This window comes from Diospyros lotus, chromosome 14, assembly GCF_014633365.1.
Source record: "Diospyros lotus cultivar Yz01 chromosome 14, ASM1463336v1, whole genome shotgun sequence".
NCBI lineage: Eukaryota > Viridiplantae > Streptophyta > Magnoliopsida > Ericales > Ebenaceae > Diospyros > Diospyros lotus.
The window spans coordinates 12,482,311-12,554,399 of record NC_068351.1 but is presented as its reverse complement, the minus strand read 5'-3'; the positions used below and the strand labels follow the sequence as shown (position 1 = coordinate 12,554,399).

At 37.2% G+C, this 72,089-nt stretch overlaps 3 protein-coding genes across 7 annotated transcripts in view; 1 reads left to right on the top strand and 2 right to left on the bottom strand.

Moving 5' to 3' along the window:
• Positions 1-93, top strand: part of LOC127789978 (YTH domain-containing protein ECT4-like) — a 4,401-nt gene extending 4,308 nt beyond the window's left edge. The window contains exon 9 of the mRNA XM_052319135.1: positions 1-93. This exon is cut by the window's left edge and continues 743 nt beyond it. The gene's annotated coding sequence lies outside the window, so the exon portion shown is untranslated.
• Positions 94-41,072: 40,979 nt separating this feature from the next.
• On the bottom strand, positions 41,073-44,043 carry LOC127789893 (glucan endo-1,3-beta-glucosidase 8). The gene is made up of 2 exons (XM_052318968.1): positions 42,709-44,043; positions 41,073-42,321 (listed from the first exon to the last, which is right to left on the bottom strand). Exons 1-2 carry the CDS (start codon positions 43,023-43,025, stop codon positions 41,208-41,210), a joined length of 1,431 nt encoding a protein of 476 aa, XP_052174928.1. The 5' UTR covers positions 43,026-44,043; the 3' UTR covers positions 41,073-41,207.
• A 1,645-nt stretch (positions 44,044-45,688) lies between these two features.
• On the bottom strand, positions 45,689-71,306 carry LOC127789892 (general negative regulator of transcription subunit 3). 5 transcript variants are annotated; one of them, XM_052318966.1, is made up of 17 exons: positions 70,973-71,306; positions 70,739-70,870; positions 69,896-70,033; positions 69,488-69,538; positions 69,055-69,144; positions 68,824-68,970; positions 68,625-68,735; positions 66,019-66,087; positions 62,248-62,347; positions 61,631-62,103; positions 60,406-60,576; positions 56,678-56,834; positions 56,309-56,451; positions 51,812-52,087; positions 51,612-51,743; positions 51,349-51,530; positions 45,689-46,070 (listed from the first exon to the last, which is right to left on the bottom strand). In XM_052318966.1, the coding sequence occupies exons 1-17, from the start codon at positions 71,063-71,065 to the stop codon at positions 46,004-46,006; spliced, it is 2,532 nt and encodes an 843-aa protein (XP_052174926.1). In that variant the 5' UTR covers positions 71,066-71,306; the 3' UTR covers positions 45,689-46,003. The 5 variants fall into 5 exon arrangements, with proteins under 5 accessions (XP_052174926.1, XP_052174923.1, XP_052174927.1 ...); XM_052318963.1 differs by having other exon boundaries at positions 61,631-62,347; XM_052318967.1 differs by lacking the exon at positions 66,019-66,087.
• Between the last annotated feature and the right edge of the window lie 783 nt (positions 71,307-72,089).

Below are 72,089 nucleotides of genomic sequence, written 5' to 3'. Positions count from 1 at the left end.
AAAACTTCAGTTTGTTGTTTGTCTTTTGTTTCGATGGTTTTTGTTTAGCCTCTTTATAAATAAGAAATGATATTGCAGCAGCATGGGGAAAAATTTACGTGTCATTGTTACATTTGCGGTTTACAATTTTTTTTTTCTTTATTATTGGATAGGCTAAAATTACAATTTTTTTTTTCTTTTTTATTGGTTTGTTTAGCCTCTTTGGGTGAGAAAGATTAACCAACCAAAGCATTATGACCCGTATGGTGACTTGGTTTGCTCAATTGGTAGAGAACTTGTTAATCCACATCCATTGCCGCAGGCTGCTATCTCCTCGGGCCACCAGCTAGTTTTGGCATTATAATATGTGCATACGACAGAAATGCATGCTACATTTAGTAAAGGAATCAAACGAGGTTAACTGCATTGTCACTATACACATTGTGAAAATGGAAATAAATTTGCGAAGGTTGCCCAACTACAAACTCCCTAAACTGTGACATGCTTATATTAAATAACTTATGAATAGTGACATACGAGAATATTATTGTGGAAAAGACACAAGGTCTGGTCGTCTTGCCTTTTTTTTTTTTTTTATGGGGCATATTTGGAGCCTAACAAAAATTTAACAGGGCTCCTTTCCAAACTAGGCAGAGGGTACCCCCCCCCCCCCCCCCCCCCAGCCTCCATCTATGACCACCTAATTTGCCGCCCATCATTGCATTAAAAGTGTGATTATAAGAGAGGTAGTTCAAGGATCCTCTGATTTCCATAGCTCTCTGAATTAAGCTACAGTTATTTTCAAGTTAAATTTCTGCAACGAATTGAATGATAGGGCAACGCATTTTAGTCCTATCAAGAATTGTATTTGACATGAGCAGCAAAGCCATTAGTTTAAGGCCGCATACTGGCCTAAATAAATCTAGCCACATACCTATAAACTTGTAGCACTTGAACGGAGTCCAATCAGAGATGAGCTCAGCGATTTAACATCAGCTAAACTACGAAATTTGTAATTAATGCATCGTTACCTGGGCTGCCCGCAGCACGGTGCAAGCAGCATCAGCAGCATATTTGAGAGGAAAGAACCTGCAAACAGAAATAATCTTATACCACATCACATCGACCTGACTATTTAACATATTAAGCATACTGACTCCTTGCATTTATGAATAACAAACAATACTCATTTTCTACCACAGTTCAGAATCTAGGTTGTGAAATCTCAGGTCAGTAAATAATGTGTTGAGCCCATTCCCAACTCTGAATGCGTTTTATTGCCAATTACATCAAGTAGCACAACATGATCAATTAAATAGCTGGATCAGAATAACCAAGTCAATTTTAAGTAAAACTTGTAACGAAATTTGAAGCGATTGGGAAGCTGATTTTAGTTAAAAATTTTCAGGAGTCCAAAACTAGTAGGTTACTTACTTTGGCCTAGTTGGAAGGCTGACAACAACATATCTAGCTTTTATCCCACTATGTGGGGTCGGCTACATGAATTCTAGACTTCATGTATTTCTGTCTTTTGTCATATCCTCATTTAGATCCATATATTTCATATCAAATTTTAATGTCTCTTCCAAAGTCTTCTTGGGTCTACCTCTATCTCTTTTTGTGACTAATTGTTCCATTTCATCAACTCTCCTCACAGGAGCGTCTCTTAGTCTCGTTCTCACGTGACCAAACCATCTTAGTCTAGTCTCTCTCATCTTCTCCTCGATTGGCACTATTCCTACCTTATTATGAATAACTTCATTTCTAATTTTATTCTTTCTTGTATGTCCGCACATCCATCTTAACATCCTCATCTCCGCTACACTCGTCTTTTACTCGTGCTGGTATTTGACTGCCCAACATTCTGAGCCATACAGCAAGACTGGTCTTATAGCTGTCCTATAAAATTTTCCTTTCAATTTTAATGGGATTTTACCATCACATAACACCCCCGATGCATTTCTCCATTTTAGCTAACCTGCCTTAATTCTATGTGCGACATCCTCGTGGATTTCTCCATCTTTTTGAATCAATGATCCCAAATATCGAAAATGGTCTTTTCTTTGTAAGATTTGGTCTTCTAATTTTATTATAACATCATCCACTCTTGCATTTTTACTAAATTTGCATTCCATATATTCTGTTTTCTTTCTACTTAATTTAAATCCCTTAGATTCTAAATTGTTTCTTCACAACTCAAGCTTAGTGTTCACTCCTTCTTTTGTTTCATCCACCAACACTATGTCGTCTGCAAATAGTATATACCATGGCACATCTGTCTGAATATCTTTAGTGAATTCATCTATTACTAGGGCAAATAAGTATGGACTTAGTGCAGAACCTTAATGCAGTCCTATTGTAGTTGTAAATGGTTCAGTATCCCCTCCGCATGTTCTGACCCTTGTCTCTACACCATGATACATGTCCTTAAGGGCTTGTATATAAGCTATTTTGACTCATTTCTTCTCTAAAACCCTCCATAATACTTCTCTAGGGACCCTATCATAGGCCTTTTCTAGATCTATAAACACTATATGTAGGTCCTTCTGATGATCTCGATACCTTTCCATTAGACGCCTCAGTAAATATATAGCTTCCATTGTTGACCTACCAGGCATGAAACCAAACTGATTTTCTGACGCCTTTGTTTCCTTTCTGAGCCTCTGCTCTATTACTCTCTCCCAGAGTTTTATGGTATGACTCATTAACTTAATTCCTCTATAATTTTTACAGTTTTGAACATCTCCTTTGTTTTTGTATATAGAAACCAAAGTACTCTTCCTCCACTCATCTGGCATCTTTTTTGATTTAAGGATGGCGTTAAATAGTTGCGTTAGCCAGGAGATGCCCTCTTCTCCCATGCATTTCCATACTTCTATTGGTATATTATCTGGTCCCACTGCCTTATGAAGTTGGAAGACTGACATTAGTTAAAAATTCTCAAGATTCCACAACCAGTAGGGCACGGACCATATCAGAAAACATTCAAGTAGAGATATACAAAATAAAAGTTAATAATTTCTTATATCAAGTACTCTTTTTCACTACATTCAATAGCCTCGTTGGGATCTTCCTGTTCAACCCCTGGTTATAATGGTTACAGTTGACATTTTGCCATAGGAAGGTGGTCATGCAAATTAGCTGATATCTCCCGAGGCTTAAAAAACCTTGCCATTTACATTTAACAATCCCTGAGATAAAACTTTTTGCTGCAGTGAAGCTACACAGAGATACAACAATAAAGGTAGCTATTACCTATGTTACTTAGGATCTATCAATGGAATAACAGAAAGGTAACCATTTACCTATATTAAGTCCTAACAATGCATTTTATCTTTTCAAGTGAAAGGTTTCACAATATAAAATGCAATATGAAGTAGCACTGAAATAAGTTCAATCTGAAACTAATATTATCCAGGATCACATGAGGTTAAGTTTCCATGATATTGAAATCTGAAAAACAAAGCTACATTCACAGGAGGAAAAAGAGAACACCTGTTCCCATCAAAGTGGGAAGGAAAAAATGGGTCAAAAAGCAGGAAGTTACCTTACTTGGTGACATGGAGATCCCAAACATTCACGGTAGAGACTTCCTTGCATAATCCTTCCTCCAATTCATGTTGGTAATGTAAAGTTGGAGGTCTGAATAAAGCAATAATATGTAATGAGCATTAATCAATTAATCAGAAAGATGACATCTATTTTGCAAGGACACCTTGAAATGAGAAATAAAATTTTCATGGACATTCATTGAATAAGCATGCATTAAGATGAGTACCAATTCAAACCACATTTACCAAATGTTGAGAAAAACAGAATTCAAGCTTCTATAGAAACTCTCTAGGATGCTGCTACACAGAATAGCAGAGGGTTGTGCCATGTTGGACCTGGTAATAAAGCTGATAGATGTTTTGTCAAACCGTAAGTACAGGAGAAAATTAGGCATCCTACCAATGGTTTCCCAAAACCTAAATTATGAACTTGAGGAGAAGTCAGGCCTAACCGCACACTTGCAGTCACAAAAAGAAGATGCAAACAATGATTGTGGATTCCAAAGGTATGATACTGTTCGGGAAGTGGAAAGCCAACAGGCTGTAACAAGGACATTTATAGTAAACAAAAATAACCTCTTTTGACCCAAGAAGTCGGCCAATATATATATATATATATATATATATAGAGAGAGAGAGAGAGAGAGAGAGAGAGGTAAAGGTGGCTCAGGCTTTGTTTCTTTCAAGGTAAAACATTTTCTTGGATGACAAAACTACGGAAAATAATTACATAATCAAAATATTTTACCACAGAAGGGGGAAATGACTTGCCAATTCAATTTCCATGAGTCAAGTTTCTTATTCACATCAAAACTAATAAATTCTCTTTCCTTCCATCAAAACACCTTTGCATGTATGTATACATGCATATTCATCTATACATAAATACAAATAGCTAATTTTTGAAAATATTTTCTCTATGCCAAATAATGAAAAATGTTCTTCTGGAAAATACTTTTACATGTAAACCAAACACAAAAAAATAAGACAAAATAATTGAGTCAAATATTTTCATATGTAAAATATTTTAAGTTAAAACAAAGCCAGCCTTAGCGTATGTTATTTGTTGTTAGAAAATAAGTGGATCCTTTCCTAATATGGTTCTTCCTAATATGATCTGATTGATGGGTGCTGTGTGCTGATTGATTTGATTGTATTTTCATTGTAATTTACAGTTGTAAAGTGTTTCCTTTCAAGTACATATTTCCTAAGCTAGTTTAGGAAACTATCTAATTAGGAATCTTCCCAATTAGACTTAGGAAACTGCCTATACGAGTGATAGGCGTGTATATATTCGTTCATAGCCTTCGAATGAATAAGATTAGATGTTTTTCACCTCTTTTGACATGGTATCAGGGCCCTAAGTTCTATTCTCAAGCGTTTGTGGCTAAAAAACCTTCTTTGATCCAATCTTCTTTCATAAAACTTGAGACATGTCCAAAACCATAGAATCAAGTAGCACCAATGAAGCTCCTATCACGGGCAATTCCAGTGGTGGGGTGATTTCTGGCAGTGAGTTGTAAAACATTCAAGTGGCCTATCAATTGAATGGGAAGAACTACCTCAAGTGCTCTCAACTAATTGGAACGTTCTTGAAAGGCAAGGGCAAGTTAAGTTCCAATGAGAGTGATCCTACATACGCCTCTTGGGATGAGGAAGATTCACTCGTGATGCCTTGGCTCTAGAACTCAATGATTCCAGATATCAGTGACACTGTAATGTTTCTTTCCATGGCTAAAGAGATCTGGGAGGCTGTGAATATCACATAGTCTAAGGTAAACGATGTTGCTCAAATCAATGAAATTAGGATTAAGGTGGCAGCCACTAAACAAGGGACTCGGTCTATAACCGAGTATGCAAATCTTGTGGCAAGAATTGGATCACTGTTAGTGTATCCAAATGAAATGCAGTAAGGATGCTGCCATCCAACAGAAGTTTGTGGAAAAGGAGAGAACCTACAATTTTCTTGTAGAACTCAATGTAGAATATAATGCTATTAGGGTCCAAATCCTTGGCAAGTCTGAGTTGCCTTCTTTAAATGAGGCAATCTCAATAGTGCAGGCAGGAAGGCAGAAAAGGGGCAATGTTGGAGACAAGCCCTATGAAGAATTTAGCCTTGTTGACTTCCCAGTAAGGAGAGAATGGCAAGAGAAGAGAGGAAAACTTTGGACTTAGTAAGAACCACAACCAAGGAAAATTTGTGGTGCACTTACTTTAAGAAGCTCAGAAACACGGCTGACAAATACTGGAAGCTTCATGGCAAGCCAGCTAAAGAAGGGGAATCCAAAGGTCAAGTCTATGTAGCCAGCAACCAACAGAGTGAGGAGGGTAAGGCTCCAGATCAGTCTGATTCAATGGAGCTGAATCGGGAAGAAATAGAAAAATCGAGGAGTTTGCTGGGGTCTCTTGAAAATGTACCAGGAGCAGGTACTTCTAACCTAGTCTTCATAGGTATTACTTCCACTTTATTTAACTTTCATAGATCCTTAATTATAGGGCTACAGACCATATGACCCCTTCCCCTCTACCAAATTTGTGTCCTACAAATCCTATCCTAGTACAAGAAAAATATTGTTGGCTGATGAATCCTTAACAACAGTGGTTGGACAAGGGGATATACTCATTAATCACCATCTAACCTTAAGGGATGTCCTACATATTCTTAAGTTGTTCACTAATTTAGTTTCCATTCAAAAACTAACTCGTGATGCTAACTGTCGCATCATCTTCTATCCTTCCTTTTGTGAATTTTAGGAAAATGACTTGAGAAAGATGATTGGGCGTGCTAGGATAGAGGATGGTCTATATCATCTTGAAGACCATAGTGGACAGCTTGAAAAAGGACAATTTTTCCTTGTATCACTTTTAGTTAGACCTAATAAAGATTTGGTTTGGCTTCATTTAGGACACCCATCTTTTAAAGTTCTTCAGTTTATGTTTCCCTCTTTGTTCAAGAGATTAGATGCTAGAAATTTCCAATGTGATGTATGTGAACATGCTAAACATAGAAGGGCTTCATTCCTTCCCATTAATAAGAGAAGTTCACTTCCTTTTGATCTAATTCATTACATATGGGATACATCTCCAGTTCCTAATCCATTCAGGGCTCTGGTGGTTTGCTCTGTTTGTGGATGATTACACACGTGTGGTTTGGCTTTATCACTTAAAGGCTAAATCAAATGTGCGCATTATCTTTCCCAATTTTTACAATATGATTAAAACTCAATTTGGAGCTGAAATTAAAAGGGTCAGAACAAATAATGCCAAAGATTTTTTCAACCAAACCCTATTCAATTTCTTCCAACAAAAGGGTATAATCCATGAGTGTTCTTGTGTCTATACCCCTTAGCAAAATGGGATAGCTGAGAGGAAAAATGTGCATTTACTTGCTGTTACAAGGGCTTTGTTATTTCACAATAATGTTCCTAAATATTATTGGAGAGAAATAGCCTTGACATCAACCTATCTTATTAATAGGCTACTCTCTAGAAGTCTTGAGTCAAACAGCCCAATTTAGCTACTCTCTAAAGTTTTCCCAGATTTCATGCCATCTAATGGTCTATGTCCTAAAGTGTTTGGTTGTGTGAGTTTTGTTCATAATCACTCACCTAATAGAGGCAAATTGGACCCTAGAGCCCTTAAATGCATCTTTATTGGGTACCCCTCCATTCAAAAGGGTTAAAAATGTATTCATTCTCCATCCAAACGTTTTTTTGTTTCAGCTGATGTAAGCTTTGTGGAAGAAAGTTCCTATTTCAGTGATTCCTATCCACAAGGGGAGATTGAATTCTTGGAAGAAATGAATAGGGAATCGTTTCTCCCTATTCTTCCTTCTTCCTTAAATCATCCATCATCTTGTCCTCAGGATATTCCACAAGACTCTCTAAATGTGATACATAGGGGAAAACCTTAGACTTCACCTCGTCCACTAAAGGTGTATTCAAGAAGAAAGGCCTTAGATTCTCATCCTATGCATGGTGGATCATTTGAACCGTGTTCAGAACCCTATAATTCCAATGCTAAACCTTCTTTATCACCTATTCAACATATACAATCCACTAATGCAGCCATATCTGAACCAGACCCAAGTACCTACCCTCCACCTGAACCTGTCTTTAATGACCTGGACATTCCCATTGCCCTTAGAAAGGGTACTCGGACTACACTAAACATCCTCTCCATTTGTTTATGACCTACTCCCACTTGTCTCTTGCCTGCAAAATCTTCTTAACCAACTTGAATACCATACCTATCCCTAAGACCTCTAAAACATTATGTAATGAAAATTGGAAAGAGGCCATGAAGGTTGAGATGACAACCCTTAAGAAGAACCAAACCTGGGAGTTGGTTAATTTGCCAAAAGGGAAGCGGCCTGTAGGATGTAAATGGATATTTACGATCAAGTACAGATTTGATGGTCTCTAGAAAGGTACAAGACTAGATTGGTGGCTAAGGAGTATATCCAAATCTATGGAGTAGACTATCTTGAAACTTTTGCGCATGTAGCAAAAATGAATATTGTCAGGGTGTTGTTGTACCTGGCAATTTATTATGACTAGCCATTACATCAATTTGATGTAAAAAATAACTTTCTACATGGGGAGTTAGAAGAAGAGATTTATATGGAGGTTCCCCCTAGATTTGGGCTATAAACTAAAGAGAAGAATGTTGTATGCAGGTTGAGAAAGGCTCTCTATGGATTGAAACAGTCATCAAGGGCATGGTTTGGAAGGTTTACTAGGATTATGCTTGGGTTAGGCTACAAGCAAAGCCAAGGTGATCACACTTTATTTGTTCACCACTTAATTACAAGAAGGATGACAACACTCTTAGTGTATGTTGACGATATTATTGTTATTGGTGATGACCAAGAAGGGGTGGATCAGTTAAAGGCATGTTTGACAAAGGAATTTGAGATCAAGGAACTGGAAAAATTGAAGTACTTTCTAGGCATAGAAGTAAGCAAGGTCTAAGGAGGGGATATTCATTTCTGGGCATAGAAGTAGCGAGGTCTAAGGAACACCTAACATGCTTGGATGTAGGGCACTTGATACTCCTATTGAACAAAATCATAGAATTGGTATTGATTCTGAAATAGGAACAGTGGATAAGGGATACTATCAACGACTGATAGGGAGGCTTATTTACTTATCTCACACTCGGCCAGACATTGCTTATGCAGTGAGTGTGGCTAGCCAATTCATGCATGATCCTAAGGAAAGTCATCTCAAAGTTGTACACAAGATTCTACTACCTTAAGGGCACCCCCGGTAAGGGTATTTTATTTAAAAGGCAAGGAGATTTATCTTTAGAAGCATACACAAATGCTGATTATACAGGGTCCCTTGTAAATAAGAGGTCCACTTCAAGTTATTGCACATTCTTAGGGGGGAATCTTGTCACTTGGAGAAGTAAAAAACAAAATGTGGTGGCTAAATCAAGTGATGAAGCTGAGTTCAAATCTATGGTCTTAGGTATTTGTGAATTACTATGGCTGAAAATAATTGTTCTAACGGACTTGAAAATCAGGTGGTCGGCTCCTATGAGACTTTATTGTGACAATAAGTCAACAAAAAGCATATAGCCCATAACCTGTTTCAACATGATAAGACTAAGCATGTTGAGGTAGATTAGCACTTCATCAAAGAGAAACTTGAGAGTGGCCTGATTTGTACACCCTTTGTTCCTATAGGAGGGCAACTGGCGACTATTTTAACTAACACTCACGATCGTGAGTGTATCACAAGCTACTGAGCAAGCTAGGAATCTATGACATACACTCACGATCTTGAGGGGGAGTGTTATAAAACAAGTAGATCCTTTCCTAATATGATCTGATTGATTTGATTGTATTTTCCTTGTAATTTAAAGTTGTAAACTGTTTCCTTTCCCGTACATATTTTCTAAGCTAGTTTAGGAAACTATCTAATTAGGAATCTTCCTAATTAGACTTAGGAAACTGCCTATACGAGTGATAGGCGTGCATATATTTGGTTGGAGCCTTCGAATGAATAAGATTGGATGTTTTTCGTCTCTTTTGACATTTGTAAACCGACATTGTCTTGGTGCATGCGACAAAAGAATGTATGAATACTAAGCTTGAGATATGGAGGGTGACCTTGAATCTAAAGGCTTCAATTGAGTAGATCAAAGGTAAAAAATCAAATGTATGAAATGTAAGGTTAGTAAAGTAGAAGAATTGATGTTGTTATCTAAAAATTAAAAATCAAGGAATTCAAGAAAAAATCAATTCAGATGTATGGTATCAATTGTCTACAAAGATAAGGAGATTATTGAAGATGTTATTCAATATCAGAAACCCAAGCCTGACAGTAAGTTCTTCGATGATAGAATTGAAAGAGAGGGAGGAATAGAGAGAAATTGGGGGGACACATGGAGAAAATAGGGAAAGAATTGAGAGAGAAGAGAAACTGAAACTCCAATAGTCCAACCCACAAACCAATTCTCGGGAGGCTTGTATAGCCCTTACAAAAAGTGATGTAGTGGTATGTAACTGTTGTTGGTGCATAATTGCCTATCTCTACTGCTGACATGGCAACCCAGAAAATAAAATAAAACAAATGAAAATAGCAATAACAACTATAAATGGTAGTAATCTGATGCATCAAGGGCCTGGATGTCTGCATTCCCTCCCCCTTAAAATCTTTCTTGTCCTCAAGAATCAAAGCAAGGGGGTAACCGAAGGAAACTGAGTAAGCAAGTCTAGTGAGTACTCCCAAGTAGAATGATCTGGATGCAGAAGCGTCAACTCCCATCTTTTTTCTTGACTGATAGTATAGGTGAGGAGTAAGAGCTTTGACTTGGTTGAACAATTGACCTTGCCAACATATCTTCGATCAAGTTCTCAATCTCTGCTTTCTGTTTAGGGGGGTATCTATAGGCTCAAACATTGATAGGTTCAGTGTTTGGTTTTAGAACAATAGAATGATCAAAATGTCTATAAGGTGGCAATGATTGGGGCTCTTCAAAAAGGTCCTTAAATTCAAGCAATAGTTTATTAAGGGAGTCTATTTCGTGTACTTGCCATGGTTGTGGTTGGGTAATAGTTCTGAAAGGCGCGAGGCGCAGTGAGACGCAAAGGGTCCTAGAGCCTGAGACACGAGGCACACGAGGCTAGGCGTGCCTTTGCGAAGCGAGGCCCGCCTTTTAGAAAAAAAAAACCTCAAAATCTTGTAAAATCATAAAAAACTATCAAATTATCAATAATAACACATGCATATCATTAATGATTCATTATCTTCAAATTCTAAACTAACATAATCAAAGTTGATTCATTCATCATGCAAATTCTAAACTAGAAACATCATCAAAGTTCAAACTTAAAGTCTCAAACTCAAACAAGTATCAATCATCATGCAAAGTTCTAAACAAACATATAAACACTACAATCCACAATCAATAAAGAAGTTTTAATCAATCATCATCAAGGAGATCATCAACATCAAGGTCAATATCTTCATCATCCCCTTCAATCAATAAAATGTTTTCATTTTGAAAAATGTTATTTTTCTAAGTTTGGAATATTAGCACATTATAAGGAGCATTATAAGAAGACATATAAGAAAATGTTTTCATTTTGAAAAACTATCTCCCGGTATTTTAATAGCTAATATTCATTGTGGTTAAAATGATTTTTAATGAATTTTTCAAGAAATAGTAGGTATGTATTTTGGGAGTGGTAAAATCGCTAAATCCTGAGTTTATACTGAAATCAAAATTCTATTTTCTTATTCTTATGGATTTTGATTTTTTTAGATATTTTTATTGAATCCAAATGGGGGGTACTTTCTTATTTATATTTATGTATTAAAGTAAATGGAAGGTAAAATATAAATAAAAGAAAATGTGGACATTTACTTGAACTAAAGAAATGTAAATATATTGTAATGTATACATGTTGGAACTGAGAAGATGGGAGGAATTGGGCTACCTTGATTTTAATTAAAACCTAAGTTTCATACCTCGCCTCGGCGCCTCACCGTGCAAGGCGCGCGCCTCACTGAAATCGCCTCGCCTCAGCCCAGGCGAGGCGCTGAACTGGCGCCTTGCGCCTAGGCGCGCCTTTAACAACTATGGGTTGTGTGGTATTCCCTACTTCCACTTGCTCTGCATCACCTTCCTCATGTTCCACTGCCTCAATTGAGAACAACTGGGCTACCTGAGTTCATTTAGACTTAAGAACTTTTTGCAGCTTCCTCTCTGTAATCATTTTACAAATTCCTGTTTCAAGACTCCATGTAAGGGTCATTCTTCTACCATCCTTCTCAAATGCAACTTCCATTGTATTGAAGTCAAAGTTGATAGGGCTTACACCCTTCATCCAGTCCACTCCTAGGACTATATCACAGCCCCCTACCTTTAGCAATCTAGGGTCAGCTTCAAATTACTCCCCATGCATCTCCCAACATAACACCTCACACGTAGATCGACACATCACCTTGTTGCTGTTTGCTACCGTTACCGACAGGGGGTGAGTCCTTATTAGTTCACACTTTAATCCAGTGTTATTAAAGTCGCAAGGCGCACAAGGGTCTTGGAGCTTGAGGCGCAAGGCGAGGCACGAGCCTAGTGGAACTAGGCGCAAGTTAATAAAAAAAATAAAATAAAAATATAGTTGAAGAAAAAGGTATAAAATAGGTCCTAACTTCTAATAATATTTTAACAAGAATGTTATAAAAAAAACCACTCTAAAGACCAAACATTTCTATATTTTCATCATTAGAAGCATCATCTCTAGTATCTTTTTCCACATCATCTACTCCTCTTGTTGGATTATTTATATGGTTTAGAAGTGTGATGATAGTTTCATACATTTTTTTGGTAGGTAATATACTAGACTTGAATTTGCATATTTTTTTGTTTTGGTGATTTAATGTTGCATTTTGTTATTGCATGCCTTGATTTTGTTCAATTCTCCCTATCCATCTTCATCTAGTTCAAATTCAATTGGAGCATTTGAAGTAGTAGCATTTTTACTTATTGTCAAATTTGTAGTTGAAACAATAAATTTAAACCCTAAACAGTAAAAAATTAAATAAGTAACAAACAGTGAAATAAAAAGCTTGAAAAACAGCTAAAAAGCCCAAGGCGCACGCCTTTGCCTAAGGCGCTTTGGGCTGAGGCGCGCCTTTTGCTCTGCGCCCGCCTGGAAGGCTTTTAGGTGCCCAGGGTGCGTCTTGCGCCTAGGCGAGCGCCTTTAATAACACTGCTTTAACCTCTTGGTCGTTCCTTCATCGAGGAAGCTATGAGTGCCTCCATTATCTATTAAGACCATTAGTCTGTGATCCTTGGAATTCCCTTCCACTCGTAGGATTTTGCTGTTAGCAAGTCCTCAGAGGGCATGGAGAGATATCTCTACATTTTCTTCCCCTTCTTCACTTCCTTGGGGAAGCTCTCCTTCATCTTGTTCCTCTATCTCCTCATCTCCTTTTATTAGTAGGAGCTTCCTTCTACACTAATATCCAAGGGTGTACTGGTCCTCGCAACGGAAGTAGAGTCCTGCTCCCTTGAATCACCTTACCTCTTTCTCTTCCTACCCCTCTGCTTCCCACCTGAGCCATTCCCACATTTAGGGCCCTCATCTGCCCCCTCTATTTCCTCATCAATGACTCTACCGTCAACTCCGGCAGCCTTGCACACTCCGCGGCTTGTTTAACCATTCTGGGCTGCTGTATTTTGACAGTGGGCCTCAATTCTTCGCCTAACCCACTCACAAAACTAGATGCGAAGTATCCCTCGGTCAGGTAGGGATATAGAATGAGCATGAGGGACTTGAGTTCCACAAATTTCAATTGGTAAAGCCTACATCGTTCCCTCCTTTCGGAGCTTATTGAACTCCTCGACCACATCCAACATATTCCTGTCCCCGAACCTCTCGCAAAGATCCTCCACAAATTTCGCCCACCAGCAGCCCTCCTTGGTCCCAATCCACCCCTGAAACCATGCATCCCCTGCATTGTTCAGGTAAGCAGCTGCAAGAGTCACACGCTGCTGCTCCGGCACTCCATAGAAGCTGAACATCCTTTCACACCTACGCACCCACCACCTCAGGTTCATTCCATCAAACATTGGTATTTCCAATTTGGGAGTTCGAAATCCATGCAGGTGGGGAGCAACCTGATTGCCCTGTTGCCTCTCCACATGATTCTCCTCTACCATCATCGGATCGACCCCAAATTCAGAGGTGCCTTCAACGCGGGAAGCCGGAATATGACCAAGTAAGATGGGATCCAACCTCTCTCGGGGAGGGAAATCCAACGAGAGTCTCATCTGGTTCTGACTCGTGATCATGCAAACGGACATCTACATCTGATCGTGCAATTGGTTGTGTTGCTCCCGATTTTCATCCCTCCAACAATCCATGGCACCTTTAATCCTTTTTCCACCACTACCTCCATGGACGACTCCAAACCACCCATCCATATCTGCATGTGGAACACTGCAGCGATGACTTGCTAGAGTTGAGCTTCCATTTGCTTCATACGCGTACTGTCGGCCATGGGGAATTCTAGTGAGATCGTAGCCCAAGAACTTGCTATGATACCAAAATGTCATAATCTAATTCTGACAGGTGATAATTCTCCTCAATCTGAGAAGAATTCGAGAAAAAATTGGGGAAGAACAAAGAAAGAACTGAAGGGAGAGGGAAGAGAGAGAGAGAATTGGCAGGAGAGAGAATGTGTGTATTGATAATTCTCTAGATGATTTGGGAGAGTGGCATAGAGCTATATATACTGCTCCAGCTCACCCCTAGGCGCTAAAGGCCACTTGCCCAATTACAAATATTTGAATTCAACTTGTCTAACTGCCTAACCAACATTCCCGCTTATTCTAACAATCAACTAACAGACAACTAATTACAATTGAGGCCCCCATTTACAATCGTTCCCGTGATGGGGGGAAGGGTTGTCACAAGCCGCAGGTAATCTTGTAATCAATATATGATTAGTGGGAGGGAGTATACAATTGTATTTAGAGGTTGTGTGTAGGAGATTAGAGACAAGGGCACATGGCCACTTGAGTTGCTCTTCTAGAAATTGTAATAACTACCTCTCATATAAATAAGAGAATACCAACGAGGACGGGGATCATGTGAGGATTTTTCGCTGATCTTTTCCCTCCTAATTCTCTTGATTCACTCTCTCTGTCTCTCTCATTTTCCCTCCAATTCTCTTCTCTCCCTCTCTTTCTTTCCTGCTTGTTCTCAGTTCTTCAAATTACCGAAGAACCTATTAGTTAGATCAGAGATCTGATAGCTAATAACCCCATAATTCTTAATAAACCTTCTATAGTATCCCATTAGTCCCAAAAATCCTCTCAAAGCCTTAATTGTAGTTGGTCTCCACTAGCCAACCATTGCAGCAATTTTCTTAGGGTCTGTACTTACTCCTACATCGGAAATAACATGCCCTAAATACTCCACTCATCCTATGACAAAAGTACACTTGGACTACTTTACATACAATTGGTTGAATCTAAGGACTTCAAATGTTGTCCTGAGATGAGCAAGGTGCTAGTCAAAGGTTTGGCTATAAATGAGGATATCATCAAAAAATACAAAGATGAAATCTTGTAGGTAAAGACTGAAGATATGATTCATAAGAGACTGAAAGGTGGCAGGTGCATTGGTCAAACCAAAAGGCATGACTCGGACTTCATATAGGCCTTGATGGATTCTAAAAGTTGTTTTTAGTATGTCTGCAGGTTTCATTCTTATTTGGTGATAACTTGCTCTTATGTCTAGTTTAGAAAAAATGGTAGCTTCTTTTAGTTCATCAAGGAGATCTTCAATAATAGGTATAGGAAATTTATCCTTGATGGTAATGGCATTGAGTTGGCAGTAGTCAATGCAAAATCTCTAAGTTCCATCATTCTTTTTAACAAGGAGAATAGGGGATGCAAAATGGCTATGACTAGGCTGTATAATGGAATTAGCCAACATTTCCTTAACTAATTTCTCAATTTCAGCTTTTGAATAGATGGGTAATGGTAGGAACGAACATTGATTGGTTTAGTGTTGGTTTTCAAATTAATAGCATGATCAAAGGGTCTTTGTGGGAGTAGGTTTGTAGGCTCAGCAAACAAGTTCTTACATTCAACCAATAATAATTGTAAAGGGTCAAATGGTTTTACCTGAGAAATGGACTGGAGTGCAGCATTGCAGGCTGTTATGGGATAACCTCCTTCTGCAGTTGACTGCTCCCAATTTTCTGCCTCTGTAAAGCTTTCCACTTCATTAGCTTGCACAGAAAATAGCTGGGCCACTTGTCCGGCTTTAATCTTGAAAAAGTGTCAAGAAAGATGAAAAAATGCTTCTCTTCAATCTTATTTCCCTTAGACGAGTAGGACAAATTATATACAAAAACTCATTTCCTAAATCAGGAGGTTCCTAATAAGAAAGATTACAAGTATGGATAGAAAAGTACAACCAATCCTAAAATACAGCTAATAAAAAGATACAGCCAATAATAGGAAATATATAGCAGATATCTAAATCAAAAAATACTATCTTTATTTTAGGAAACATATCAATCAATCACTGATTTCACTGATTTGCTCTTGACCGAGAATAGGAACTAGATTCGGTCCTTTATTGCTGACACTCTCCCTCAAGATTGGGAGTGGATATCATGCATCCCAATCTTGCTTACCATTTTGTGAAACACAGCAGCCGGAAGTCCCTTAGTTAGTACATCCACTAGTTGCTCATTTGAAGAAATATAAGGAGTACAAATCAAACCATTATCCAATTTTTCCTTTATAAAATGTCTATCTACCTCAACATGCTTTGTTCTATCATGTTGAACTGGATTGTGGGCAATGCTAATTACTGATTTATTATCACAAAACAGCTTCATGGGTGATGTCCATTGAATCTTAAGATCATCCAACAATATCTTTAGCCATAGAAGTTCACACATCCCTAGGGCCATGAATCTAAATTCAGCTTTTGCACTTGATCGAGCAACCACATTTTATTTCTTGCTTCGCCATGTTACCAAATTACCTCCTAGAAAAGTACAATAACCTGACGTCGACCTCCTATCCACCATGGATCCTGCATAGTCAGCATCCGTGTAAGCCTCAAGAGTCATGGTTTCTCCTTTCTTGAATAAAATACATTTCCCAGGTGTCCCCTTCAAGTAGTGTAGTATCCTATACACTGCCTTTAGATGTGTCTCCTTTGGATTGTGCATAAATTGGCTAACTACTCCAACCGCATAAGTTGTCTGGTCGAGTATGAGCCAGATAAATTAATTTCTCAACCAACCTTTGGTAGGACCCTTTGTCAACCGTATCATCTTCCAAGGCTTCTGCTAGCTTGTGATTTGGTTCAATAGGAGTTTCTGCTGCCTTGCAGCCAAGCAACCCAGTGTCTTTGAGAAGGTCTACTATATACTTCTACTGTGAGATGAAGATTCCCTCTTTTGAATGAGCTACTTCGATTTCCAAAAAATATTTCAACCTCCCCAATTCTTTGATTTCAAACTCTCTTACCAAACACTCCGTTAGCTTACATATTCCTTCCTCATCATTTCTAGTGACAACAATGTCATCAACGTACACTATAAGAACTGTCACTCCCCCTACAGCCAAGTGTTTAATGAATAGTGTATGATTCCCTTGGCTTTGCTTATAGCCCAAACTAAGCATCACACTTGTGAACCGGCCAAACCAGGCCCTTGGGGACTGTTTTACTCCGTACAAGGCCTTCCTTAGTTTGCAAACTACCTTCTCTTGTGTTGTTGGACCATATCCCGACAGTATCTCCATGTACACTTCTTCCTCTAGATCCCCATGCAAAAACGCATTCTTCACATCGAATTGTTGTAATGGCCAGCATAGGTTAGCAGCCAAAGATAAAAGGACTCTAACAGTGTTTAGCTGGGCAACTGGTGCAAAGGTATCAAGATAGTCTACCCCATACACTTGAGTATATCCCTTAGCCACCAGCCGCGCCTTATACCTATCCAACGACCCATCAGATTTATATTTCATTGTGTACACCCACTTACAACCCACTGGATGTTTCCCTTTAGGTAATTGCACAAGTTCCCATGTTTGGTTCTTTTCTAGGGCTACCATCTCAGCCTCCATGGCATCCTTCCAATTCTTATCCTTTATTGCTTCAGGAAAGGTCTTGGGTATAGGAATTGTATGGAGATTGGTAAGGAAGGCTTTGTGGGTGGATGACAACTTAGAATAAGATAAAAATAGATGCAGGGGATGTTTAGTGCAGTTTCGGGTTCCCTTCCTAAGAGCAATAGGCCAATCAAGGTCACTCCTTGAAGTATCAAGAGAGAGTTCAGTAGATTCAACAGGGCTATCAGCAGGTATTAAAGGATTAGGAAGAGAATTACCTGGTGATTGGTTAGAAGGATTGGTTAAATTGTCAGTGTTGTCTGTGGTAAGACCTGGGCTAGCCGTGGATGATGAAGCTTGCATAGGAGTAGATTTTGGTCTTGTCCTTCTTGAATATACCTGCAGTGGTCTAGGAGTCTCTAGATTAGGCTCCCCAAATGTCATACCTAGTGGACCCTCTGGAATAGACAATGATGTAGGGAAGGATAATAGGTCATGACCAAAAGAAATGGGAGAATGGTCTTGGTTAGAGAACGATTGGTTTTGTTCCTGAGCATTCGAGTATCCAAAGTAGGACTCATTTTCTGAAAAAGTTACATATGCTAACACTAAGAGTTTCTTTGAAGGAGGATGATAGCACCGGTATCCCTTTCGAGTAGGAGAATATCCAATGAACACACATTTTTGTGCACGAGGGTCTAATTTTACTCGGTTGACTGTAGGAATATGAACGTAGGCCACACACCCGAATACCTTGGGGTTCCAACAACTAGTTACATGAAAATCAGGAAAGTGTTTAGTTAACAGTTGGATTGGACTTTGAGACCCAAGAGTTTTTTAGGGCAGTCTATTGATAATGAAGGTGGCTGTTAGAGCTACCTCTCTCCAATAGTGTTTAGGGACATTATGATGAATCAAGAGAGCTCGAATAACAGTTAGAAGGTGGCTATTCTTCCTTTCGGCCACACCATTCTGTTGAGGAGTGTAGAGGCAAGACGACTCATGTATAATACCATTCTGTTGGAAGAAAACAGATAGAGATTGGTTGAAAAAATCCCTAGTATTATCTGACCTAAATCGTTTTATTCCAACTCCAAATTGATTTTTAACCATGTTGTAGAAAACAGGAAACATGTTACTGACTTCAACCTTTGTTTTCAGTAGATATAACCACACTGTTATTGTACAATCATCTATAAAGATAACAAACCACCTTGCCCCAGAAATATTAGGAACATTTGATGGACCCCAAATATCATTGTGTATTAAAGTAAAAGGAGACTCGGTTCTTTTATTAGATAGAGGAAATGACACTCTTTTATGTTTTGCAAACTCACACACAGCACAATGTAAACTTCTAATGCCTAGACCTCTAAATTGCTTAGGAAACATCATCCTAAGAGTTAGAAAAGATGGATGACCAAGTTGATAATGATCCAACCAAACTAGATCTCGGTTGGACTGAGCTAAGTATGACATAAGAGAAGTACCCTACTTATTGTCCTGCCCACTCGGTTTTGCAAGATAGTAAAGTCCAGCCCTAGCCTTAGCAAGCCCAATCATCCTCTTCTTGCCCAGTTCCTACAACTCACAGACATTTGAATGAAAAATAACACTGCAATTAGTGTCCTCAATAAGTTTCTGGATGGATATGAGACTTGTAAATAGTTTAGGAACATGTAGGACATTTTTAAGAGTAAGATGTTCATTGAGAAGAACATCTCCTAGGCCAGCAACAGTGGTCAGGGAGCCATCTGCCATCATGATCTTTCTGGAGCTAGGAGCTAGGACAGGGGTTATAAGTAATGAAAACATGAGAAAAATGAGTCATATGATCTGAAGCTCCAGAATCTAGGACCCAAGAATTGTAATGTGCAATTTCTGAAGCATGTAGGGAAAAAAAAAGCGGAAGAAGTACCTGTAAGGGCAAGAGAGCAAGTACTTTTCTCAGCCTTTTTGTCAAGGGATCCCAAAAAATTCCTCAGCCTTTTGATCTCAGCTTTATTGAGCTCAAAACCATCTCCTTGATTTGGATCCTTAGGTTCAGGTTGTTGTTGGCAATTAGCTATATACACCTGCCCTTGTCTTGGATTTCCTACTGTTCCTCCTTTTAGTGGTGGCCTGCCATGAAGCTTCCAACACCTCTCTACGGTGTGCCTAGGCTTCTTGCAGTGGGTACACCATAGAGTGTCTCTATCCACAGCTTTGTTTTCTTCTTTATACCCTTTATTAGATTTCAAGGATACTAGAGCAGAATTTTCCATCAGAGGAGGTTTCAACATGACACCCCTTCTTCCTTCTTCTGCCCTTATTAAAGAAATTACTTCATTCAATGAAGGTAAATCTTCTTTACCTAAGATTTGTACCCTTACAGTGTCGAACTCTATGTTGAAACCGACTAGAAAGTCATACGTCCTTTCATTTTCAACAAATTTTTTGTGTAGTGCTGCATCCTCACTGCATTTCATTTACAAGCACTGGTAATGGTCTAGTTCTTTCCAAAGGGTCTGCAACAAGTTTGCATACTCTATAATGGTCTTTGTACCTTGTTTGGTTGCTGCCACCTTTGCCCGTATCTCATAGATTTGAGCCGCATCTTTGACCTTTGAATAAGTCATCTTTATGGCATCCCAAATATCTTTGGTTGTTGTCAAGAACATAATAGTGTTGCTGATCTCTGGAATCATGGAATTCTAGAGCCAGGACATTACCAAAGAAGCTTCTTCATCCCATGCTCCAAACGCCGAATCATCCTCCTTTGGGCCAGTTCCTAGCAAGTGACTAAGCTTTCCTTTTCCTTTGAGAAAAGTTCGAATTAACTGTGACAACTTTAGATAGTTCTTACCATTCAATCGGTAAGCAACTTGAAGATTCTGTAGTTCCCCTCCGAAGCCACCATTTTGAGTTCCAGCCGTCGGAATTTCTAAAGTATGGCTGGAATCTGCTGAATCGGGTATAGAATTTTGGATGGTAGACATCGTAGACTAAGCCTCTTGAGTGAGGAACGAGTAGAGAGAAGACTGAAGGAGATAAGCAAAAAAACGTCCCAAGGAATCTGTAAGGAAAGAAACCTAGGGCTCTGATACCATGTCAAGAAAGATGAAAAAATGTTTCTCTTTAATCTTATTTCCCTTAGACGGGTAGGACAAATTATATACAAAAACTCCTTTCCTAAATCAGGAGGTTCCTAATAAGAAAGATTACAAGTATGGATAGGAAAGTACAACCAATCCTAAAATACAACAGCTAATAAAAAGATACAGCCAATAATAGGAAATATACAGCAGATATCTAAATCAAAAAATACTATCTTTATTTTAGGAAACATATCAATCAATCACTGATTTGCTCTTGACTGAGAATAGGAACTGGATCTGGTCCTTTATTGCTGACAAAAAGTTTTGCAGCTTCTTCCCCAAAATCACTTACAAATCCCCTTCTTCATGCTGCCCACAAGAGTCAATTTCTTCCCTTCTATTTCGTAGGTTACCTCCAACTTATTGAAATCAAGGATGATGGGACTGACAATCCTCATCCAATCCACTCCCAATACAATATCACAGCCTCCTAACTTAAGAATCTGCAAATCACCCATGAATTCGTGTCCTTGCATCTTCCAACAAAATTCCACACACCTTGAGTTGTTGTACATCTTATTTCCATAGGCAACTGTCACTGATAAGAGGAAAGTACTTTTCACCTTGCAGTTAAGTTCCTTGGCAATTTTTCCATCCAAAAAACTGAGAGTACTGCCACTATCTACTAAAACCATTAGTTTCCTTTTGCCCGCCAGTCCTTCCACCTTAATGACTTTGTTAGTTAGACCACCTTTAAATGCATTCAAGGATAACTCTCCACCCTCGGCTTCCCGAACATTCTCAGCCATAATTTTTGTTTCTTTTGGAATCTCTTCGCCTCCATCCTTTCTTTCATTTAGTCCCTCCATTTGCAGAAATTGACATTTGCACTCGTGCCCAGACCCATACTTCTCTCCACACTTGAAACATAATCCAAGCTGCCTCTTTTGTCTACAGTGAATGGCTTAACCGGGCTGGGGTTAGATAGAGCCTTAAGATTCCCATTTTCTCTAGGTACTCCTAAATTTGCAGCTCTAGAGTTTCCTCCAATGGGTTGACCTATTACCAAATAGCCCTTGGGACTGAATTTTGTGCTTCCTGAAAAATAACTTCCAAAGCCAATTCTTGCAATCTTGCCTTCTCAACAGCCTGCTTGACAGTTGCAGGCTGCATCATCTTAACCGTTCAGTTCATCTTTTAAACCGCTGATAAAGTTGGAGACAAAGTACTGCTCAATCAAGTCAGGTTGTGCACTTAACATTAGGGACCTCAATTCCTCCAAACAGACCTGGTATTCTATCACTGATCCTTCCTATTTTCAACTTGTTAAACTCCTCACTTGTATCCGCCATAGACTACTCACCAAACCTGTCACATAGGTCTTCCACAAACTCTGTCCAAGTTGCCTCCTCCCTCACCTTGTTCCACCCTTGAAACCATGCATCGACCTTGTCATTGAAATAGGCTGCTGCAAGGTTTATTCTCTGTCCTTCAGCCACATTATAGTACTAGAAAAACCTTTCACACCTCCAAACCCACCACTTTGGTTTAACTCCTTCAAACACAGGAATTTCAAGCCTAGGTAGAGGTGTGTGGGTGATTTTGGTAGGATCCCCTTACCTGCTGCTTGATCTATTTTTGGTTGTTCCTCATCTTCCTGTGGCATAGAAGCATGAGGAGGAATGCCTACACTTGTCAAGGTTGGGTCTGAAGTGCCTACTCTTGTTAAGATTGGCTCCGAATCGATTCTGGGAGAGAAATCTTTCAGCAGGCTAACTTGGGGCATCTTAGAAAACATCTTCAGAAGCCCATCCACCCTTTGGCCGAAGCTAGCAACTTCCTTCTCCAACAACTACACCGCTTCTCTGGTGAAAGTGTTGATGCCCGTGTTGTCCTCCCAGCAACGGCTCAATTCTTCCTGGGTTTGAAGTAAACCCAACTCCATGGTTTCCAACTTTGTTCTCACCTGCTTTGTGCGAGTTCCCTTTGTCATTTCCTCAACCAAGTTCTTCTAATTTAACTCCGTCTGCCAATGTAATTGCTTTGGAATTGGTAATCGCCTTCGATCAGAGTTAACTACTAGGGATCGGCGGAATCACGACCAAGAACCGAGTGGCTTAGATACCAAATTGACAAGAACCCAAACCTGACAGTAAGTTCTTTGATGATAGAATTGAAAGAGAGGGAGAAATAGAGAGAAATGGGAGAGATCCAGGAATAAAATAGAGAGAGAATTGAGAGAGGAGAGAAACTGAAACTCCAATATTCCAAAATGATAACCCACAAACCAATTCTTGAGAGGCTTGTGTAGCCCTTACAAAAAGTGATGTAGTGGAGAAAGGTAGTGGGATGTAACTGCTACTAGTGCATAACTGCCTATCCCTACTGTTGAAATGGTAATCAAGAAAATAAAATAAAACAAATAAAAATAGCAATAACAATTGTAAGTGGTAGTAATCTGCTGCATCAAGGGCCTGGATGTTTGCCTGCATCCAAGTTGTGACACTCATATAATTAAAAATAAGAAGATTAAAATGGAGAAATGTGTCCCTATAAAGCACAGGCACTTCCTAGGGGTTATCGTACTAGTGTTGCCCATATGTTGAGCACTCTGACACACCTCCAACCATATTGGGAATGCCCACATGGCGTGTCTAACACTTTCACAAAATTTTTGTAAAAGGATACAATAGGGGATATTCATAGGACATGTGTGTACTCCACACGAACATTTCAAATACTAAAAAATAAGGGTTTTCTTTTTGACCTTTGGTTTTCCAACTTGATAATTGCATGACTATTTAGTTTTTATACCCTTCACACTTCCATTCTCTGCCTTTGTAAACATCCGCTAGATTGTGAGAGACGATGACAATTGGATTGAGACAAGGTTAGTAAGCAACTTAAGTACATGCAGGGCATTTCTTAATATAAGAGAGTCATATTGATGTAAACATCTCCTTGGCTAGCTATCGCAGTGGTTGTACCATCAGCTATAATTATCTTTCTATTGCTAGGATAGGGGTATATGAAATAAATTTTTAGGAGGAACATGTCATATGATATGTGGTCCTTGAATAAATGATCAAAACACCTAAGAGGGTAGTATTTGAGGCATTTAGATCATGAGAGAAGGAAGAAATACCTGAAAAAATTAAGGTACAGGTACTTGATCCGGTTGGTTTCTCTAGGGACCCAAGTAACTGTTTCAACTTTGTAATTTCTTTCTTATTAAACTCAGTTCCCCAAATTGCTGAGTGTTTGCCTGCTCTTGTCTTTTTCTGCTTGCTTGATGTCCCTTTGTTCTTAGCTTGAGGTTTGCCATGTAGTTTCAAACATTGTCTATGGTATGCTGAGGCTTTTTTATAATAAGTACACCACAATAGATTCTTGTTTGATCGAGACCCATTCGGTGTTCTTTTAGCCTCACCTCATAGGGTCACTCTTCTTGTCATTAGAGTTGAATTATTTACCGTAGGAGTCTCAAGCATAACTCCTCTCCTTCCTTCCTCAGCACGAACAATGGCTAGAGTCTCATTTAGGGACGACAAGTCTTCTTTTCCAAGTATTTGTACCCTCACTGCATCAAACTCAATATTTAAACTAGTAAGAAATTCATAAATCTTGTCCTTTCCAACAAACCTTTTTAGAAGAGTTGCGTCCTCACTGCAAGTCATCTTGATACACTAATAATGATCCATCTCCTACCATAAAGTTTGCAAGAGATTGGAGTATTCAGTGATTGACCAGCTTCCTTGCTTTGTAGCTGAGATTTTTGTTTCAATCTCATAAATTTGGGCTACATCTCGAACTTTAGAGTAAATCTACTTAACACCATCCCAAATTTCTTGAGTTGTGCTTAGAAACATAACAATGTCACTTATCTTCGGAAGCATTGAATTCCATAACCAAGACATTACCATAGAGTCTTCTTCATCCCAAGCCTCAAAGGTAGGATCCCCTTTTTTAGGTCCAATGCCGAGCAAATGACTCAGCTTACCTCTTCCTTCCATGACATGCAAACCAACTAAGACCATTTCAGATAATTCTTACCGTTTAGCCTATAGACAGCTTGGATATTTAGTAATTCTCCGGTTAGAGTTGTGCCTTTGTTATCTCCGCTAATAGTTATTGTAGTAGGTGCCTCAAATGCACCACTAGATTCTGTTGTGGTAGACATGGTCTCTACATAGAACTCTAGAACTCACTTGATCTCTCAAGTCAAAAAAAAAAAAAATTGAGGTAGAATTTGATCTTGTAGTAGTGCAAGTTTGCAGGACTTAATATTGGTTCTAGGAAAAACTGCCTACACCTCTGATACCATGTTAAAACTTAAGCAAAAGAAATTCGTATATTATTTCCAGCAAAGTAGGACTCAATATATACAATTTTAAGGGTCAACAACCCACTTCCTCAAAAATAGGACACTATCTAACCACTTAATCTGAAATCAAACAAAAGGATAAGGATCATGAATCAGTCCACTTTTGACCATAACAACCAGATAAGAATAACCAACAAATAAAAGATAAAACAACAAGACACCCATCAGATAGACCTGATAAAAACTAAAAATAAAAAAACTTATCTCCCGACAGATATCAATCAGGATGAAATCAACGGTATGGAGCGGGGAGGGGGCAAGATGAAATGAAGTGGATTGACAAAGAAATGACAGATGGTATTCTCTAACAACCTTCAATGAGCATGATATTATTCATTCATAGAGTTATCCCCGAGTACAAGAGAATGATAACAGATGTCAACAGATACACCTCTTAGAAGCTTATTTAGGGGATGTCTAGTCACTATCCCAACAACAAACAGCGAAAGGCACAAGGAGAACCTAGTGCACAAGGCACCCGCATTGCAGGCTCTGGGGAAGGTCAATCATATGCAGCCCTACCCTTGCTAAGCAAAGAGGCTGTTTCCTGACTTGAACCTGTGACCTTCAAGTCACAATGGAGCAAACTTAAAATAGCAAAACATAAAAAAGAAGAAAAATGTTGAGGAACCGCAGCAAGCAGCTGTTGAAAAAAATCCCAGCCATTACTTCAGAAGAAAAATAATCCTGTTAGTTTCTGAATCTATACGTTTACCCTTTGCAGCAATGCCTCAAGTGATTTTTCCCCAATACTTAAGGCGGGTTAACTCTGAATCTAATTTATTGCATAGGGAGGGTGAAAATGGCAAAATGCACATGCATTAAGGTCCATTCTCAATAGAAAATGATAGTGTGATATGAATCAATAACCATCTTTCAGATCTGCACAAACCACTATTCTAGGTAAAAACTTCCAGCCACTGGTCAAATAGAAAAGGGCAATTGAAGTGTCAAAAAAATAAAACTAAAACTGGGGAGAAAATGGAGAATATAAATACTCGTACCACTCACAGAAGTCAAGTACCATCTCTCCAACTGCAGCTGCGCTAACAATGACCTTAGCACCTGAGTCAACTGCTTTGATGAGCTACTCAACTTTGCTTCTTCACTTTTTGCCTAATTCTCTAGCTAGAGGTTGCCAATATGACAACAAAGAGAGAGTTGCCAGCAAAGTTTAATATATTAATGAAAAAGACAGGATAATATCTGAGTCCAATAATTCAATAATTACAAGTCTGCTAATAAAAAGAAATTCACTCCACACCATTTCTGAGGTTTAAGATTCAACTGGATGGTTATGGACTTTATTATGGAAAATCTATACTAGTGAAGAAATGTTTGTGAGACAGTACTTTGAGCTCTGATACAGGTGATAGGATTAACAACTCTTCTTCATATACTACTTACCAGAAAATATACAGGGAATCACATAAACTAGTTCCAATATAGAAAGTGTTAAGGCATGGTTTCTGGATAAGCTTATTATGTACATAACCAAAGAGAGTGACAAAAAAAGCCGTGTGATGATCAATCAAAGAGAGAGTCAACAACAAAAAGAAAGATCAATTCTGAGGGATTCAGGATCCATCAAGGCAGTTTGCACATTAGAAACAGCATGTTGAGGTTTAGCACATCACCAAGAATAGAAGCAAAAAAAAATTAAAAAATAAAAAGAAAATAAACATGTTAGGTCATAGTATCTAAAGAATACATCAGAAATAAGACAATGCTAGGAGAGTGATGGTGTTTTTAAGATGCATGAATTGGATGTATCTACAAAAGGTCATGTCCATTTCACCCGTATAGGTTCCAAGTAACTAGAGAATTTAAGGGTTATGGATGTATTTGGAAGATAAATGTATTTTTCATTAACATAGTCTAGATGATTCTCTTGAGTAGCACAAATATATCTTCGCAGGACAGCTATGACCAAATGAGCACTGTAACCTAAACATTACTGAGTTCAATCAAAGTTCTCCATTTCTCTTCTTCATTTAAGTACGTGACTATATCTGCCATCTTCCAACAGAAAGAGGGAAAAAACATGGATTGCAGTAAGGAAAAAAAAACAAAGAAAGTTGTCCCAACAATGACTCTCCTCAAGAATATACCTTCTCAGCACTGTGAATAAGAACCGTTCCTTTTGTTTCAACAGCAGATGTATCGCCACCAGAAAAATACAGCAATCTATAAAAGTACTGGTAAGAATAAATTTCACTAACAATGTATGCATTGAACTTCTAGTTGAAAGAAATATACTTTAAAAACGTTATCTCAATGAAGCGGGGATTTTCTTGATTCAATGTATGCTGATGGCTGATAAGTCATTCTATTACAAGAATTTGAAGATTTAATCACAAAACATATCTAGAACCTGTCTTCAATTAGAATTACAACAAATGCTCGCATGGAAAGACAATATTTTGCAATTTGACCAAATTTATGGTCCTAGAAAAAGTGGACTGGTCAAAGAGGATCCACATAACTTATCTAAAACAGTTTGCAAAGCTTAGTTGACTGTGCACAAGTGTTTGCCTAATTTAAACTAGCAGTAATAACATAAGGCACAGTAAACCACTCACCTAAACAAAAGAACTATGCAAATATTGCAAGAAAAAAAATTGTGCCACAAAAAGTTAATCAGAAAACCCAGAATTTAGTGAGAATCCCCTCCACAAAATTGTACCTTTGAAAATTAACCACATTATTCTCAATTCAAAAATCCTCCCAAGGAACAATTAATAGTGAATACTATATGTATCCTGAAGCAGGATACAGACACAAGGATATGGACACGGGACACACAAAGATTTCGGCAAAATCAAGATAAGGATATGGAAGAGATATGGCAAAAAGAATTATATTTTGCACATTTCTCTTAGCTATATCTATAAACATAACCATGAACTATCAAATATATTGAAACAATGAAACTAGTAGCAAGGAAAAACCATTTCAATCCATCAATTTAAATATGAACAACCATATAAAAGTAATGTTAGTTTATCAATCATACCATTGCAACATACACATAAAAATAAGTTAGTTTCAGCAATTAACAAGTTTCCATTAAAAATTGATAAAGTTAATAGCTAAACAAGGTCATGTCTACAAACTTCCAGTGCTGCTACAGACAGATTCTGAAAATATCATGACAGAAAATAGTTTCAAGGTTCACTGCTTACTTTCCTGAATGAATCCTTAACATTCATGATATCTCTTTTTCTACCTCAAATACACAAACCTTTCTGGACGCATTCAAAGAATCACATAACAAGCTAATAGAAATAATTATTTTTCTATAACCATTATAACAGGTGTTAGGCTCATGATCAATACTTTCCCCAGGAGGAAATCAGAAATCACAACAGCTATAATTTGATGTCATCAGAAGTGCTAAAAAATAACTCCTATCATTTAAATATTTGAGCTTCATATCTTACATTTAACACCCAAATTGAAAGTGCCAGAAAGTAATACTCTGTATGAATAATATAAAGCATAAAAAATAGCAGCATGCAAATAAAAGGTCAGCACCATTTGAAAATAGAACCTTATGACTGAATAGCAATCAGAAAATGACAATATCTGAATTTCCTATCCCATTCCAGATGTCAAACAACAATGAACTGGAACCGTTATAGATTAAAATCAAGAGAAAACTAAGAAAACAAAGAAATTGAAGATAAGATCATAAGGAACAAATAAAAATGAAGTGGATCCTGTGGTTTAACATCAGTGAGAGAGAAGTAAAATGATAAAAAAAACAATGGAGAGATTGATCGCCACCTTAGCTTTCTCTACTTGCTTAATGGTCCCAACAGTATCTTTCTTCAAAACTATGCCTCAAACTACAGTGCAGTTATGCAAACTGTTGCCCAAAAGTTTGCAACACGGACATATCCACATTAAAGTTTGCAGGATTCTTCAGGCACACTTGTATGCCTGCCTATATTGCACCGATAGTCCTGGTTGTCGGGAACTAATAGACCTGGATGCCGTTTCAAACATTAACAAGGACAAACATAAGATAAACACCAGCAATAAGAGGACATAAAATATTCTCCTGCCCATATTCCTTGCTAGCAACAACATCTTTCATTTGTCTAATCACTTCTTCCTTATTCCTTACATCCATTTTTTCAGAGCCTCTTTCTGCCAATTCATCCAATATTTCAATAGTCTGGATATACAAAATAAAACAGAATAAGATAAAGTACAGGGAATCATAGCTATCAAAGGCACAAGAGCACTTGGAGCCTAGGCACAAGCCTTCGGAGGCACACATTTAAAAAACCTGTATGAAAATACTTGCATCATTCTTTTCATATATACCTATAAAGAGGTAAATGTAAATTTATAAAATCATAAATAACAAATAAACAACACTATTTAACTAAATCATGGAGTGTTTTATTGTTTTATCAAATTTCTTTTGATTTTTCCGGTTATTACTGACAAGATTTTAACAAATCCATCACATATAAAAAATAATTACATAGGACCATAAGGCATGTGCCTTAGGTGAGGTGTGCACCGCAGCGCCTAGGCACGTGCCTCATAGAGCAAGGCGCCCTCAACTGAGTCTTGAGCCTAGGTGTGCCTTTGACAACTATGCTAGTAATCTTGTAAACAAGAAATACCGAAGGATCTTGACAGTCAGTGTGGGACAGGGAAACCTCATTAATTGCTTTTGTACATCTTATGATGATCTCACTTGGGTGGAGTCCCATCCTTATTAGTTCCTCTGCATTTTGAAGGAGCTCTCCAGCAAAAGAAATTGCCAAGTTTGCTCCATCTCTGATTTCCTCATGTTGAGACTTGCCTGCCAAGACCAAAATCTTGGCTGCAGGATGCTGAACCTCAGGTTCATTCACAATAGTGGCAGCATCATTTGGACGAAGAGCATGTCCAAATGATCGATAACCATCTTGTTCATACCTGAATGTCATTGCAAAAACCATAACAAAATGAGAATTCAAAATTCAAGAGTTAAAAGAAAAGGAATGCACAAAAGTTCTTTAGCCCATAGAGTTTACTCGTTATGAAATATTCTTTAATGTTCATCCCTCAAATTGTTCACAAGCTATTTGAGTTTTTACTTGCCCAGGAATGCTAAAATAGTTTGCACTGCATACACAGTTAATGCCCGGGCTTATAATTTCATCTCATTACTCTAGCATTCTCAATATTACTTGGTTCTGCATTCTCTGAAGTTATGTCACTGTTTTGTTGATAGTTTTATTCTTCAATAATTTATATTCTAGCGTCTAGAGTTAAAGAGCACGCATTATGTGTGCCAGATAGATCTTCTCTTTTCTTGTTTAATTTATCACTTCTTTCCCATAAAAAAGTACATTTTAAGTATTAAATTAAGAAAAATGAAAAATAATCTCATTGAGCTATGAACGTGCTATAAAGTCTTCCCTATAATAGTATTGATTTAAGCATTTTAAAAGACATTTTAAGTATTTTTTATTAGCTAAAGGATTAATACATGAACTTTTACATATACTAGGGGGGTGGCACATGCAAGTAATAAATAGATTATATATTTAAATTTTAGTGAGAAGTTATTTATTTATGGGAAGTTGTTTTTGCTTTAGTGAGACGTTATTTATGTATATGGGAAGTTATGCAAAGTTATTTAAGTTTTAATGGGGAAGTTAGGAAAAACAAAAAAGTGGGTTTGTTTCATTTATTATTACGATAGACGTTACAATCTCCCCATGACCTCCACAACATCATTTCTTTTAATAACTATAGAGGGAGTAGAATTGTGAAGATAAAAAATAAAAAGAAATATGCATACTCAATAGTGAACATTGTTTTGCCATCCCCTTATCTTTATGATGCCAAATATGGCCGTACAAATTTTAATTATTTACCTTTCCAATCAACTGTCTCAATGTGTCAATCTATTCTAATATAAAAGGAAAAACCAATTTTTGGTGTTACCATCTGGTGAAGCTCTGTCAGATTTTTAAATTCCCAAAATGCCTCTTATGTGTTACGCCCCAAAAAGAGACAACAACCACCAAAAGAGGAACAACGGTTGCCCGGGGGGGGTGTTGGGGGGGTGCACTAGTAACTAGAAGTAGGGAGTAGAGGGAGGGTAGCAGTTCAAGGGGATTGTTGTGTTGAAGGTTTGTGGGGGGATGAGTATAGCGAACACACATGTCTGGCCAGGTGGCGTTTCAGAATGTGCAATAATAGGGAATTGGGCGACAAATAAGACAACAGAGCGAAAGACAAAGAAATAAATAGAAAGAGAGAGAGTTCAGAAACAGAGATATTGAGAAATAAAAGAACAAAAAGTGAGCACAAAGAGAATGAGAGATGAAGATAAGAGTACAAAAAAGAGAGAAATTGGGAGAGAGAGTCGATTAGAGATGGAGAGAAGTAGTGAGACCAAGAGATACAGAAAAGGATAGAAGAAAATCAAAGAACAGAGAGGGGGCAAAAACATAAAATAATAAGGGAAAAAGAGAAAGAACCATGGAGAGGAGGAGGAAGAAGCTGGTTGGCAGAATCTTCAGGTTCATTTGTTCAGCACTCTGTTTGGAGGCTCCGAAAAGTTTGTTTCTCTTCTCTTTTCTTGGAGAAATTCATGTATACACTCAGTCTACTTAGTGAAGATAGACTGGGCCAATCCAAAGTGTTAAAATTCAAAATTTTATATTTGTCTTTATCAATAATCTAAAATCTAACTCTAATTAAAATGCAGTGAACACTTTTGATTGGCTCAGTTTACCTTCACTAGGTAGACTGAATCTATACAGGAATTTCTCGTTTTCTTGAGTTTCTTTTCCTTGCATTCAATTTCTTAGTTTCTTTCTGCATTGTGTTCATCCCTCCACTGTTTGGGTGCTCTTACAAGTTGATTTTTCTTCTCCTTTTTCCCCTTTTTTGCTTATCTTTTGTTTTTTCATTTCTAACAAATAATTATTTGTTCCTATGCCCTGGTTAAGTTATTAACTCTTTCCCCTTCAATCCTCTAATTTCTTGGTTCCTTCAAAGGATGTTCTTCCATGTAGTGTGAATTTGAGATCATATTCAGAATGGTTCTCTCTCTCTCTCTCTCTCTCTCTCTCTCTCTCTCTCTCTCTTTGACGTGCACAAGTGCATTTCAAGAGTACAACAAAAGCTTGAAAGTACAAAACAAATAAATCCAACAATGAGTTGAGTACAAAACAAATAAATCCAACAATGAGTTGAGTGCAAAACAAATAAATCCAACAATGAGTTGAGTTCATTTAATAACACCTTTTTTTAAATAATGTTGATAATAATTTGTTTTTTTATTTAATTCATACTTTTCATATCAATCGCTTCAATTTGATGAGATAAAATTAGTCTTCTATTTTTTGGCACGTGCCACCCTCTAGTATGGGAAAAACATGGAGTTAACCTAGTTAACAGAACCGCATTTCACTTTTCTCACAATTCCTTTAACCGTTCAGATTGTGGGAGAGACTAGAGAGGGATCTCCATTAACTGCTTCGGATTGCCATTCTGTTCAATATTTTTTCATACATTGTTCATCAACAACCATTGCTGAACGCGCATTGTGCTCACCTCTTCTATGTATATAAATCAAAGCAAATGAATACATGGTTTCTACGAATAAGAATAAGATGGAAGCAGATACCGTTGGGACCGAGGGAAGTTCCGGTGATGGGAGAGAGCTGCTTGGAGACATCGATGTCCTTGAGCACGGCTTCGTCGAGTCCCGACAGATGCTTGTGGCTTTCCTTCTGCATTGCTTGAATCCCGTGCGGTTGCATTTGGTACACCATTTTCTTCTCCACTCCGCGCGAGCGAGATCTCTCTCTTACAAATAAATGCTCAAGAGAGACACAGATCGTCAGGCAAGCCCTAGCAACTGGAGATGAAGCCCTCTCTCTCTCTCTCTCTCTCCCAACGAAACGCATCCCTAACCATTTCACTCTCCCACGTTTCATCAAATTGTACATGATTCCAAAATTTTAGGGGACAAAACAGTTTTTAATTTTTTGTTTTCAGTTTCCATTTCGCCATTTTTATGCTTAGTTTTAGTTTTCTTTTTAATAAATCTATTATCATGTTGTTCCATAATCTTTTTGAAGTATTTTCAGTTTTTTTATTTTTTATTTTCTATTTTATGCATCTAGATATTGATGTTTAGTATGTCTTAATTGTTTTTATTTTAACTTGTTATGTACAAAAATAATATTATTTTATATTTTTCAAAAGGTTAGAGTGATACATAATGAAATATGTTAGTCCTATAATAATTTCAGATATTAGATCAGTGATCAATGACAACATAGAAATAAAAATAAAAAGACGTTAGAGTTGTGTGCTAACAAGTTATGTTGTACGGAAACACCTTATAGGAACCGTTTTCCCGTTTTGGAAACGTTTCCTATTCCAATTTTGAACCCTATTTATGTCTATTTTTTTAGAAAAATATCCGTTTTCACGTTTTCGTTTCCTATCGAAAATATTTCCTGTTTCTATTTTCGTGCAACATAGCGAACAAGCATACAAGTGTGTTTCTATCGCATATCATGCCATTGCAACCTCATGTTCGTGGCATGCCTTTGGGATAAGGGCTTAATACATTATTTAGTCTTTAGACTAATCAAAAAATGGCTTTAAGCATATCAATTAAATAGTGTTCACTATTCATTCATGAATAAAATAATTTTACTCATTTTTAGTCACTGGGTTAACCGACGTTAACTTTGCCTCGTCACGTTGCCACGTCACTACCACGTCAATTATAATTCCACATCACTATTTTTATAAAAAATAAAAAAACAACAAACCCTAACCCTAACATCCTCATAGTCGTGACCCACCCCTGCATCCATCTCCATAGTCGTGACCCACCCCTGCCTTACGTCGATCTCACCAGAGGAACCCATTGACCGCCATTGAAACAGTCACCATCGTCGATGTTTCCGCAATCAACTATCGTCGTCACACTCGTCATCATCGCTCAGACCATCGTCGCAACAACCGCCGTCCGTTGCAGGTAATAGAAACACAGACCATAGTCACTCAAACCATCATCATCCACATTCGATACAGGTAATAGGTCGCACACCCACATATCCGATTAACAATTGCACATATTTTTGAGTTATTCTACATTGCACACATTGTCAATGTGAGAAGCTTGGAAAGGTCCGAGTATGTTGGTGGAGAGTCAAGGGAACTGGGGTGATTTGATGTAGACACGTTGTCTTTTGCTGCAATGAGTTGGTATACAGCGAATGTGTTAGGAATTAATAAAGTGCAGGGGATATTCTACGAGGAAAATGATGTTTTCTTTTCTATTTGGGATGACCTGTCAATGAATGAGGTTTGTAACAAGTTAAAGGATAGGGATATTCTTGTCATTTATTTAGTTGGTGGGGATAAAATAGAGAATGTGCCACCAAATAATCCTCACCAACCCCATGTGCTCATTGACAAATGCGGAGTTATTGGGGAAGGGACAAGTACTAATGGCCAAACTAGTGTGCATCAAAAGGAAGGCAAAATAGGTGAGGCTTTATCTGTGGCCGAGGCTTTACTGAATAAGGAAGGGATAGAAAGACAAGATAAGGGTGAGGATGTAGATGTGGGAAGGCAGAGTCATGTTCACATAGATGAGACATTTGATGAGGAGTTAGTAGAAAGAGAATTTGATGGTGTAGATCTAAATGAATTTATTTCTTTTGATGAAATCTATGATGTGGGGACTAATTTTAGTGACGAAGATGACGATGAACTTCAAGAAGCTAGGCAAAAGGTCATAGAAGCCAACAAGAAAATAAGACAGAGGGATAAGGAAGAGGCAAATGCAATTGCAGATGCTGAAACCAATAAAAATGAACCAGGTAAATATGTTGTTTGTTGTTTTATTTTCATGGCTTAATGCATTACTTTGATATGGTTATTGTCTTTTAACATGTTTGGTAGAAATTGTTTTAGAGTCTTAGGGTACATTTCTCACTAGTTTCTTTCCCCATTACCAATGTTTTGTAGGTGTAAATGAACCTGCAGTTGCAAATGATGCTGCCACTGAAAATGCAAATCCAGATGTTGAGTTGGTAAGTGATGAAAGTAGTTCAGATGGAAAGAGCAACTCCTCACATTACATACCAAGTGATGACCCGGGCAGCTACAATGACAAAAGTAGTAACTCAGGATCTAAAGATGAGTTTGAGGTCCGTCCTACTAGTCGTCAAAGGTTTGATGGTAGCAGTGAAATTCCTCAGTTCACTATTGGTATGACATTTGCTAGCCCTGCTGAGTTTAAGGTTGTTGTATGTACATATGCAATTTTGAATGGAAAACAACTGAGGTGTGTAAAAAATGACAAGCTTAGGGTTAGGTACACTTGTGTTGGAGATTGTAAATTTGTCATATATGCATCAAATGAGATGAATGATGGTAGCTTTGTGATGAAAACTTATTATCCACACCATGAATGTGGTAAAGGAGATAATAGAAACAAGTTAACGAGGTCTTCCTTCATTACACAACATTTTATTACTAGAATATTGATTGATCCTGGGATTAAAATTATGACCCTTAAAACACTGTGCAAAACTCTGTTGAAAGTTGAAGTGAATACTAGTGTTTGTGGGAATGCTAAGGCTGTTGTATTGAAGGAAGTAATAGGTTGTTATGTTGAAGAGTTTCGTAATCTTTGGGGTTATGTTAGGGAATTAAGGAAGTCAAATTCAGGCAGTACTATCATTTTGAAAACTTGTAGAAATAATCCCAAGAAGAAGAACTACTTTGATAGGTTGTATATTTGCTTTGATGCACTTGAAAAAGGTTGGTTAGCGGGGTGTGGGAAGATAATAGGTGTTGATGGATGTTTTTTAAAGGGGGTTTGTAAAGGTATTTTATTAGTGGCGGTTGGAAGGGATGGAAACAACCAAATGTTTCCGATTGCATGGGCTGTTGTTGCTGCTAAGACCAGTGTGATATGGACATGGTTCATTAGGGTCTTACAGCACGATTTGCATCTTGGTAACGGGGTAGATTTGGCGATTGTCTCTGACATGCAAAAGGTAACATAACATTCTTTGATAGGTTTTTTTTGTTTTACATTGTGTATGGTTCATGTTTTATTGTTTCTCTTTTTCTTTTTTCTTCATGCCAGGGATTGACAAGGGTTGAACATAGGCACTGTGCAAGGCATATATACCATGCCTTTAATAAAAAATGGAAGGGACAAGAACGAAAGCTCGATTTTTGGTTGTGTTCTAAGGCCCCTTTCAAGGAAGATTTAAAAGATAAACTTAAGGATTTGAGTCAGTTGGGAAAAGTCATATTCGAAGATGTGCTCACATGGCCAATTGAGATATGGTGCAGGGCATATCAAAGAACTGATATTAAGTCTGATGTCGTCGATAACAATATGGCAGAGGCATTCAATGGTTGGATATTGGATAGCAGGCAATTAACAATTGTGTCAATGCTTGAAGAGATATGACTAAAGGTGATGTGAAGGATTGCCTCTAAACGTCAATTCGTGGACACTTGGATATCCAACTTGTCCCTTGCAACCTTCAAAAAGTTGGAAAAAAACAAGCAAAATTCTTATGACTGGTTCATGGAGTGGAATGGAGAATTTGGCTATGAAGTCAGCAATGTTTTCGATAAGAATGACAAACATGTTGTGAATATGAAAAGGGCTGAAGTGCACTTGCAAAGAATGAGATTTGTCTGGAATTCCATGTGTACATGCTATTAGTGCAATCTTTGCTGCAAGACAACATCCAGAAAATTATATTTCTCATTAGTACAAGAATGATACTTATTTGAAGGCATACAGCCACTCCTTGCTGCCTGTGAAAAGGAAGCGATTTTGGGAAGAAAATACTGAGGAGTCTATTGTGCCTCCTGAGGTGAGGAGGACACCAGGAAGACCTAAGAAGAACAGAAGGAAAGATAAAGATGAGCCTCAAAAGGGATGGAAATTATCTAGGAGATGGAGAAAAATGACCTGTCGATTGTGTAAAGCACAAGGTTATAACGCTTATATGTGTCCAACCAAGCCTGAATCCTCAGGGGTAATAATTATGCTATTGAATTCTAATTGTTTTTATGTAATTCATACTTGTTTAAAATATAATAGTTGATATGTTTGAATGGAAGAAATGATTGATGGTTGCGAGACTTTTTGTTTGCAGCCTGTGCCAAAACCTAGTAGAAAAAAAAGGAAGCACAAAAAGAACAAGTGATACTGCTGTTGATGAGGAGCTGCGAAGAGAAGTGAGAAATCAGAGGTCATCTACGAAGAGAGCAATGCGACAGATTGGAATGGGACTATTTGTTTCTAAAAGTTGAGCTATGATTGAAAATGTAAATACCTATGTGTGAGTTGAATTCATCTTGGATATAGATTTTGAAAGTGCCTTGAATGATAATTTATGTGTTTATGTTTTGCAGTCTGATCAACCTTCAATGAGGATCTGGAATCTTCCTCCAAAGAGGCAGAACTCTACTGGTCCATCTTCTGCTACAAAAGGCTCAACTTCTACATCGACTACCAACCAACTCTAACAGTCAATGAAAATGACAAGTTTCTTGTTGTTTTATGGTGTTTATGTTGTTTTGTGGTGACCAAGTACTGCAACTTGTGTCTCTTTCTGAGCTATGCAATGCTCTATTAGGTGTTGTTATGTTAGGAATAACTTGTCTCTAATTATGATTGGTGGAAAGATACTTGATTTTATTTTGGCTTTAATGTAACTATTGGCCATATTCTTAAGTCCTTATTCAGGTGTTAAGCAAATCATAGGTTAAAAAATATGAGACTATTTTGGCTTTTTCTATCAATGTTTTGTTTGACTGGATTTTGATGGTCGTGTATAACATAAGCATGTTGATGACTATTTTGGCTTCTTCTATCATTGTTTCTGCTATAAATAATGTGCAAGTAATTAGATGGTTCATGTATATAATGGTCTTCTATGAATGAGGATCCAAAATACAAAGAAATACATATTAGATTGACTGTTGCAAATCATTTAGGACCAATCACCACAAAATCATCTTACATAGATATTTCCACAAACACCTAGTGTCCACACTAAATATTGATCATTTACATAAAACAACATATAACACGACCACACATATGACAAATGCCCACTTCAATAGCTTAATCTCCCTCTTCATACCATCTTCAAAATTGTTGCTCTTCATCTTCATGTCTTCCAAAACCAGCTTGATCGACACAATGTCACCAAGTGCTTCATACAAAATCCAATTCTCGGTTTGTGATGTCTTCACAGCTACCTTCATTTTGCAATCACATTTTTCATCAAATTCTCGTCTGCCATACTGCGAAGATAAAGATGATTCATCGTGTCTCCTCATTCTTCATGAAGCCCACAAGATTTGTTGAAGATGGAGGAAGAAGACAACGACGATGGCTATTGCGATGATGGCTTCACCAATGGGCGGTGGCTATTGCGACGATGGGTGATGGTTGTTGCGACAATGGTTTGAGCGATGATGACGAGTGTGACGACGGTGGTGACTGTTTCAATGGCGGTCGATGGGTTCCTCTGGTGAGATCAACGTAGGGCAGGGTGGGTCACGATGTGGAGATGGGTGCAGGGGTGGGTCATGACTATGGGGATGTTAGAGTTAGGGTTTGTTGTTTTTTTTTTTTTATAAAAATAGTGATGTGGAATTATAATTGACGTGGCAGTGACGTGATAACGTGACGAGGCAAAGTTAATGCCTCAGTTAACGTCGGTTAACCCAGAAACTAAAAATGAGTAAAATTATTTTATTCATGGATGAATAGTGAACACAATTTAGTTGATATCCTTAAAGTCATTTTTTTTATTAATTCAGAGACTAAATAATGTATTAAGCCTGGGACAAGATGTCCTTTCTAAACACACAAGTTGGTTTTTGCATACCTTGCATTGGACTTTTAAGTGACCATCAGCTTCACCTCTTTTAAAATAAGTTCAACCTTATACTACTTCTCACTTGTTTTCTTGCTCCAATTACCTATATTCATTTTTGTTGGTTTGTGGGCTGAAAAATTAACATGTCCATCGATATTAATATTTTCATTCACTTCATGTGAATCAAGTTAAAAGTGTCTTATTCTCATCTTATCTCCATAATTAATGTCATTAAAATCATAAATAAAATTAATTTGAAAAGTCAAGTCCATCGACAATGGTCCTATTAAATATACGAAAAATATATACTCACAATATCATCATGTTAGGTGTGTGTGCACGCGTGTCATATCAATCATAAACAATTAAGGAGTGCGAAGATGATTTATAGTGTCTAAGATTATAAAATGAATAGTTGAGATATTAGAAAAAATAAAAATCAAAACTAAGATGAAAACTTAAATGCTAGAAGTTGAGAATAAGATTTATCAAACAAGTAGCACCATAATAAAGAATAAGGAGTTTAAGAATTTGGAGCAGCTTAAGACAGAGAGTAGAGCTTGCCAAAGCATACTTTTTATTAATTTTTTATAATATAATTTAATTATATATTTTATTTATAATTTATTACTGTAAAGTTATATTATATATTGATAATAAATATTAATTTAACTTTTAAATAATTATGTAAATAGTATTGGTAAAAATAAATAAATAGAGATATTATTAATAAAAAGTTAGATTACTATAAAACTGATGCCTATAAATGATGATTATACTCATAACAATAATATTTATAAAACTTATAAACAATAAAATTGTTATAAAAATATTATAATATACTTTTTATTAAAATTATATGGTTATATTTTTAATTTTATAATAATATAACTTATATTGTTATAAAAATTATTTTTAGTCATCTTAATATTTGATTTAAGGCCCTCAAAGGCATGGTGCAATGATAAAGCATTTAGAGTTTTATATGAAATATTGAGATTCGAATCAATACGACGAGTTAAAATTCAACATTAAACTAAAAGACAATAATAACGCTGAAAGGCAAATCTCGTATGGATTGTACCAAATGTTCAACTCTAAGTCTATATATATTATATTTAAATTCGAATTTAAAAGGAGGTGTATCAAGGGGGAATGCCACTTGTCAATAGAGATTAGTCAGACAAAAGTCAAACACCTAGGTGAATAAAAAAAATATTTGATTTAAAACTTGACACATTAAATTTTTTTAAATGATTATATCAATAATGTTTATTTACTTTATTTTTATTGTCATTATGTTGTAACATTTCTTTATAATTTATAAATTTTGAAGTAATAGATTTTCTAAATTATATATAAAAAATTTAAAATTTAAAATCGCATTTTAAAAAATAATAGCTTTTTATGTTAAAAAAATATATTTAGGACGGGCCCAATGAACTTGTAGGTTAGACTCGCAGTCCAATGGGCCAGAGCCAAGTTGGGCTTTTTTCTCGGGCTAGGCTGCGTTGGACCTGACTTAGCCCTATCCACTTAGCCAACTGTCTACTTAGCGAGTTGGCTAAGTAGATGCTATTGGATGAAGCAACAGTCTCCGCCATGTTCCGCCGCCCCGACCAATCCAAGACCGCGTGGCAATCGTCACCGGCAGCTCTCACGAAATTGGCCGAGCCATCTGCTTCCCCACCTGGCCTCCCTTGGCGCAAAACTCGTCATCAACTACTACTCCAAATAGGCCCAAGCTGGTTCTCTTCGTTTCGCAGATCAACATACAAGCGGCACATTAAGTGTGGGTGACACTAATGCATTAATTTTGCTGCCATTGTTATGAACACCAAAAACTCCACACCGTCCAGAAATCCACTGAAATAATCGATTCATTGAATTCAATATCCAACAATTTGGCCAAAAATAAGAAAGTGATGATGCTCTCGATGGCTTTGACTAGAATTCAAAGCTCTCGGCGATAAAGGATAAAGCTTGCAATTCCAAAGAAGCATATCACTGGAAAGTTCCAGCAAGTCCTTCATCAGTCAATCTAATGCTGCTACAGATAGCGAGCTAATATAATTCCCTGTAGTTTTTATTGAATGAATCTCCGGTGCAAAAACTATCCCAATGGTCTACTAATCTACTAAACAAACAATAACCTAACCAAAAAAAAAAATACAAAGAAAAGCATGCCGAGGCATCAGTCTACAAAAACAAATACAACCGCCGAAAGTAGCACAAGACCTGCCAAAGCCAGAGTAGGAGGAGGAGGAGAAGAAGAAAGCCGAGCTATCTGAATGGTGAAATTGCAATTTGCTTGAGATATGTTCTGTGTAGTCACCGTGGCAAGACCTTGGAAATCACAGCTCAACTCATCTTGGTTCTGTACCTGGAAGTACATGTTGAATGCATAGGAAGCATTTCCATTGGGATCCAGTCCATTGCAAGAAGATCCATAGCCAAGAGCTGTACAATCCCCGAACGTACAAGCATAGTTGATATTATCGGCGAGTTTGGTCAGATCCTTGGCGCTGGGGTTGAAGGCGCACCATTTCGTGGACAGGTATTTCACATTCTGTGCAGGCACTGGGTACTTGCTTTGGCCTTGCCCCGAGAGATCAATCGCGTACTTTGGCTGCCCATCGTACCTAAATATTCCCCAGTGGCGCTCAAAGTTCCCGGGAGCAATGCTCTTGGCATCCTCATCGATTAGTCCAAACAAGTAAACCTCAATGTAGCCAGGCCGAAGAGGGGTGCCCTTGTTGGCTGCAAGCCTTGGCAAAAGGCCATTGTAGAATCTGTAAGCTGAGTTTGTATTAGCATTCTTGTCACCTTCAGTAGGCCACCCCACCTCCCCAACCAAGATCGTCGTGTCCCCAAAACCGGCTGCTTTCAGAGCCGACACCAAGGTGTCAAAGTTGGCGTCAAAGACATTGGTGTATTGAATCTCATTGTCAACAATGGGGCTGCTAACTCCATCGAAGAAAGCATAGTCAACCGGGAAGTTGTCGTTGCCATAGAGGCTCAGGAAAGGGTAGATATTGACAGTAAAGGGTGCATTGTTCTGGTGTAGGAACTGGACAATCTTTGTCAGTTGTCCACTGATATCTGACCTGAACCTCCCGGCCGAAGGGACCGGATTGTTCTGTGGCGATTCGTAGACGTCAGCATTTAAGGGCACGGTGGCTTTTATGGAGTCTCCGACCCCGGCTTCACCGAGGGCGTTTTGGATGTTCTCAAGAGCTGGAAATGTGACATTCAAGAATGAGTTGTTGTATGATTTGAGGAAAGGTTCATTCCCAACTGCTACATACCTGAATCAATAAATATATAGGCCAAGTTACAAACAATAAAGGGAGCAAACAATCTTGAACTCCAAAGTAGTTGAATTCTTCAAGAGTCTTTTAACTTTTACGGAGAAGAACCAAATTCTTCCTCAATTGAATCATTCCACGATCTCTTGTGTCAATACCTCATATGGTCTACTTGACCGTTACGGTGGACTCGAGAAACGAGCTCTAATAATAATAATAATCATCATCATCATGAGGCTTAATCCAATCTAGTATATTAGGTGATGAAGTCAGCTACATTAATTTTAAATCTTCAATCTATATGCATTCAAGCCATTATATTTTAGACTGCGTCCATCGAGCAAATTAGTAGATACAACTGAGAAGAAGAGCAAGCCGATTTCTTACTTGACATTAACGCCTCCATCGAAGTTATAACGGGTGACATTGCGTTTGACCCACTGCTTAGCTCGATCGTAGTCTCCCATGGCGGCGAGCTGATCATTGGGAATGGCCACCATGACTTCAATGCCGGAACCGGCGAGAGCCTTCATGGTGGATTCGTCGGCATCAAACAGCTTCACCTTCTGAATCCCGTTATCCTTCAATAGCTGAACCACCACCGCCGGCGGCAGCTTGTGGGTCGCCATCGTGCCCCAGTTCACTCCAAGCCCCTCAGCCTCCACATATATTAAACATAGCAATACCCAAATCCGCAGCTTCATCGCTTTCCGGCCGAGCCCTCGCCGGAGAAAAATACTCTTAAATTAAAGATCGGGTTTCTGTTGATTGTGGGATGTGGGTAGTCGTAGTGTAGCGTGTAGTTTTGATCGGGAACGGTTCTTGTGAGGTGGGTATAAAGCGAGCGAAACCTGGGGGATTACTTTTCCCGGAAAATGCTGAGATCGTGGAGAGAAAAATGTGGTGGCGATGGCGATGGCGGTGGCGGTGGCGGGCGAACGAGTTTGCAATTAATGAATCTGAGAGTGGAAAAAAACGATAATAAAACGAAATCGGAAAAGGAAAAGGGGAGAAGAGAGTGATGGAGGAAAAGGGATTGAAGGAGAGAGGATGCTTGACTTAAATGGAAGAAGTTACAGAAGCTGGAAAACTGGATCGTTGGTCTGCAGAATGGTGATCGATTCTATAATATGATGATGATTTACAGGAGAAAGTAGGAATGAAAATTATGGAGAAACCAGGAAGAATTTCATGAGTTCATTCATTGGCAACTAAGTATCCAAAATTGTTTTTTTTGTTGTTGTTGGGGACAGAGGAAGGAGCGTTAACGGCTATAAGCAACTTTTTCAGATGATCAGATGGAGACAGCGAGGCAGATGAGATGCCTGAAAAAAGCCAAAGAAAATATGGTTTTCAAATCTATGTGAAGGATACCTGAAAAAGGAAGGAACTTTTGCGGATTCAAACGCGTCGATATCTACGAGGACGAGAGATTAAGGGGTGGACATGGGAGATTGGGAGGTCGGCGCCGCTGAGGCTGAGCTTACTCAATTTTTTATTGACAATTTTCCTTCATCTTTGAATGGCTAAATGTATGTTTTTTTTTTTTTTTTTTTTTTTTGCATTTGAATCATCAACATTTTTAAATGGCTTAGTTAATCTTATTTATACAAAAATTTCTTCATATATATATATATATATACACACACTATTATATAAGTAAATATCAAATGTGTCTTGTTTACAAAATAAAAAATAATAAAATTTAAACTCGTAATCTTTAAATAAAAATTAATTTCTCAACTGATCTCATCATTATATATACTAAGACCAATTTGATTAAACTTTATTTCAAAAAACTAAAAAAATAAATTACAAATTTCAAATGTTATTCAATAATTTTTTATTTTATTTTTTACAAATATGTAACACAAATTTAAGTGTTTCTTTTAACAAGTCTAAGGCAATGTACTAGTAGAAGAATCATGCTAGATGTACACCCATTTTGTACATCTTGAACTATATAAGAGAGTATTATAATCAAAATATTTTACGCTTCATGAGAAATTTTTTTGTCATAATACCCCTTTACGTAGTCTAAAATATACAAAATAAGTGTAGTAATGGCATTTTCCCTAATATCTCTTTTCCAACTTCAATGCGCCGGCCCCGTGTACTCATTTCCCCAAGAAAGCATTGGGACACCTGTCCAATGCAGTGGGGCACACGGCTTCAAATCACGTTGTTGTTGTTGAAGAGGTGTGGGGGTGGGCGTGGGCTTGGGTCGTGTCGGCCGCCAAAAGTCATCTAAAAACTCAAGGAATTAATGAGGCTGCAAGCATCAACGATGATGTTATTTGGGTTAGTGAAGGCCTAAAAACATGAATTTTACATCTTCTCTTCTTAACAATTCCATCCAACCAATCAAATCAATCACGACCAGATACGCTAACCTCCAGAGGCAACTGAGTCTGATATGGCAAAGCTTATATATATATACATATAGCATGCGATGCTCGAGTTCTCCCACAGTGAAGGGCCGGATGACGGTGACCCCTTGTAGTAAGTAGGAGAGAGGAGAATATAATAACAATAATAATAAGGATGATTTTTATGTAATTTTTTGTCTCTTTCTCCTTTTAATCCGAACATCTTTGGCTTATTTAAACCTAAATTAGTAAGTGATAGCTAAAAACAATGGCTCCCCGGTAGAGCCTACATGCCCATGCTCTGTTTTCGAGAGCCGAGAGTAGAGGGAGGAAGGATACGTAAATATTAAAAAAAACACACCTAACATAAAGGCTTTTACTCTCATTATTTAATAATCTCTTAGTATTTAAGAATAATGAAAAAAAAAACATTGGTGCAACTTTACGGAGAATGGTAAGAACAAAATTGTAAAACATTTAAAACAAAATGGCAATTATACCCCTGCTCTCAAAATAATATTGAGTTCTACATAATCAATAAAAATCAAATTACAAATTTGATAAAAAAAATATTTATTAATAGTGTCCCTTCCCCTCCCGTATACCCAAATCGGGGTGTATGGGATATGTTATGGACTTCCTATTTTATTTTAACTTACTGATAGCAAATAGCACAGAATATCCCTAAAGCTCCCTTCACCAATCTCTCTTTCTGTATGAATTTATTAATTAATTAAAGAGAGAATATGAAATACATAAACAACCCGCCAATCAAGGAAAAAAAAAAAAAAAAACCCTCACCCCACTAAATCATGAAGAGAATAGGGAGCAAGAAACTGACACCACCCTCAGCTGCTGTCAATAACCAAAAGACAAATCATACTCGAGGAGGCAAAACCACCCTCAAGCTGAAATCTGAACTGAATCTGAGAACCAACTACCTCCTCTACTGCCAAAAATACAATGGGTCCACACTCAATATAAGTTGAGAGCGGGAGTATGGGAAAAGAGGGATCCCACGCCTGAATCTAATAAAATAGATGTGTAATAGTCAGTCTGAACAGATCACCTGGAGGAACCGAAACATGGCCGAATACCACTCTATTTCTCTCAAGCCATAAAGTCCATAACATAAGACAGTGGCAAGTTATCTACCCAACATTACATTAATTCTAAAAAGTCCTATATTCATGCACGACTATTTTAAGTTGTATAAAACTAACAGAAGAGATATGTGAAACCAGAGTATTGTCAGCATGACAAACTTGGAAGTGAAAGCCGGAACCTGATCTGCTGGATCCTGTTCATGCCCTCTATATGATAAGCTCGTCTTCAAGATAGTTGTACTCGAACGTGAATTCAGTCTTGAGTCTTTGGCACCTGTGGATCAGTGTTAATTGTCAATAAAGGTCATTACAATCACACATTTAATCTAATACCACTACAAGTTACATCTCAAGCATTGATGAATTATCAAGCCGTCTTTGGTAGGGGGCAACCAAACAGAGTAGTTCATGAACAGCTCCAAGCTCAGCATGATTACGGCTCATTCATTTAGTTTAATAAACAAACCTGAGCTTGATTTTTAAACTCGTTTAAAAAATGAGTTCAGCTCGTTTGGGACTCGTTTATATTTATAAGCTCATTATAGGCTCATCTTAAGATAATGTGCATTTTTCACAACTTATTTTTCTTTGTTGTCTCACTATTTATGTTATTCAAAATTTAAATATGTTTACTAGTAATTTTTTATGTTTTTGTAATAATTTTATATCTTAAATTTTTATGCCCAAACATTAAGCTTTTGGATGTTAGTGAGCTCTAAACGAGCCTAAAATTGAACTTTAAATTTAAAGCTCATGAAAAGGCTCATTTAATATAAACAAATTGAGCCCAAGTCGAGCCTAAGCCTGATGTCACGTCCCAACACTCCCTAGCGCAAGAGGCAACCATACACTAAAGAAGATCCCCAATTCCTGCTGAAATATATATTTTCGTGGGTGTTGGTAACTGTCGTTACTAAGATGCCTATTTGTGTTGTTTATTGCTTGTCGCACAAAGAGTATGGCTAGCTCTGCCCCTCATCTTCCCAGGGGGTGTGGCACTGCACTCAAATGCCAAGGCTGTGACACCGAGCCTGAGCCTGAGCCTGAGCCTAGTAAAAGTCTTTAACAAACGAACTCAAGCCGAGCTCAAAATGAGCCCAAGCCTGGCAGGATACTTAACAAACAAGCCTAAGCCTAACAAAGCTCAGCTTGGCTTGGCTCATTTTCAGCTCTATTCTTGGTATCTACAAGTTAAATATGCGTGCAAGCTAAAAATAGAGACAATTAACCAAGACATAGGCAAAAACTGTCAGTCTTGACTCTTGACACAAACCTGGTTCACTAACAATAATGATAACGATAACAATTTGAAGTGTCTAACCCAATCAAAAACATAAAATAAAATAAAACATGCAGATAATCTCTCTCAAGACTTGAATTTTCAATTTTTCTTAAGAGGAAATTGTGAAGACATTTCTCTTAGATTAACTTTCTGTACTTAGCGGTTTTCCTTAGTAAATCTGTTAGCATATTTTCTTATTGTAATGCGTGGTTGTTAGTTTATTTTATCTGACCAGAAGGTGGTTTATTTCGGTCAGGATGGTCAGTTGGTTGTAACTGACTTGCCCACCCTTATGATTTATAAATAGGGGCTGGGAGGGCTTGGAAAAAGGTATGAAAAGCAGTGGGATATCTGGAGAGGGTTGAGCCAGAATGTGCTAGGCCGAGAGTAGGGTTATTTTGTATGTTCTCTTGGGGTGTTCTTCTCTGTTTAGTCTAGGGTTTTAGACTGAGGGAAAGAGAGGTATTTTTCTAGTGCATGTAATCACTGTAAGGATTCAAGATAGTAGGTCTCATTTATGAGACTAAACCAGGATAGAATCTTGTGTTTCTTGTGTGGTTAGTTGCTGTTTGTGTTCTTATTTTTTGTGGTTTCTATCGAGTACTATGTGGCTTAATTGCTGCGGGTGTAATCGGTGAGTTCTTGGAGGGATGGTAGGCTGTGTGTGTGGCGGTCCTAAGTACAACAGAAATAGTCATGGCTCAAACAAATGTACGAATCCACTTATAATCTTGCACTTCCAGGTATTCCAAAATACCTTGATCCTCAGTAACACAAAACGATTGGATTATTTAGCACACGAGTGTTTAGATAACATATCCTCAGTATAACACATAATGATTGGGCCCCTCCCCATTTAGATTCAAAAACATGTGCTTGAGGGACAGTTTTGCCAATATGGTCAATGGCTGGTGGAGTAAGTACTTGCTTTCTGGTTCTACTAGCTTGTCTAACTGAGAAATTCAAATTATTTAAGGAGGAAAAAGAAACAGAAAAGTCTTTGGGCAACAAAATATTAGAATAGAAAGATTACCAGAGGAGATTAAAAGCTCTAGAGAAAGGGACTCTAGGACCTCTTTCCAATGAAAAGAAGTGGCCTAAAGCGAATAACAAAAGGGAGATTGGCAAATTGCTGATCTCTGAGAAAGCAAGTTGCAGGCAAAGAAGACAATAGGAGCACCAAATAATTCCATGAGATAGTCAATGCTCATTGAAGGATTTAACCATATCAGTAATCTTGTCTTTGATGGAAAATAGGCTTTTAATGAAGGATTTAATTTCAAATGGTATAGCTGACTATTATAAAAGGTCTGGAGATTGATTGTGAAAGGTTTGCAGTTCAACTCTATTTTGGAGGTGCCAAAGCATTGGCTCAAAAGACCCATCATCAAGGAGGTGGTTCTAGAAGCCATCAATAGTTGCAAACAGGGATTAAGACCCTGGCCAAGACGTGTTCACTTTGGCTGTCTTTCATCACTGTTGACCTGTAGTAGGTAGTGAAGCAATGTTCTAATTGATTATTTTTGTGAGAATGTGAGGTTTAAAAAGAGATTAAATGCCTCCTTCATTGGGTTAATTCCTAAGAAAGGTGGGGGTTCATGGATTTGAAGGACTCTAACCCCATTAGTTTAGTAGGTAGAGACAGTATTGACCAAGAGAATGAAGGGAATTACTGGGTCGGTGGTTTCTGAGTCCCAAAATGCACTTATAATAGGTAGGAAAATGCAGTATCTGCAGCTAGTGAATGTGTAAACTCTAGGTTGTCCAGTAATCTGCCATATCTTATTAATAAATTAAATGTCAAAGAGTATATGATCATGTCTGTTGGGGCTTTCTGAGTTTTTGAATGAAACAAATGCGCGTTTGGGCTTAAGTGGAGGGAGTGGAATATGGCAATCCTTGGTCAAATTTTCTGCAGTAGTGGCTTTCTTCATTGTCATCCAAAGACCTTCATGAAGTGGACCCATTGTGCCCTTCTTGTTCATCGTTGGTCATGGGAACTCTGTGTTACATACACATAAGAGGGTGGAAAGTTTGCGCTAGTTAAATACTTCATGCAGGATCTGATGGATGATTCAATTTTGGTTTCATGCTTGCCTTTTGTGGATGACACAGCACTTATTTACAGCGCCAATAAATAGCCACACCAGTTGAGATGTGGTTTGCTTTATTTTGAGAAGTGAAGCAAGCATGGAAAAGATGATGAATGGCAAAGTGGTTGGATTGTATGATATCCTAAATTTAGTATGAAAACACTCGGGAGAAGAAGATATTTTATAGTTAATGCAACTATTTATTCTTATCCTTAAATCAAAGAAGATGCCTAATGAATGGAGAAAGAGCACCCTAGTGCCATTTACAAGAGCAAAGGACACGTTCAAAGTTGTCAAAATTACAAAGAGATCAAGTTAATGAGCTATAATATAAAACTCTGGGAGAATGATTAAGCAAGAAGAGAATAAAAGGTTTTAGAAACCAATTTCATTTCATGCCTATTCCAATTAAAATTGAATGGAATTGCATGACATAAATAATGGCCTTGCAAAAGACATAGTGGATAGAGGATTGGCAAGCTAGAATCTGCATAACCAACCTATTTAATTGGATTAAAGTTTTTTTTTTCTGTTAATGTTATTGTTATAGACTTATAATTGATTATTACATGTTCACTTAGCAAAGAGTGAGATGATCCCCATGGTCATGTGGTTAAACCTAATTCTTTGGTGAAGGTAGTTGAGTGTAAAATTGGCTCCCTTCCCTCCAGGTACCAAGTGCTCACCCTAGGTGCTCTTTTTAACTCAAGTTATTTGAGATGGGATTGTCGAGAAGTTTGAGAGGAAACTTGCCACATGGAAAAGATAATATCCTCCTAATGACAGTAGGCTCAACTCACTCTAAACAGAGTGTCTTCTCTAGCATATAAGTTGTCTCTTCACTGCCCTTGCATCTATATTCAACTGACTAAATAAGTTACAATGAGCCTTCTAATGGGAGTGTCCTGTCTAGCAATCCACATATAGAATTTCTCTTTTCACCACCCTTGCATCTATGCTCAACAGAATAAGTAAGTTACTAAGAGAATGGGACATAGTGGCTTAGCAAATGATTTTAGTAAGTTACTAAGAGAATGGGACATAGTGGCTTAGCAAATGATTTTTAAACATCATTTAGTAACTAGAAGAAAATATGAAAACCACTGTGAGGCAGTGGTCTTTACAGCCAACAACTAGGCTTGGTAAGTGGCTGTAGTGAATAGTGGAAATTCATGGTGGCGAACAAATTTGGGTTCTAGTAATGTTTCCCCAGCCTCTAAGACTTGGCTAGAGATAAAAATGCCTCTGTAGATGATTATTGGCCCAAGAAGGGTACTAGTTGGTCCCTTAATTTAGCCATATTCTCTGAGACTAGGAAATTAGACTCCCATCTCCATGACTGCCTAGTCACTAGTGGGAGGGGGGGGATAGTTAGAGATGGAACCCAACAAAGGTAGGATCTTTATTGTCCAATATGCTTTTGATGTTCTTAATGATGACGAGGAAGTTGGAAGGTTATTTGGAGAAAAAAGAGCACCATCTAGGGTACCATTTTTTGTTTGGACTGTTTCGCTTGGATCCTTCATCACTATTGATAATCAGAGGGAGCAAAGACACATTTTAGCTGCTGCTGCTGCATGTGAAAGGGATGTGGGGAATCAGCAGACCACCTCTTACATTGCCTTGGTGGCAAGGCAGATTTGTTTTGTCTTATTCTTTTCTTTGTTCAGGGTTATTTGGGTGATGTCAACCAGAGTTTCAGACCTGTTACTTTCCTGGACAAGAAATTGTCCAAGGCAAAGTTTTACATGCGTGGAACATCACCCCTTGTGTGATATGGAATGTTTGGAAAGAAAGAAATAGAAGAGCTTTTGAGGATATTGAGAGCCCAATTCATTTTCTTGAAGTAACACTCGGGCTTCCCTCTTTTGGTGGTTAAAGGAGTACTATTGTTTTTGTCTATCCTCATTTATCTTGTTTGTATATGAGTTTTGTTGTAAATAGGTAGTTTAGTTTTATGTTTTTTTTTCCCTTTCCTTTCTTCTCTTTAGTACAGTTCCATGCCCTTGTGGTATCTCTTCAATGATATTTACTTATCGAAAGAAGAAAGAAATGCAAAGAGAAGGCAGACCTTGTAATACATTGCAGATAAAATATGGAACAATGGTCGCTATGGACAATAGTTGTATGATCTTTACAAACAATTTAAATGAAGCAATGGAGTTAAGTAAACATACCATCCATGCTGAATCTCGTCATTGCCACTGTGATAATCGAAGTATACATATGTACCCTGTTCATACTCATCAGTGGTCACATTTGGCTCCTCATGCCGCTGAAACCATGTATTATATTTCCTGTGGTACCTCCATGATTGCTTCTTCAATTCCTTTGCAGCTAAATATTGTTGATAAGTATTCTGCAGAAGAAGTTGACTTGAAAACAAACTTTGCCACTAATATTACACTTCAAGGTAAAGTAGATGGAACTTTCAGACTACCTGTTGGTAGTAAAATGCAAAGAAGAGGGTATCAGGACCATATTCACTTCCTATTCGTTCCCAGAATGCAGGATTATTGACAATGGGCGCCGGTGCTTGAGGATAGCTCTGAGGAACAATTGCAGGGTGCTTCTGTAGGAACACAACGTAATTGTCTCAGTTTTCTGGGGAAACATGATGTAGATTAAGATGTTTCATACCGGAGTGTAGGTTTTTGCACGTTCAGAGTCTCTGAGTTTGGGAAGCTTGTAATAAGCAGCCTCAAGCATTTGCAAATTGTATAATTGGTCATGCATTGTCCCAGAATTTGCAGATGATCCAAGATTATCACCAATAGCCCCAAGGTCTGAAACACTTTTTCGACCAATAACACCAAGGTTTCCTGAAGATTGATTGGATTGCAAAGGATGACCAGGAGAAAGACCGGAATCCCTTGGCACTTGTGAAGACTCTATCAAAGAACCAGATACCCCTGCCTGTCAAAAAGTTTAGCAATTTAGCAAGCCTTTTCTTCTCAACAATTTAGCAAGAGCACATCATCAAAAAAATTTAAATGAGAATTTGAATATGGTATAAGGAAAAGAAAAAAATCATCCACAACCAATAAATGCACGCAACATTTTAGATTATTCAAAGGTACAACTGAAGTTTTTTTTTTGATAACCCAAGATCTAGGAAACCAATACTCTAAGTTCGATCAAAAGCAAAATATGCTTAGAGTTGGTTTAAGCAGGAAACTTTCATCCTAATCATCCCAATACAAGCTAAAGCTATGTCCCAACAACAGCTTCCTAAGACGTCATTTAATATCATAGTTCTTCAAAGAATAACTACCAAGCTTGGCTCTGGACTAGGAATTATGATCGGTGCAATGGACGAAATATGTGTAACTATTACATTTTAATGCTATTGACTTTGAGAACACAATAAAATTATGTAAGGTGGAACTTTCAAGTATCATGGATTGATCCAGATGCAATTTCTATGGCAAGTTTATGTGCTAGAGTAAAGGTATTAGAGTACAATAGAATCACACTGGTCAATACAGGTAGCAGCTTGTCAATTTGACATTTCATGGCTACTACAGTAACTCCATAACCAGGACCATATGCATTTAAGGCTTTAACCTAGTGAAAAAGATTGACGCTTTTCTTCTAAGATATTTCTGATAAATTTGTTCAGGGTTTGAAATACAATAGAGATGGTATTCCCCAACTCAAAGGGTTAGCAGGGTCTAAGGTGATATTTACTCCAAAACTAAAATACTTCTCGGAAGCAGAACCTCCTGAAAGCATCTCAATCATTAAACAAATTGTGAGAATTTATCCAAAAACTTAACAGCAGAATAATGAACCAAACATGGGATTCTTCAAGGGGATTATGCAACAGCTTTTGACAAAAGGTTTTTTGTCCTAAAATATCATGTGTTATCCAGTAAAAGGAACTTCGTGGTAAAAGGCAGGATAATATTTCAAATATATAGTAAGGATGTCTAATGCAAACACCATACAGTGGTACATGTAATGAGCTCCTTTCATGTTCATGCATACATAGTGAAATTACATCTCTTCTACTCATTGCCTGTTTTATTCTTAAGAATTCAGGTTTTTTTTTACAATTTTACATTTTGGTTAATCACTATTTTTTAGTTTTGTATTACAACTTAGCAGAACCCACATAGTGGGATAAAGGCTTGGTATGTTGTTGGTTATCTTGTATTACGTCCACTGGAAAACTGATAAAAAGAAAATAGGAAAAGAAGTGTATAATTTGAATTGTCCCACTCCCTCACCCTCACCCCAACCAAGGGTTATCCCATTAAATGCCTAGTGTATATCTTACAGGGCTTATACTTTCCCCTGGGCCAATCAAGTGGCAAAATGGATGCGGACATTTAGTTAACCAGGAGAATCAACAAGTGAAAAAGAAGACGACATTTTTATCTCTTCAAAGTAGACTGCCCCAGTGCCCATCCTAGCCATGCATACTAATTTGAGTGTATAGTACAAGATCTGAATGAGGTCAATGGCTGAGAAACCTGCCAGTTATGCAAGAAAAGGAAGTGATTTGGAGACCCAGATTCCATAAGCATATTATATTATGATCATGATGACCAAGAAAAATGTTCAAGACATCTCTAACTGAAAAGGAGTCAAGGCATATAGATTAGGGAGTCAAATAGCCTTCTTGAACATCATATCCTCTACAAGTCCCTCTATACTGAAAACTCTTGTACCTTATCTTTAGAGACACAGATTAGTACAAGCCACATGTAAAAAGGAATAGAGGACTCCATCACATGTTTTAATAAGATAAGGCTCTGGAAGAGAGTAAATAGATTGATTCTCTGAAAATAGGACAGATGTTTTGTATTCATAATACATTCATGTATACAGATATGGATCGATAGAAGAGAAACATACAAAATGCTTCCTTATAGGAGATCACTTGGGCCTATTAAAAAAGTTAGGACATTACAGATGGAGTGAGTTCAAACATTGAGCAGACGCTACAACAAATTATCTCATTATTATTGGACACAATATGCAACTAAAGTGTTTGGAAATGCCAGTGCTTATTCTGAAACACTAAGATAAAAATTCTGGGAGTAGTGGGATGTGGTAAGTAGGTAGAAATCTAAGCATGCGATTTCTGAACAGTTAATTCACTAAAACATGACTGAAGGAGGAAATTTATTCACATTCTTTGCTCACATAGTCTTTTTCTTGATATGCTCCAGAGATTATGTTATAACACAACTAAGGGGGGAGTCCATTTGAATTCTTCACCTAATTTGTCCTTTGTTCCTATCCATGAAAATGTTGAAGCAATCCTCGCTGTGCTCCTTTCATTTATATATTACTCGGGATTGGCTGCTACCAACAGGTACAATGTGACCTATTTCTGCTAAGTCGAGGATTTTAATCCAGGGCATCAGTTTTCTTATCTCCAAAGCAGCAAGTGCAAGTGTAACCAACCACTATTAGATCAAACTCAAACAAGTACATTCATGTTTAAGGTGAACTCAAACAATTTCCTTTGTTAATCTGATGTCGGAACCTAAAGTTATTACTGTAATAGAGCTGAGACAAAATCCATTCGTGACTGCTCTTTTTTTATTTATTTTAGATTATTAATAATGGAATGACTAATAGGCATCAAAATGGATATTGAAAAAAAAAACAGGATGACAGTTCAGAGAAAATAAAGACACAGAAAGATATGGAAAAAGAAAAATATTTTTCATAGTTATTAGCAATGATTATGAGCATAAATATCCAAAAAAAAAATGAAAAAGTACTACTAAACCAACATGAATAACTATAGAATAAGCATCACTCAACATACAAAATGGTAAAAATCTTTTCCTGGAGTTGTAACTGGGATTCTGCTAGAATGAGACTGCAGTTACAGCTGTCATTATCTCAGTTGGGGTGTCTGGAGGTGAAGATAAGGAAGAATGGTTTTATTGAAATAGGAAAAAGAGAAATGGATTGAGAGAGAGAGAGAGAGAGAGAGTAGAATCTACCCACCTTTCTCATCATCAAATGAAATCACATCTCATTTGTTTTTTATTCCTTCCCCTAAAATTCATTGTATTTGAAGATTTTACATCAAACTGAATCTTAAAAATTCCATTCTAATCTCCATTGTATTACAAGGCATGTCTAACCCATGGACATGCATGTTCATTTGACAGATACATATCTTGAAATCAAAAGATAATAATAAGTTAAGACAAGCATATCTCAGCCTCTCTAACCTGAGTGTCCCATTCTTTTAGGGCACTAGTACAATATCCAACATAAAGTGTTTGTGCTTGCTAGAGAAGCAGCAAGATTGATAAATACAAGAAAGTTTTGTAACATTTTGACACCAGGAGGTGTTTCTCATTAAAAAGAAAACAAAATTGAAAATGCAAGAGTAACTGCATGAACATGTTCCAGAAATCAAGACAAGTGTCCACTATTTCTCAAGGGCTCCCATACAAGCTCTTTATAGCGTTTTTTAGTAATTTCCTACAAGTCTTCAGAATTCAAAGTCACTGACAACCTCTAGTTTTTCCATTACTTCTTCCCACAATAAGGAACATATATCATCATACATGCTACAGGTTCCATTTCTTGTGAAAAAGTTCCTGTAATATTAGTTTTGCAAAAAAATTGTACGGAAATTCAACAAGTTTTATGAAACTCTAAAAAATGAAATAGAATTTTGTTCATTTCAACCCCACATCATGCAAACTGAATAGGTCTACAAAGTGACACTCCAACTATGTTAAGCTCTTAAGATCGTTCAGGCAACAAACTAAAGAAGGGTTGCTTTACTCTGGCATGTTTTTGGACATTATAGACATATAGGTGCAATTTTGAGTGGGTGCAGTAAATGTTGCAATGTTATTGTTTGCAGGTAGCCTACTCCAGGCCTATCTATTAAAGACCTCAGCAGCTATCTTATAGCCATACGTCATGAGCATGTCCTGTGTTGCTCAATCATGAAGCAAAACTAAACACACTATCATTTTACACCAATTTCACTCTATAATTACTAAAAGGAACACATATACATATGGCATACAACATGAGGAAGGAATGCAAAAAATGAAAACAAGCAACACTTGATATCAGAGCAAAAAAAAAGATGCCACTGTTAGCACTTGCTAGAAAATGATAAATAAGAGCAGACAGTTAACGTACAGGTGCATCTATTTCATGAGAAGGTTTCAGATCATTGTCAGCAGCAAGGTTCTTGCCAAACCCAGAAGCTTTAGAGGGTTCAGTGGTTGAATTGTCAGACAGATTCTGCTGCTGTGGGTCCTCAGCTTTCCCATGGACAACTTCTGCATTATGGCACACATTATTTATCTATATACTTCCTATTATGGCCTTTTCACATTCCAAATATGTATTACCCTATTATTTTTACTGTACATCCAAAGAAATCCATTACATTTTGGTCCTAGATACTTCGGACACCAGAGACCCTCAATAATGAATTTGTTAATTTAAGCTAAGCAAAACAGCACACCCACTGAGTAAAATACGAATATACATATTTGTCCATACCAGCATCTTTTAGTCCTGATGATATTAATGCCTGCTGAGATAGTTGCTGATGGGTTGAATTTGGCTGCTGGTGCGAGGAAGATGCAACAGTACCAAGGCTTGGTGCTTGGACTCCAAGTGCCAAATGCGGCGAGACAGATGAGCTTTGAGAATTGAACTGAAGATATGTCAAGCAAAGAAAATTCAAAGACATTAACAAACTAAAAAATGGTATCAAACACAACACATGCAAGGGATCACCAAAGAAGTGCACAAGAAAATGGATTCTTACAAGATTAGGATCAGTACAAGCAAGTGCATAACTCAACCTAGTGGGATTAAGGCCTGTCAATGTTGTAATATTGTTGTACAATGAAGTACATGAAAAATGTAATCTTAGAAAATGTAACTATGTGTATTGCTGTTTACAGATATTAAAACAATTACACAGAAGGAGAGCAGAAGAAAGAATAAAAGATGGAGAAAGGGGGTTAAAGAGGGTCGCAGCATACAGCAGAGACTGACAATAAAGTGGAATAGAATATGGTCCCACACGTAAAATTTAAACTCAAAGCTTAAGGGTGCAGACCAGTGTTCCACAACACTGCTTGTTAAAAGAGAGAAGGGGAAAGAGAAAAAGTTATTCTGGCAGCAGTAAGTAGCATGGTTGGACAAGGCATCCACCTTACAATCCTAAAACAGAGCCTCTCACATGAATATTGTTTTGTGGTATAAAGGGAAGTAAGATTGATGGTGTTTGAAGCTTTTTGGACTACATTTAATATTATTTGGTACATTTCTCATCTTTTCAAATTTCTTCCCTGGGTTACAGTTCCATGTTTGGTTTGGTAATTCTCAAATTTGCTAAAATTCTCCATTATGAAAATCCAATTATAAGTATTTTCCTCATCAAAATCCCCAGGATTTATGGAGACTTTGAAATAATGAAGTTGCACTGCCCATGCTGGGCATTGGATAATTGGTTGGCATTATGGGATATGCCTCCCATATGTCTAGTTGGAAATTCACATTGCAGAATAAAAAAGGGCGTCCATGATGCACGAGACTCCCAGCTTTGTAGGGATCTGGGGAGGGTCATACTTGTATGCAGCCTGCCCCTTGCTTTCTGCAAAGAGGCTGTTTCCAAAACTCGAGCCTAAGTACTAAATTGAGTCAGTCGTAAATTTTATTAAGTGTAACTGCATGAATACCTAAGGTAAAAGCATAATCCAAAAATGCCAGTTGTAAAGCAGCTGTAGTTGGCATTTTTAAGTCCACCCTCACATCTCAATGCCAGGCAGTGGAAACTACTTGGTTAGAGAACAAATAGGACAGAAATTATGAGGATAAGCATACTTCCATGAACCTCTTGAAATATTTTGCATGTGACCTTTACATGTTCATTGAGGATATTGCACACTGTTCCTAATCTTGTTAAAAAAAAAAAGAAAAAAAAAACTAGTTTGCTTAAAGGACCTCCCACCTGTTTGTTACCTGTTGAAATTTGTTTCTTCTTCTTTTAATTTTTTTTATATTACTTATTAAATAGGCTATAGTTCTTAATTGATACATTAAGAACTGATTTCTTGTATAATCTTTTGCAATCAGGATCAATAATGAATGACGATATTGACCTTTAAAAATTCATTTGATGATTCTTCATTGACAATGATGTTCGTACTTCTACCATTTAGAGATGTGCAAACCTTAAGAATGTTTAATTATTTGGTTATTTAGCTTACAAAGATGCTTACATATTACTGTTGTTTTCAAATGTTTTCATTCATTTTCAAAAATTGTGTTGCTTCCTCTGTGCTTTGATAACATTTTACAAAATGTTTCCACTTCCAAGCTAACCAAAACACTGAAACAGGAGTTTGATTCGAGGCTAGGTGATATTAACTATTTGAATTCTTGAAAATTCATCAAGGGTTCCTCCAGCTTCCATTATTATTCCGTCCATAAGTGATACCATATATAAAGATATCATATATATGTGCGTGTGTGTATCTAGAGATAGAACACAACAACAACATAAACAACATATCTAGTCTTTATCCCACTATGTGGGGTCGGTTACATGAATTCTAGACTTTCATATATTTCTATCTTTTGTCATATCTTCATTTAGGCCCATACACTTCATATCAAACTTTAATGTCTCTCCCAAAATCTTCTTGGATCTACCACTATGTGTGTATCTAGAGACAGAGAGAGCAAAACCTTGTGTTGCCAGAGTATTTGATCATTTCAAATATAGACTTGTAGCTAAATACAGGGTTTTATTTTTAATTAATGTCTTTAATTAAAAAAACTCATTTTACTTCACATTAGAAATTTGTATGATGGTCAAAATTTCCCAAAGAAATAAATTGACTGTATCTGTGACACCCTGCCCTGGTGTGCATTAGATAAAAACTGTGTCACATTCCTAGGGGCAGGACAGTAATTGTATTCCTTTCTAATGCTTGTGTCACGACTTGGCCTGACAATACGCCTTCTCCCAATTCCAATGCGAATTAGGAGAGCTTGATACACATACAAGAAGCAGAAATCAGCGAGAAAGAGAGAAAGAGAGAGAGAGCAGTCCGGGAAGAAGAACAGAGAGAGTAAGAAAGAGAGGGAGAGAGAGAGAGAGTTTAGAGAAGGAAACAATAAGAATTCCGATTTTTCATTATGCCTTCCTCTCTTTGAGGGTACGCAGATATATTCTAACGCCTGGGGAAAGATTCCCTGGCAGGTGGGGCCTACTCTCATAACAAACTTGAGATTCTCTTCCCTTTCTGCACATGGCAGAACCAACTCCTTCTAGAATGCATAACAGAAAGTAAAAGCTATTCTGCCTAAGGAATTACAGCAACAAGTAATAACTAACAACAATAATAACAAGCAGAAAAATTTAAATTTTTAGGCTCGGAAGGTCTTCTTGTGACAGCTTGTTGCTTGTACTTAGATGTAAATGCGGTTGTGCTCTACCAGATTGTACATTCCAGATAGTTGTAGTGTTGAGGCTATAAATAAGCCACAGCTAGAGGATGGGATGATGCACAAGAAACTGAATTCACAGAAAGTAAGGCTGACTAGATGCAGCCTGTACCTCCTGCCTCCTTTCAACTGCTCTTTCAACCACATTCTCTCCATGGAGGAATTGCACAAGAAACTGAATTCGATGGCCTAGGACAAGCTCTGACACCAAAATGTCAGGTCCTCATATCTGACAAGATCAATTCTCAACTAATTGAGAGAATTAGAGCAGAATTTAGGGAAAATTGAGAGGAAGAATCGGAGAAGGAGAGGGAAACAGAAGTAGGCGAGAGAGAAAGCAAAGTCGAAGGAGAGAAACAGAGAATTTCTGGAAAAAAATCTTTTTGATGCCTTTGCATTCAACTGGATTAGGTTTTTATACTAAATCCAGGCAGTTTAGTTTGGCGCCAACAAGGCTGCCAATACAAAGTACAAAGTACAACTTTGAGCAGCTAGTTACAGTACAACTGCTGTAAAAATACCAATAAACCCTTACAAACATTAGGTGCATGACACTTTCTAAAATTCACAAATATTCATGGAAATGTGAATTTTCTCTTCTATTAAAATATTCTAAAGATAGACTGTAACAAGGTGTTACAATACCAAAAGAGCAGACAATAGCAATCCAATTAGAATTGCAAGGAAAAGAAGAAAATAAATGCAGAGATAAATAGTGCGAGAAAATGAAAAAAAGGGTACAAACTAAAAACATGAAAGAGCACCTGCTGCAAGAGAGTGTTCTGTTGTTGTGCAGAGTACTGCTTATGATTTCCTCCATTAAGAGGTGGGATGCCAAGAAGGTTACTTTGACCATGTTGTTGCACTTGCTGGAAACGCTCCAAAAATTTCTCTCTCTGATCAGGAGCAATTTCAGCTCTTCCACGAAACTGTCCCTGAAGTGCATATGCAAAAGCTCAACAAACCACGAGGCACCAATATATTATAAACTACAAAGATTTTTAAAATTTATCTGTAAAGAGAAAGATCACAAAATAGAATGGATTAAAAGAACTGCAGACATGAAGAAAAATGGTGGCTCAATGGTGATAACATCAAATCCATGAAACCTCCAGCAAAGGCATCCCAAAACTGTACCCAAAATTGACCAACTTCCTACAAGAAATGAACCAAGCTGATTGTTACTCAATTAACTAGTGAATCAGCTTGAGTTTCAGGTCAAACTCAGCATCTGGCTAAGTAGAATCCCAGGCGAAATACAGAACTTATCCACTCAAACTTGAATGAAGTAATTAAACATAAGCACTTTTGAGATAGCTCGTTAGATAAATGAGCCAGATGGCTCAGATCTCATTTCCAGCTCGTTAATTTCTGGAGACATTGACCAAACCACTATATGGCCTGTTGGCATCATCCTCTATGGCTTGAACACATTAATCCTTAAACTTAGAAGGCTGCACCTCTTGGACTCCATTTTTATTTCCAAAGGGAAAGTTAAAAAAACTTAATGAAGACAAAGACCCCCAATTACCAACAGCACCCACATACTTAACTCTTTTAACATATAATTTGTTTTATTAACAATATATAACTAGACTAATTTTTTCCACTTCTGATTAATAGTAAGTTACTGATATTAATGAAGTGCAAATTAACATAAAAAATGTAGAAGACCTCTAATGCACAGGTTCAAATGAATGATATTATAACTATAATGAACAACTCAAAACTAATCTGCAGCAAAAACCACAGAAATACACATCTGAGGCATGAATACTGGCTTTTCACTTCTTAATTTTGTAACATTTTTCAATTTTCATAAAAAGCTCAAGAGCCAGTAATGAAAAAGATGAACTCCTCATTACCTGCACCTTATCCTAACTAAGTTAAGGTCAATGGATGAAAAAGATGAACTAAAGCATCAAAACCTTAGAAGAAAAAGAATAATAATAATAAGAGAAAGAATGATAAAAAAAGAAAGAAACATACGACTTCACTCTGGTTCTGAAAGGGACTTCCTGGCCTCCACTGCATACCAGAAACTAAAGAGGGGGAGAAGACCTTGCCAGCCATAACTGCACCCTCACTGATATTATCACCATCAACTGAACTGTTTCCATCATTAGTCTTCACAGTCTGTGAAAAAATCATTCTATTACTTAGTGGGGAAACTGGTGGCTGCACTATGCCACTACTCCCAAGTTTCTCATCAGCTCCCAATATATTTCTCTTCCCTATCTCAGAAGTTAAAGGAACAGCACCAGCGGTTCCATCACTAGGAACAGCACTTCCAGAACTTAGAGGCATGCTAGTAGAGGGAAGATTCGACAGGCCACCTCTACCAACACCCCTTAATGCTGTTTCAGCCAGAACAGGAGATGGTTTACGACCAGGGAAGCTGACTGGCTCTTCCTCCTTACCAGAAATGGACATATTTATAAGAGTTGAAGATGTAGCAGCACCTGCACTTTCCAGGACACTTCGATCAGAACTTGGACCTGACATAATTTTTGAAGCAGCTGATGCAACAGAAGTATAATGAGGTGAAGCATTCACAGCAACAGGAGCTGCACGGCTCACTATTGGTGTTGATGGAGTAGAGCCACCTGATCCAGTTTTAGGTGGTGCAGTCCTAGCAGGAAGTTCAGCAGTACTGTCAAGGGAAGCACTTTGTTCAGCTTGCTCTTGGATGGATGTTGCTGTGGCCTGGAAAGCCAAACCATCACCAGTGCCACATTAAAGCAGAAAGAGGGCACACAATTAAATTTAGTTTGATAAAAGTATACAGGGGAAAAAATTAGAATACAGTTCTTCATGCAAAAACAATGGTTATATTTAGAAGTCAAGCAGGAAATGTAAATACAAGAAGAAATCTTTCCTTGGCTTTCCAGGACATTAAAGTAACCATCAAGGGCCCTTTCTAAAAGTAGCCTCAATAAACAGTGCCAGAAAGCTAGGCTCATTTCCAATGAGCCTAGAAATGAGCTTTAGCCTGTGACGTAACAAGTGATTTGACATAGTAATAGAGTCTTATTAGACCTTTCCTTCAAATAGACCGGATTTAAGTACTTGCCCATGTTTGGTCCCCTCTATAATTTTTATAGTTGTGCTCCCCATTGGGCACACTGTTCAGTGCAGTTTGATAGCCTCAATGTTATGCAGACAAAGACTACAAGTGAGAGATGGTGTTCGATAATCTAATATAGTGAGTCAAGCATATTTCCTATCATCTTACACTTTTAGCAAGAGCAAGGATCTAACATGAATCCCAACATAACAGCACCGTAGAGTATACTCATTGCCCACTGTTTTAATGAAATACTTCGTATAAAATAAGTGAATTGAAACTTGCATCTTTTTAAACTTCTGTATTTGTCTAAAGGTGGGAAGATTATTAAAGGTTCTTCCCCTCGTTTTCTACTTATATCACATCTTTTCCATGATTCCCCCTTCTTTTTCCAATCATTTGGAGAAGTTGCAAAAAAGTTTAATTAAGGGAGCCTATTTTTAAGATTAAAATTCCATTGAAACAATTGCGCCTTCCTTTGTTGGTGGTCTGGTGATTAGGAAGTCAAGGGCAAATCCCTTTTGCATAAATACTTAAAAAGGTTTGCAAGTGAAGGATTATTATAGGTAAGTATTGTTTAAGATGCTGGGGGGTTGAACTGCAAGACTTTATAAGTCATGTCAAAAGGTTGGGCTTTGGAAGGGGGACTATGAAGATCTAGGTGGAGTTTATAGTTTTATCTCTATTGACATCAAAAAATACTGCTAGTATGCTAGAGCTCAATTCTTATTCTATAATTAGTATGGTCATCAGCCAGTGCATGATTTACTTGTCAGTGTTTATTCTCAGGCTAGTGCTAGATATAATGTTGTGAGCAAGTGACTTTATTTTTTCTCTAGTAACATGATTTACCCCTGCAGTTCAGATGAAAGCTTCAAGATCAAGAAATTATTTCCTTGACTGAGTTTGGCATCCATGGGACTGGTAGAAGCTTTTCTATTAGCTCATTCTAAGAGGTCATGCGATAGGGATAGGCTGACAATTCCTTGGAAATTCTTTTGGAGTCAAAAGCTTCTCCCATATTAGACATTTTTTGTTTCTACATTCTTCCAATATTGCCTCTGACTCTGACAATCAGAGAAAGCACAGTTAGATAGTGGTTACGGGTTTTATATGTCTAAACAGGGTGGGCTGTTAGTTGTCACTTGCTTTTGCAATGTAAGTGGCTAGGGATATGTGAAGTCCTCTCATACTACTTCAATATGCAACAGGTGATGCCAACTCCAGTCATTGATAGATTCTTGAAGCTGGGCTTGTCCAAGCCAGAGGTTGATTTGTATTTGGAGGATCATTCCATTTTGCATCATGTGGCACATTTGGCATGAAAAAACTTTGAGAGCTATTTAGAGTATCAAGAACCAGCATCTTGGTTAAGAAAATCGTTTTCATTTCCCTGTTTTTGGAATTTTGGAGGACTCCTTACTCTCTGAGTCTTTTATGCTTTTTGCCAATGATCCCTTTTACAAGTAGGTTTTTGGTCTCTTTTTGTACAATCTTTGTTCACTCTTTAGCAATTCTCTTTTATATACCTTTACTTATCAGCAAAATAAATAGACAAAATATCATATACAAGATTTGGATGAAATTTATTCTTTTTCTTTGCTGGGTTTTGCATTGAGAAATCTGTCTAGAAGGTTTAAAAGAACAGGAGATTCCTCGAGTGAATGGAAGCAGCTGAATATTCTAAGTTAGGAAGAGGCTAGCTTAGGCATTTTATTATAAGGGTATTTTAGTCTTTGTGTAGGAAAAATATAAAGCCTTGTAATTACCGCCTCCAACCCTTTATAAATAGAAGGCTTAGGGCTAGGCAGTTGGACACAATTGATCATTCTATCTTTTCTGTATACGAGTGATATTGCTGTAAGAAGAGAGAAAAGACTCGTGAGAGAGAAAGTCATTTGTAATCTCTGTGAGCAGTGAATTCATGTGAAAGAGAGGGATATCTTGTACTGTTCAAAGTTGGTTTCTAGTGGAATTGCTCTCGTTTTGGTGGCTGGATGTAGGGTCGTTTCCGCTGCCTGAACCAGGATATATCGCCTATCTTCTTGATTGGCTTGATTGTTTTGATTGTTTCTTTCTCTGCTTTTCATTCCTTTAATTCTGTTCTTTCAATTTCAGTTTCTTATTTCTGTTGATTGGGTTGATTTCGGGTGAGGAGTGTGAGAGATTTGCATTTGTAAGTATTGATTGAGTTGTCTAAAGCGCTCCTAATCCTAACATTCTTCAATAGGGTAAGGCTAGGATACAGTGTCCAATACATATTGAACAGAAAACACATGATTTATTCTTATACTTATAGAACCAAACCATGCCAATGGACCCTTATAGAAATAAGAGACTACTTGTTTCATCATGGGGTTAGCATACATTCTGTTAGGATTAGGAGCGCAAGAATCTCTCACTTCTCAGTCAAACACACGGCACTTCCTTACCCAGATTCAAATCAATGCACAGAAATAAAAAATAGAATAAAAGCAGTAATGAAATAGGAAAGAAACAACCAAACCAATCAAGAAGACGCGCGAATTATCCTGGTTCGGATTGCTTGCATGTAACCTTACATTCAGCCTCTTCAATCCAAGAGCAATCCACTAGAAATCCAAATGAAAAAGTAGACACCCTCTCTTCTGTCACAAAAGTACACTGTACAATGAGATTACAAAGAACTCTCGTATGCAGTCTTTCCTCCCATGATTACAGCAATACACTCATATTCAGAACTTATGAATGATTCAGCTGGACATGACTGCCCTCCTAAACCTTCTATTTATAGAGGATTTGGCCGGATATTACAAAGTTTAAAAATAGACTACACAAAGTCTAAACTACCCCTCATAAGTACAACATAAGATAGCCTCCCTAACTTAGTTTATTTAGTCGCTTCCAATCACTCGAGGGTTCTTCTAATTCCTTCTATCCTTCTAGAAAAAATTACTCAATGCAAAACTCAACACATTCAACTCATTCCTGAAGCATTCAAACCATCCATGGACATTTTGATTCCTTGGCACAAAACTCCATTTAACAAAGTACCTGGTTTTTCTATGCAGGTTGGTAATGCAAATGATGCTCTTCAATGCAGCAATTGTACATGGCATTATTTTCTCAAACAATTAAACTTAGAGCATGTAATTCATTGTGCAGGGTTTTAAATTCCAGTTGGGAAAGAAGCATTAGCTGATTATTTTCAAATAAATCATCGACCAAAACCATTTGGAATGGTACATTCATATCATCATGGTTTCTTTCCTGCATGTGATTTTAAGTTCTTGTTGAATTCTTTCAATCTAAAGTATAGAGAAATACATACTGGCTGTTGAGCTGGCAGTGCTGTCAAAGAAGTTTTTGTTCCTAAAACTGCATTTGTGGCAACAACGCCCTGCCAAAAAGTGTAAGGTATTTTCTACTCAGCCAACCAGAAAGGTATACTAGATGTGTTTATTGACAAAAGTATAAGAGCATAAACTTAAAATAGTGAATGAAATAAACTCAAAACTCAGATGATTAAGCCAGAAAAAATATATAGGACATGCAAGAATTAAGTCTTGGACTTTCTAAGAGAATTATGTGAAGACTCACTTGGATGAGCCACATTCATGTAAAGACTTTCTAAGAGAATTATGACCAATTTTTAACATTTTCTCAAGTCAAAATTTCATTCTCTTTAGACTTTGGTTGTGTTTTTGATAGTTTTTTTTCTCACAACAACAATATCACGAGCCTTCATCCCACTAGGTGGAGTTGACTAGGAGTGGAGCCACGTGAGGCCCAGTGGGGGCAACTGCCCCCACTCGGCCAGATTTTTTTTAAAATTTTATTTTTTACAATAATATGCTACTAGAAATAAAATATATATATATTATATTTTACTAATAGAAATAAAAAAAAAAGTAAGTATTGAAGAAAGCAAGTATATAATGGCCCAATAGTAACCATTACAGCATTTTTTACAATTTGCTCATAATTTTATTTTTTTACAATAATGATGCAAATAAAGCTAAATATTGAAGAAAATTGTGAAGCAAAGAAAGCAAGCATGGAGGAAATTTATATTGAAGAAAATAAACAAATTAACAAAGCAAGTATTGAGCAAATTGATGTTGCACAACTTCCTATGGATCCAAGACTAAGAACTACAATAATGAATTACAATACTAATTTTCGAGATCAAATTAGAAGAGTCTACTTGCAAAGAAGTCTATGTTAGCCTCGAAATCAAGATGATTCATTCCAACTTGGTTCAATGATTTGGTAATTGGTTGGAATATAGTATAAGCAAAAATGTTGCAATTTGCTTATACTGTTATCTTTTTAAAACAAATAATGGGAATCAAGGAGATAATGATTCTTTTGTGAAATAAGGGTTCAGTAATTTAAAAAAAAAAAAAGATAGACTTTAAGTTCATGTTGGAAATGCTAATAGTGCACATAATTAAGCTTGAAACAATTGTGAAATCTTAATGAATCAAGAGCAAAATATTGAGGCAATTTTCTTCAGACAGTTAGAACAAACACTGTATGATTATCGAATTCATCTAAATGCATCAATTGGTTGTGTTCGACTTCTTTTATGGCAAAAACTAGCCTTTCGTGGTCATGACGAGTCTAAAGATTCAAATAATCAAGGTAACTTTCTTGAACAATTGCAATTTCTAGTATAAAAAGCCATAAGGAACAATTGTAAAATTTTTTTTTCATTTTAATATTATCATTATTATCTTATTTTTAAAATTATATTTTTTATATTTAAGTTCACCCCCACTGAATCAAAATCCTGGCTCCGCCCCTAGAGTTGACAACATCAATGCCCTCCAATCATCGCTATATATGGTCATTGTTGGTATGTAGTGTACAGCATAAGGGATTAAGGGTGTTTATTAAATGCATGTATATTTTCATTCTATCCTTTGACCTTAAATCTCACTCTCTCTCTCTCTCTGCATATATATATATATATATATCATACTAACGAGCATATTGTCAGATTCACTAATGCCTTTGCCTTTCTACATGGTATCAAAGCCAGACCACATTCTTTAATCAGAAACCCGATTTCTTAAACAAATAAACCTAACCCTTCTTTCTCTACACTATACTTTTTCCTCTATTTACTGCTATCTAGCACGAAAATGCTTTGGTGCAACTTTTTTAATTTACATGAAACATTAGACAACTACTGGAAGTCACATATCATGGTCGAATAAAGAACTATCAAGGTCTGTAACTGGTATGCTCCACTGTTTAGAATTATAAATAGAAGTAAAAAGGGTGTATATAATGCACAAGGCTCTCCACTTCGCAAGGGTCAGGGGTCATATTCATAAACAGACTTCCCCTTGCATTTTTTTTCACAAAGAGGCTGTTTTCACAACTGGAACCCGTGACCTTCTGGTCACAAAGGAGCAACCTTACTGTTGTTACCAAGGGTAAACCTCATAATTATAAATAGAAGTAACTCTATTTTCCGAAGATGCTAGACAGCTACTGGAAGGTAAGTAACACGGTTGGGTAAAGAAAGTATCAAGGTCTGAAACTAGAATGTTACTTTCTTTGGTTATTAATATTTTTGGTTTTTCTAAGTTTTTAAGAATGACAAGTTCAGTCATGCATATAATTTTCAATGTCAAATTTTCTCCAAGCAATCAATCAGGAGACTGAGTATACATTTCATATTTATTTTTAAGTATATTAGCACAACGCAAACGGCCTCTTAATTTAGAAGATATATAAACAGGAGACAACCAGCTCCATTGTCAAATGTTCAAGAAACTTATTCACAATCTCCAGTTTTCAAATATTTGATATAGACGGTCAAAAGACAAACATCTTTTTCTTATACTCTTTTTAGTCATCCTGTTTTTCAAAATAGAAATGGTATTCAGAAAAATGAAAAGTCATATGGCTCAAAGAATTCACCTTAACAATAGCAGGAGGACCAATTGTAACTAGATCTTCAAGAGATTCCACCTTGTCTAATGGCAGAGTGTTGTAAAGGTCATCAACATCACAGAAGTCTTCAAAATCCTCCTACAGAATTAATTCCAAAAGAAAAAGTAATCAAGATGTTGAGAAAATAACTAAGATGGTAAAACATAAATAGAACAAATAAATAAACCTGATTGCGCTCAACATAGTCGTCCAAGAAATCCTTAACATCATTGACCTGCTCAGGACTCAATTCATCATTATCCAACAGTCTTAAAATCCATTCTAACTTCTTTATATGAGCCTTGTGGCGGGTAATAGATGACTCTAAATGTGTCTGTAAAACAGATAAATTTATCAGTTACAAAAAAGGCACTTTGTTAACATATGCAGGATCATGCTGTCTTTATTATACTCCTACCAATCTGGGTGGCCTTGTTTTTCCCTTCTTAACAGAAAGCCCCTCAATCTCAGCTTCAAAGCTATCAATTTGAGATTCCAACTCTCCTACCTAGTCAGGGACATAGAAGGAAGTAAATAACTGTTTTAGCTTAGGATTATCAGAAGACAGACAAAATGACATAATGATGTAAGGTGAACATTTAACGCACGTATCTTATATAGCATGAATAACCACCTATTAGTCCTCAAACAACTAATACTCTGAAAGAGTATGAATGTTGTTTTTATTTCCAATTTAGAAGAAAAGGGCCTTGAAGTGAGCTAGCCAAACCAATACACTAAAAATGTCAATTTGAAAGAGGGGACGCGGGGGGGGGGGGGGGGGGGGGGGGGGGTTGTTGACAGAAATAAACAGAAATAATCAGCAAAATGCAAAAGAGTTGGCTGCATACCACATTGTTCAACCAATCTCTCGTCTCCGATTTGGCCTTCTCCTTCGGGTCCTATTGCAAGAGGGAAGAAAATAAAGATACAGCAGCAAACAAACAAAAACAACATTTAAAGCATAAACAAGTTTAGAAGGTAGATATCAGTTTAAGATAATACAAAACTTAAGAAACATTTGCTTATATCTCTCATGTCTTAGTCACTGATGAAAAAGAAACATCAGCATTCAACTATGAGAAACCTTTTTCAAAATGTGAGCTTGGTTGCAATGAAACATGAGTGCAAACTGCAAAACAGTAAACTTACTAAAAGATTGTGTACTTGAAACCCTCCTCAAACAGTTTGAATTGCCCTCAACAATTTGCAAAACTTGCCTCAGTATTATATACAAAAGAAAGCAGGTCAAAGCTTACCGTTTTAGGTTGTTGGCCCAGGCCTTCCTTGGAGAATGCTTTTGTCTTGGTTTCTTTCTCGCATATCTTAAACCTTTCCATTTCACGCTCAATGAGCTTGCGCGCATCCATGAGAGCCTGCTCATAAGAGGCACTAACCTATGTCAACATATACCAAAAGAAAACTTATAGTCAATATATATCAAGATAATGAGGCAACTGAAAGATCAACATTCAGACCGATATAACAGATCAGGTTATACAAAACTTGAAAAGGACCAGATGAAATGAATACTGGTAACTACTCGAAGGACATAGCTGAAGATAAATTATAGCAACAACTTGGTTGACGATGAGATGGAAACAATAAATAAATGAAATAGTATATGCCAGAGGCTATACCCTCTTGCACCCAATAAAATTTGTTGCGACATGCAAACTGAGAACACAATTAAATCCACAACTAAAATCCACTTAAATATCAGCATCTATTTTCGACTTCGTCTTTATAACACTTTGCCCAACTAATTACGGTTCATACAGTTAGAGGCAGATTACAAATAACAAAATAAAAGTCTATCGAGTCGCATGCCCATCCCTCTATATGTCAGTGCAAAGAAGATGTTTTTGCGGTATTGCTACATGTCGAGAACTTACCGTAAAATTAAAGTGCTTCCAGGTATAAAGAACTAAACGCATATAAGAGAGCGTGAGACCGAGTAACGGCAAGTACGAGATTGGCAAGTTGCAGAGCATAAAATGCAATACTTCGGAAGTTGTAGAATACTTAGACAAAAAAAAATTAAAAAAAAAAAATCCTGGACGCTGTCCACTGAGAGATTCAAACAACTCACAGAAACCAACCTTCTTATCCTTAATTTCGCTGGACTGAATCCATGTTTTGATCTGGTCTCTGTACCTCTGAAGTTTCTTGATCTCCTTCTTCAAATCGGCCTCGAATTTCTCCTTCTGATTCGCATTGTCGGTGTCATAAACCTGCAGCGACAAATTAAATTGATAAGGGAAACAGAAAAGGGAAAATTAAAAAATTAAATTGGGACACATTTGGTATCAATCAAGGCATTGAGAAGCGGAGACCTTGTTCCAAATGCTGTCGAAAACATCAACCCCCTCTTGAACTTTCTTCAGAACCCGATCGATCTCGCCCTGTAGCTTCCGACTTGCCCCCATTGCGAAAGTGAAGAAGACAGCTGAGAATTGAGCAAATTAGTCGAATTTATCATGCAGAAAACCCTATCGGTGGAGCGAGGATTGTTCACACGGCTTGTGCCTCTCTGAGTTTATAGGCATCACGGATGGAGGACAGGCATATCGCGCTTCCCTGCCATATCACAAGGAGAAAGAGAGACGGCGGAGAGAGATTTTGAGTACTGTGACTCGAAGGCGTGTTAGGTGGCAATTGAGAATTTGGAAGGCAACCAATGAAACCTAGCTTTTAAAATAGGGTAAATTACACCTAATTAATATATTTTTAAAGACTTATTAGTACGAAAATTTAAATTTTTTTATATTTTTATAATTTTATTTAAAAATTTGAATTTTGACAATAAAGTCCTAATTTAATTAATTGATTATAATTTTATCTATAATTTGGTAAGCTACCTAGCATTTTAAATATATATATAACATATATGTCATTATATATATCATATATTTAACATTATTTTATTTTTTATTTTTTATACACATATGCATGTAGAGTCATTCGAAATGTTTTAAAATGTCAGTTGGCATTCACGTCAGCGAGTCTTGGACACCTCTCAAATCAGATTCGGATCGTAAATAAAATTACAATCAGTTGATAAAATTGAAATCTTATTATCAAAATTGAAACTTTTGAAAAAAAAAATCTAAACAAAAAAAAATTCATACTAATAGTCCATTTTGAAAAGGTTAAATACATCGACACACTTTAAAAATACACAAATTATAATTGTGCATGTGATGTTTGTGGTTGTGCTAAGTTATTTTGATTGAAAATAAAATATATGATATTAATAACATCAAAGATAATAGTTAATGTGACCTCAAATTTAAAAATACACTCACTTATTTGATATTTTTAAAATACAATTATTAAATTAGGCCCAAATATGAAAATAGAATAACTTATTTAATACTTTGCTTAGAAAAATAAAAACACCCCTCATATATTAAAAATGATACTAAGTATTCTTATTTTTAATTTATTACA

Coding starts and splice junctions, on each gene's coding strand:
- LOC127789893 (XM_052318968.1), bottom strand. CDS start 43,025: ATGAAGCTGCGGATTTGGGTATTGCTATGTTTAATATATGTGGAGGCT. Junction 42,322..42,708: donor GATGGAGGCGTTAATGTCAA/GTAAGAAATCGG, acceptor TTATTGATTCAG/GTATGTAGCAGTTGGGAATG.
- LOC127789892 (XM_052318963.1), bottom strand. CDS start 71,065: ATGGGGGCAAGTCGGAAGCTACAGGGCGAGATCGATCGGGTTCTGAAG. Junction 60,577..61,630: donor TTCAGAACCAGAGTGAAGTC/GTATGTTTCTTT, acceptor TATGCACTTCAG/GGACAGTTTCGTGGAAGAGC. Junction 51,531..51,611: donor TTGCATTTTACTACCAACAG/GTAGTCTGAAAG, acceptor CTTCTTCTGCAG/AATACTTATCAACAATATTT.